The 72,089-nt window shown below is 40.4% G+C and overlaps 1 protein-coding gene and 1 long non-coding RNA gene across 3 annotated transcripts; both read left to right on the top strand.

Moving 5' to 3' along the window:
- The first annotated feature begins 18,167 nt into the window (after positions 1–18,167).
- On the top strand, positions 18,168–21,145 carry LOC121661918. Of its 2 annotated transcripts, XR_006015124.1 has the most exons (4): positions 18,168–18,256; positions 20,277–20,382; positions 20,620–20,781; positions 21,057–21,145. It is a non-coding gene; the product is annotated as an uncharacterized LOC121661918 (long non-coding RNA). The 2 variants fall into 2 exon arrangements; XR_006015125.1 differs by lacking the exon at positions 20,620–20,781 and having other exon boundaries at positions 21,057–21,140.
- Positions 21,146–24,322: 3,177 nt separating this feature from the next.
- BPNT2 (3'(2'), 5'-bisphosphate nucleotidase 2) lies at positions 24,323–48,110 on the top strand. Its single transcript, XM_042022570.1, has 5 exons — positions 24,323–25,006; positions 37,313–37,472; positions 38,417–38,512; positions 40,354–40,515; positions 42,209–48,110. Exons 1-5 carry the CDS (start codon positions 24,620–24,622, stop codon positions 42,478–42,480), a joined length of 1,077 nt encoding a protein of 358 aa, XP_041878504.1. The 5' UTR covers positions 24,323–24,619; the 3' UTR covers positions 42,481–48,110.
- Positions 48,111–72,089: the final 23,979 nt, after the last annotated feature.

Raw genomic sequence — 72,089 nt, 5'->3', positions numbered from 1 at the left:
CTTTGACCACTGCCTCCTTTGTTCAACTTTTTTAAAAATTGCACATTTGTAATTTTCCTGACAAGAATCAAATTAAAAATTTTGAATTGCCTTGAGCTAATACCAGTCTCAAAGTCCTGCACACCTATGTGGTCTATTTTGATTGGGATAACTGGCCTTTCCAGATCAGTTGGAAGATTATTTGTAATGTGGGTTTTACACTTAACTAAATATCAGATACCTTGCTTTTTTACTGAAGCAATTTGAACTCAAATATTCCCTAGGGATTCTGGAGCAGAAAATCATTCTTCTACCTCCCACTTCCAATTATGTTGAGTTATTTTCCAAAATTTCAGTTCCTGAGGTAGCCAATGTCACATACACCTTGAAGGAAGTAAAAAGTTCTTTCAAACACAGGGCTTTTATTTTTTTCCCCCCATAAATACTATTTTTTTTATTTTATTTTTCTTTTTCCTGAAAGTTGTCATTAATCGCTGCTGAGAAAGGCTTTAGTTAATCAAAACCTACTTTGACACAATGTCTGAAATTTACCTGTTAATATACAATCTCCTACAGTTACTCTGCTCTTCGTCCATCCATTCAAATTCCCTCTATGTGACTCAGAACTGGAACATGAACTTGGCTTATCCACCTCTCAGGAAAGTAGCTTTGTCAGCAGTTTAGACCATCTGAAACAGGTTTCTCTTAATTTCTTCTTTTGGAGCTCTTCCCTTGGATACACTTAATTAAATATTAAATGTCCCCAGAGGAAAAAAAAATGGGGAGGGGGTGACTTCTGTTGGGTGGAAAAGGGAAAGTTCCAGTCCCTGGTCTGAAAAGTATGGAATTACACATGCAAATCAGAGCAGAGGAGGGGTTTTAGAGGGGAAAAAAAACCTTCTGGGACTCCCATAGGTGCAACAATTTATCTTTTCACCAGTTTGTCTCTCACTGGACACGTTTTCAAAAATGAAGCAACTGGAAGGTAGAGATGCAGCATTAATAGCATGTCTCCCTGGGATTTTTCTGCAGGACTAAGCATATCCTGAGATTGTTTATCTTGAGACAGCCTTGTACACAAGATGTGGGGACAGAGGTGTGTGCTAGCAAAACTGCAGTAGTTTTTTGCATGTACATCATTTGTGAGAGGCCCATTCAAGGTCCCAGGCACGTATGACTTTATCTCCCTGTGTGAGTAACAGCCCTTCACCCCCACTGAGTAAAGGACACTGCAGGCACACTGTGAGTGTGGAAATCGGACAGGGAATTTCATGTGTGACAAATGAGATGGGGTTTCCTCACCGGCACTACAGGCAAAGCCACGGATGTCTTCATCACATCTGACCTTAGTCTCTCAGAATGGGGCAATGAGAATTGCAAGACATCTGGACAACAGATGTGAAATACAATCCACCCTTGTCTACTGCGTTTGTACCATGATATTGTAAGCAGAGCCCAGGGACATATACCATCATTGTAAATGACTACACAAAGTGAAGGATGACCGGGACTCCAGAATCCACCTCCAGATGGGCAAGGAGACATACAGGACCAGAACAAGCAGGCAAACAAGAGGATGTAGGAGCAAGTCTGATAATTAATATATGAGAAGGAAAAAACTGTTACTGTAATAAGACGTAAATTGAGTGCCTTTGGACAAACCTTGCTAAAGTGATCATTGTCCATGAAGTTTTGTACTCTTGTTTGTTTCTTTGCTTCTTGCTTCCCCTGGTGGCATAGGTGCAAAATTCATCTTGTTTTGGGGTGCTTGGAAATTTATGCAGTTATATGGCTGGGAGGAAGAACTGTTGCCTCTCACCTGGGGCTGGCTGGGAGCGATGACAAATTCAGTAATGCAGCATGGGAAATTGTGATGCCCTAGCAAGCTAAACTTAACACAGTGTAAAAATTAGGACCTGAAATAGGGCATTTCTAACTCTGGGTTGGAAATCCCAGTCATTTGTTTCTTTTTAGGTAGGCACGCAAGCCTCAGTAAGAGAACAATACCCCATCTTTCTGTCTGCTATCGAAGCATGTATAGAGAGCTCTGCATCAGAGATAACAATGGAAACATGAGATAAATGAATAACAGAAAATGCACCAATGAACTCCAGCTGACTCAAATTTTCCCTAGAGCACTTTCCCCACTGGAAAGTATATGGAAAGACTGATTTTGAACCATTTTCTTTTGAGTTTATCTGATTGGCTTGGCCTCCCTAGAACTGAAACACAACTTCAAAACAAGTTAAAATGTGCCAGCTTGTAATTTTGCATTTTTCCCACTTTTTTTCATTCTGAAATACTTTGTTGAATTTTGTTTTTCTTAGACATCAAGGTAAATTCTGGGAACACAAGCCCCTCTTATCACTGTCCTCCTGGAATTACCTGAAAATCCTTTTTTGGACAGAAACTGAGTTTTGTCTTTGTTCAGAACACTTAGAAAGCTGTGGGTTTTTTTCCTTTTTTTCCTTTTTTTTTTTAATACATTAATCTATAAAACTGAAAACTCAGTTGGTTACAGAGCTACAAACCAAGATGACCATGCTTCTACATCCCACAAGCCACCAGCAGCAGCCCAGCAGTGTTGATTGCTTAGCAGGTATCACAGAAGAAATTAGCTTTCAAGAAATCTTAGAAGAAAAGTGATATAGTGACTATGGGGACTTTGGCATGGGAAGCCATGAGAGAACAGGATGGGGATTTAAGGGTTGGCAGGATCATCAGGTAAACAGTTACAGGATATAAATGGATTATTGGAGGCTGTCTCTATGTAGCATCTCTGTTCTCTGCTCCTTAATAGCCTTTGTGTGTTGTCATTGATACCTGTCTTTCTGAGGAAGACAAGACCTTGAAAGGACTAGAAATTACTGAGTCCATAGACACTTTATAAGAAGATGAAAGATACTTTTGTTATCTCATAAAAATTTTATGCAGGTATTGAGTATCACAAATGTTCAAGCTGCCTTGCCCTGTCTTCCATTCTGTCTTCCTATGAGGGGCTTCTGGGGAGGGTCTTTCACAAAATTCTGGAAAGCAAATCAGCAACATAATGAGTTGTAATGTCATGTTTTATTGACTTCCATATGCCAACAGATTCAGCTGAATTCTCACATAGACAGTATTTGGGGATAAAGACCAGAAGTTTTATATGACATGGCCTGTCATGAAATTTTTAGAAATATAGGGTGAAATTCCCTATTTTTTATTATATATACTGCACTTCTAAACAAGCTATTTAAAAGCATTCAAATAGTCTCATTTTTCATTTTAATGTCACATCTCTTCATACTGCTGATGTTATGTGTAATATTAGATCAGGCTTTACTCTCACACAGATTAAGAGTTGGTAGCATGAGATATCAGAGTGTAGATAGGAGGTTATCTGCGTTCATTGTGCTTATATCAGTAAAAAGAGTTTGCATTTAGCACCTCAGCCAAAGGATAAAGATCAAATGTATCTACTGAACTCAGTGCGTTATTGATCAGCAGATTTAATTCAACATGCTAAGCAAAAAAGTTGTATGAGGAAGGCAGATGTTATCCTGTCTACTACAATATACGTTTTAGGAGGTGAAAAGATAAAGAATTCACCTCCCTCCACCCAAAAAGCCTTTCAACAAGCCACTAGAGGAAAAAAGTTTCAACTTCTAGGCAATTAGGTTTTTATTCACCAAGCAAATTTCCTTATATTATTACCATTCAATAAGCCACCTTTTCTGACTTTCTGCCTCTAGCAGGCACCAATATGGAACTCTGCCAGGAAAAAAATTACACAAAAAACTTGTACAGCTATTTTCCCATGCTGTGCTATGAAAGGTGTAGAAATCCTCCCTGACACAGGTTTTTTTCACTTACATCCAAAAACATACAGCATATTTTCACTTGATAATCTACAGGAGCTTATAATGGACAGAAAACCATGTGAGAATGAATAGAGTGGATGGCAACTCTGCTTCAAAGTCAAGAAAGGCTGATTAGAATTCCCTGTGCAGCTTTCATGAAGCTTCTTTCTGTGCAGTTTTTATGACATTGTCTCTCATTATGTGCTCACATACAGCTCTTTTCACAGGGCACGAGTGCACTCTGTGCCTCGGATGAGCGATGATCACTGACAGAGGAATTACTTCACGCTTTCTGCATTGCTCAGCATGCACAGCACATTTACTGCATCACACCAAGGCAGAAAGCATCTCTTCACTGCTCATTTCAGTCTGTTCTTCTCTGCATCAGATTTCTTATCTCATCCATTCCTGGCCCCACTTTTAGTCTTCCCATCTCAGTCTCAATTTTCCCAGTCAGGCTCAGCTTTATCTGGTCTCCAACTCCTGTACACCCATTCCAGGTTGATTGACACTGCAGTTGCTTCAAGCAGATGGAGCCTTTGTTAAGGTAGCAGAGATAGCTTTAAGCTAATTAACATAGGAAGCATTAAGAGTGAAACCTGCTAAAGCCCTCAGCAAACTCTTCGTAACCCCGTAGGGCTGAGCCCCATGTCACCAGTGTTCAATGCTGGTACAGCAGTGCAGTGCCCAAGGGCTGCCTCTCCATTTCCAGGGCCAACTGCTTTCAGCCTCCCTCTTCACATCTGTTTTCTCTTTCAATAATCAAACCAGTTTGGACTACTCTGCATACAAACTGGGATGGATGTCATCATGGGGGGTCCTGAGATGTTATTTTCTAGACAGCAGCAGAAATGGCAGCAATATTGCTATTAATCTCTGTCTCCAAAACAGCTCTGATATCCCTTTATAGCAAGACTTCTACTTTGCCTCAAGAGCAGAAATGTCAGTCTGTTCAGTCTAGGTAATATTCACACATGCTGGGTCCCGGACTCTAGCTCAAAGGCAAAAGCAAAGCTGTTGTGTCACCTTGCCTTGACGTTCTGTGGGACATCAATGCAGAAAGCAGATGCTTACAAAAGTCCATTCATCAGAGAGGAGCTCTGTCTCAAGCTGATTCTGAGCCAGCAGCTCTCAGCATTGCCCAGCTAACAAACATGAACAGGGGCTTTCTGCAAAAATGCAGCGCAAACAGCAATGCTTGGGGCAAAAGAATACATGATAATCAACATCAATGCACTAAATGCTTATATTCAGGATGACATAAGCTCATTTTATATTTGCTTACCCAGGACTTACTGTGTCAAAAGAAATACTGAAAGACGATTTTTTCCCAGCTTTTTCATAAATTTCAGTTTCCAGCTTTTATTACTTTGTAATTGGTCATGCATGATGCTTTCATAAATGCTATACCCAGGGAGAAAAGTCCCTAAATAATCCCTAATGTAGTCCCTCAAAGGGAATTTGGCAATCACCTCAGATAATTAAATGGTGATCAAATGACTGGCTAAAACTGAGATGCTCTGCAGCCTCCCAGGTTTTCTGGTAAAGAGCTGAGACATGTGTTGCCCCTATTACCCAGGGAGGACATCAATCTGCTGGATGGTGTTGAAAATAAGACTCTTCCCTTATCTTCCTACCTTGCAAATACAATGTATGTTTGACTCTATGCTTTATTGCTTCCATTCTCATCCTGTAAGGTGCCCTGAGGCATTATGCCTCTTCCCTGCCATGTATTACTGCACAGCTGGGGCCAATGCAGTTCAAGGAGAAGGCATTACCCTGGTGGGTTGCCTGAGCCTATTCTCACCCAAAGACTTACTTGAAAAGTTTCCATCCATCTGTTTGTCAGATTTGGGAGTCAATTAGCACTTCCATTTGTAGCATCTGTTTCACTTAAAACTTGGGGTTTTTTGTTTATGTTTTTTCTTGTGGTCACAAAATTTTTTGGCAGGTTTCAGCCAAGCTTTGGGGGAAATTTTTTAGAACCTTCTAGCCAGATATTCATACATATGTCTAAACCTGCTAGTTCAGGTTCTTATTTTCAGAAGGAAAGTGATAATGACTTTTGCATTCAGCAAGACACTGCACGAGTTGAGTTTATGGGGCTTTCCCATCAGTTTTTATTCCCACTGGTTTTTTTCTCCATCTCTAATGTGCAAGCTGATATACTGTTAACTGTACTGAGATTGCTGATGTTTACTCCAATTTATGCTTGACCTGATGGAAACCTCCTGTTTCTCCTCTGTCAAAACCACCAGGACTCCATCATGGACTGTCAGCATGAGTTCCAGCTGCATGGATAAGTCACTAAGTGAAATCAGAAACTTCATCCACAAACTGGCTGTGCTCAGTGTGTGGCAGTGCAGCCCCTTCAAGCTGGTGGTGACCATGTCCTCCAAGAACAAACCAGTTCAGAAATATGTTAAAGACACAATCATGCAAGACAAAGCAGCTCAAAGTCCATGATATTCTTTAGGAAGCACGCTGGGAATCACTCAGGAACTCTGTCAGGTTTCACAAGTAGATCAAAATGTCTGCCATGGTGGCAAGTGGAAGTCCTGGAAAAAGACTGTCCTAGTGTTTTCTACTGCATTTATTCCTAAGTGTCAAGTTACTTTCTGTACACATATTTGAGCATATGAAATGCCTTGATCCGCCCATTACTCTCTTCAGTAGTTTCATTGTTGGAATACAACAATGTGCACTTAAATTGCAAATAAAATTTCTCTACTAAAGAAAAAAAACACCTTTAAACTGAAAGAGTGGAGGTTTAGATTAAATGTTAGGACAAAATTCTTTACTATGAGAGTGGTGAGAACAGGTTGCCCAGAAAAGCTGTGGATGCCCCATCCCTGAAAGTGTTCAAGGCCAGGTTGGACAGGGTTTTGAGCAATTCTGCTCTAGTGGAAAGTGTCCCTGCCCATGGAAGGGGAAGTGGAACTGGATGATCTTGAAAGTCCATTCTATGATTCTATGATTGAGTCTATGATTGATTCTATGATTTAAGAGTTATTTAATAACTGCATGCTGTGAGAGGTTATTTGTGATCTCAGGCACAAGGTCATACAGACAGAAGTATATGCTTATATACATACTTCTATGTAGAAATGAATTCTACTAACAGCTAAATGCTCAAATATCTGTTCATGATTCTTCGAGTTCTATTAAGTGACAATTCTTTTTTCAATTGCTAAACATGAGCTCGCTGTTTTCACACTATGAACTTCCTCTGCAGGGAGATAGAGACTTCCCATACAGTAGGACAGAAAATGTAAAGAGTGACTAATGAGGACAACATGCGTTTACAGCAATCTCAAACTCAGTTTCTTTAATTTCCTTTGCATGAACTTTATCTATGCAGGTTCTTCCTGTCTTCAAGCAACGAAAATATTGATCTGAGAAAGAATAAAAGAAGTATTCACATATCAAAGGTCATAGATACAAAGGATTCACAAATGCTCTTTAATCAGACATCAAGCACCTAAAAACCAAATAAATAAGTTTGCTACACCATTTTGACTGAGTATTCTGTTTTTAATCTGGACAGACTTTGTGAGGAAAATCCTTGTGGCCTTGGTTTCTCTGCTGAACTCAGGAACTAAGATATTGTACTGAAGCCAGTTATAATGTTATCATTTTTCACTGCTACCAAGCATGCCAGGCCACTAGACACAAGTCAGAAACATCTGCTAGATAGCATGTAAGTGAACATAATTGAAAGGAAAATATTCTTATGTATGTGTCCTAGCTCTCTCAAGAAATCTTCCTCTCTTATTCTCATCTGGGATGCGAATGATGCTGGTGTGCTGCTGCGCTGTCTCTGCCTGGGACTGTGGGGACAGCCAGCAGGCACAGCTGGTGGGCAGGGGGAGCAGGTCAGCTGCAAGAAAGGCAGCAAGAGGGGAGGCCAGGGTCAGGGGAATGGCCAGGGGCTGTGACTTCTTTGGGCTTCATGGGAGAAAGGGCGTTCAGCATTTCCAGTCATGTTAGCCCGAATTAGCATGAGTTTAGTTTAGTTTTACTCCTTCTTTGGGGGTTAGAGGTGTACAAAAGAGAATGCAAAACTGAACGAAATGGACCCCATCTGCAAAAATCTACTGAGGAAGGGAAAATTTATTTTTATATCTTTACACTCAGAATGCTTCATCAAGTAGATGAGAAGGTGTTTGCTCTAGTTTAGACTTTGTGTCCTAAAATTCAGCCTGTGGAGACTAAGAATCCTTTGGCCAGCTCCTTCATAAAAGAGGTGGTGCAGCTTTACCTTAAAGTTCTGGCTGATGCCAGATTGCTCACAGTTTAAATACCTTTTGCTCAATATTGTGAAGGAAAGATACTGAGGCAGTGGGTGGGTACATTTTTCCTTAGGGATGTGGTATAATGTGATCAGAGTACTTTTCAACTGACATTAACTATAAGAGCTAACTTGTCCTCTGTTGCCTGTCTGCTCAATAGAGAAAAACAATTTGCTTGAGAGAACAATTCACTTTATTTTATGAGCAGATAAATGCAACCCAGTGGTTTTTACTCTACTTCCACTGACTATGATAGAGCCTAATTACTGGGATTTACATAGGTAGGTGAGATGAATCCCACAAAAGCTATCTCAACTTGAAAAATGTACATGGGTTTTGTACAGCTCCTCAAATCCAAGATGCATCAGGAGGTGCTTGAAATTAAGCTGCAGGGTGAATATAGGCATGTTCCTGCATTTTTTTTTAAATCCACAGCCACGCTTCCTAGAAAACTGAGTGCAAGATTCTTTCCTTTTATAAAATGTATATCCTTAATTTCCCCAGTAATATATGAAGCTCTCAGTCCTGTCTCTTGCTATGCCCAAAATGCTTGGCATTAGGATAAAGAAAATAAGTGCCTTTTGTCTCTGAAACAGTCTTCCATTCCCACAAAGCAGTGTTGGCCTGTGGATTAATGCTGGGCAATTTGGGAGATGTGTGAAAAGTACCAAAGAAAAGCACTCCTTACAGCTGCAATCAGTCATGATGCTTTCAAACAGCATAACCCAATAGCAACTTTCAGTCCAGTTCTTCCCATTCCCTTGATAATATCTACCCAGATGCCACTATGCTCTTGTGTGTCCTTTTCTCATCCTTCTGCTCTCCCACCACAATTTTCATCTGCTGTTAGTGGCAGTGCTGGCACAGCCCTGTCCCAAAAAACTTCCTCTTGGCACATGGGACCCCCCTCCTAATGATCTGCTTCCCAGTTGCTTTGGAAAGAGAAAAACTAGAGACTTAGCTGAGCCACACACACCAAGAATTACAGCAGTTTGAGAGTCTCTAAGTAGAAAATATTTCAACAAGACTGTGCTAAGTCTCAAAAACACATCAAACAGAAATGACTTTCTGTAACAGCATAGTCCTGACAGAGTTCGGTTTTGTCTACATGAGACATATCAGCATCTCTTAATACAAATGAGAAAGTTTTACATTACATCAAAATCACATTTTCTAAACTCAAGAGTGTGCTCTGACTGAAGGTGGCATAAATCTCAAGTAATTTCATTGCTATAATTATTCTAGGTTTAAGGCAGTGTAATAGGGAATAAAATATATTCCAGCAAGCATTGCAAGTCCTTACTTTAATACCAAATTTTAATTTTATGGAGAATTTTAACTAACGCAATTGAAAGAGGAAGATGGAACTAGAATGTGGAAATAAGTCACTTTCAAATTAATGTATTTATAATGGCTTCCTCTGAAGCAGCTTGTAAGCAATGCAACCACTCATCCAGAACGGGGTTATTTTTCTAACTTTAGCTATTGTTGATTTAAATACCATTTTAGTAACAGTGAAAGAAAACTAACACTTGATTCCTTTTTATTGTGATTAATTATTCCAATATTTCAATATATTTTCTGAATATTTCCTGTGTTCGATTCTAATATCACTTACATTTTGTTTTCCATTACTTTAATTTCACTAGCCCTAAAGAAATTATTCCAGATATTTGCCAGGATAATTTGGAACATAAGCATTATTTCATTTTAAATAACCATTAAAAAGTTAATTTTTAATAATACCAATGTTATTCCCACCTCCTCTTATTTATTCTGAAAACAGGAAAAACCTAGAGACTCCAAGGAGCTGAACAGCATGCAAAGCATGATTTAAAATGCAGGTCAAAATAGATGATTTTAATGTGGTTGAACAACCAGTCCAAGAGAAGCCATCAGGACAACTCCATTCAAAAGAGTCCTCCAGAAGGCTGGGTTAAGGCTTGACCATCAACCCTGGGATCACATAATTCCATTAACATCTAAAAAAACCCAAAAACCAAAACAAACCCAAAAAACTTTAAATCACAAAAATCTGAAGACAGGACTGCGCATAGTGAATGCTATGGGGTATGCTTGATTCTGCAGCTCTGAGACATCAGCTACTGAGCTAGGAGCCTCCTTCATCTCAGCAGAGGTGCTGAGTTGAGCCTCTACAAATAAGAATTGTTTTCTCAGGAGTGAAAAACTCTTTTCTCAGGAGTAAGCCTCTCCAAAACGTCCACATGGCAACATTACTTAAGTAACATTCTAGACCCATGCTAAATTTACAAGGTGCCCATGGCAAGGGATATGCAGAGAGACATCCGTGTTTCAATGATACTTCACCAATAGTTAGAATTATCAGCAATAACAGAACCGAAAAAATAATATCTCCTTGCCACAGCCCGTGGTGTAAATCAAATCTCTTCTGATGGGAGAGCGTTTTTGAAGTCCTTGCCAGGAGTTAGTCTGAGAGACAAACAGAGACTTTCAGCCTTCACTGCTGCTAGATAGTTGTTTATTAAGTCTTATCAGAGTCACTAGCATGACCCAGACATAGCACAGAGCAGAGAATGCAGGAGAAAGCCCAATTATCAAGATTTACACAGCCTTTTAAAGATAATTTAACCAATGGTTACTAAAAATGTATATTATTTTTGCTTTCCTACCAATTATTCAGTAACATGGCCAGGAACTGTGGAATTTTTTGTCCAATCATCCCAAATGACTTTTGCTGCAGAATATGGAGTAGTAGAAGAAGAAGAAGGTTTGAAGAACAACAACAATCCTCCATTTTGATGTTTGATGTTTTTTGCTCTTATCTATTTACTACAAAGAGAAGCCGAAAACCTCTAAATTTTTCACCCTGTGACAATCTTACATAGTAGTCTATCACCTAATTCACACCATCGTATTTTCTAGTTCTTGTCTGATAGTTAGCAATTTTTCCATGGACGAAGGTCAAAACAGTGTTGTTCAGGGGGGTAAAAACCCTTCAAAACAGGCAGAGAAATATTCTCTGCACTCTGGGTTCCTACATCCCCTCATGGATATAACTTATATCTCTCACTGATGATATACTGCCATCCAGACTTCATTAAATGTACACTCTGTATGCAAGGATGGAGACTCAATGATTTCTTTGGGTAACGTCTTCCAGAATTTTACCACCCTTATAGCAAAAAAAGGTTTTCTTCTGTGCAGTTGGAATATTGTGCGTTCTAGTTTGTGGCCACTACCTCCTGCCCTATCAGTAGTCTTTCAGGTGTGTCAAACGTACCACACAACGTTCATTTATGGAATATTAGAATGCTCAGACCTTCTTTCACAGAATGTCAGAATGCTCAGGCTGTATTTCAAAGAATGTTAGAATGTTTTATCTTCTTTTCCTTACGTTTATTTTCTGGTATGACCTCCAGTTATTCAACACAGACTTATTTCTACGACTGGATTTCTCTGGCAATTCAATTGCCTATCAAATAGAGCTCTTACACACACCATCAACAACCCAGGGCTAGGTATGCTGCAAGGTGAAAGAAGCAAATTTATTGAACTGTGGTAACAAAAAACCCCAAAACAAAAGTCTACCTCTTCAGTCATTTCAGGGACTATCTTTGCTGAAGTCCTACTAATTCACACACAGTGATTCTTTTCTTTTTTGCTAAACCTTCTGCTGCTTGTGGAAGGTTTAAGAATTCACCACAGTACCCAATTGTTAATGTACCCATTTTTTCACTGTTTCCAATCCATCTCACCTATGAGATGCTTCACTGTGAGATGGGATATTCCCACTAACAGCTTCCATTAGTATTGACTGTTGCCCACATCAAATGTTTAATGTGTGCTGTCAGGTTTAATCATGTGTTTGCTTGAACAAGATCCATTATTGTCTCTGCTTGTATTGCAGAGACAGCTTAGTAGGGTTTCTCACTTCACGGATTATTGAATCTTTTTTTGATGTACTGTACTGTTTGTAGCCTAATAACTACAAGCTTTTAATTATTAAGGATCTTGGAGAATTCTGAATGGTACAAGATAAAGGTTTTTCAGTCAGCACTTAGGACTAACTTGCTCCAGCATCTCTTGCCTGCCCTGTGGAACAAATCTAAAATACACAACACACGGAAGCATCAATGACTGTCTGTGTAATACATACATACAGAGAGATCCCTGGAGCACCAGCTAAACTAGTTTTGGCTCAGGCAATGTAGTGTGACAAATTTACACATGGACATTTGCTTCAAACACTTTCCAGACAAATTCACCTCTGTTGAGCTCCATCACCAATATGTTAAAGCGCTTGTTAAGACTGCATGCAGCCCTCTGGTTATTGTGTTGATGGATGATAGCTTTCTGCTGCAGGAAGAGATTGAGTGCCTAGGGCTGATTCTTTCACGTGCTAGCCTTATTTTTTTGACCAAGAAGTTTTGTTCATATGCCAGTATCTTAGCAACAGCAGACAGTCTGATTCTACTAAGTTCACTGTTTCCTCCCTGGGAAATTAATATGATGATGACATCCCAGTTTAACCTTCTATTTGCCTTTTGGGGTATGGAATGTCAGTTTATTTAGTGTTGTCCACTGCAAAGCAACAGCTCCAGGAGCAATCAGCCCAGAAGGGTCTGAATAATGTTGCTGTGATTGGGACAGCAATCATTATACCAGAAATACAGCACCAGTAACACAAGTACTTAGGTAGACTAAGTTAAGTTTGCAACCTAAGATTTTTAATGTCCTGAAATTAGGGACCAACAATAACAAAGTAACCTGCAACTTCATGAAATATCTTAAAATGCATCAGCAAGAAATTAAAAGTTTCTGGAAATTATATATTACTTAGACTACAGAGGAAGAGACAAACTCTGTGAGAAATTATATCTGTACAGCAGTAGGACTGCAGTCATGTTCAGCAAGGTACTCTTTGAATTCTTTGGAAGACAGGATTCATATACATATATATCCAAATATTTTGTGCTTAAGCAAAGATTAGAAACCAAGCATAGACTACATTTCCTTCCAATACTGCTGGCTCATCCTTTAAGGTTTTCCCTTATGGTGTGGAAAGGCACTGATAAAGTTAAATGAAAGAATAACATGACCTATTTTAACTAATTATTCCTTTAGGGTCCTGCTTTAAAAAATAGTTTTTTCCCTGCCTCTTTGTCATCAGCATCCAAATGTTCAAGGTTATGCTGCAAGGTATGCACTGAGAGCCCAGCTCTGCAGCCCTTATTTGCAAGTCATAAGGAAGAAAGCTGAAGAGTATCTGGGTGGCACTGGTCTAATGTACACGAGAAGCAAAAAAAAAAAACCAAAACACATATTGATTCCAGGGTGATAGGTTCTTTTTCAAACATGAATATGGTGCCTAATGCACTTTTAATGTCTGAACAACAGTGTCCGTCTGTCTCCCTTTCTTCTTGTTCAGATTTTCCAGCTACATCTAGAGCTTGGATCCACGTATTTGGTTGTACTCAGTTCTAGCACACCCTAACACTTTTGTGTGACTTTCAGCACTACTTGTCTCTGATGTTAATGCAAGAATCTGGCTGTTTGGAGACCTGCCCAGTATGTGCACTCGTATGGGAATGTGAGCCACATCAGCTTCAAGAAAACTAGTGTCCCTCCTTCTGAAACTACAACACACATTTCATGTCTCCCTGGCTGTCACCTTGCTTCAAAACTCGAAACATTTGCACCCTGCGATTGAAGAGCAATCACAAGAGGCCTTCATAGTCAACTGGCAACATTTTAAAATTGGAATTCTGAATGAAATGTGTTCATGGTCATCCTGAGACTACACACTGTAGAAAGGTTTAGCATAAGATGCAGAGTTTTAACAGAGGTGTTCATATAAATATTTTTACTTACAAAAAAGTGCCTTGCTCATTCACTTGCTGAAAAACAGGAAGAAAGAGGTGGGTCTTGCAAGCAAAATCCTTACTGTATTGGATTCAATGTGTTTGAGGCTCTCTAAGTGTCTTGGAAGACTTTAATTTTATTCCAGAGAAATGCTGTCATTAAGAGAACATTGGCAAAATTTCGTTTGCAATTACTCTTAGGAGTAAAAGTCTGATAAACATGGGCCAATTGCAGAAACTAACTAGGACAATAGCAAAATAAGGAATACATTTTTATGAGGACAAAAATAATTTTAAATAGACTTTTCAAGTTCTTAAATGTTAAAATATATGTATCAATCAACAGTAGTTTCTTTGACTAGCCAGGAAAAATTGTTTAAGGCATCAAATTTTAGTCTCTAAAAAATTGCACTTACTCATACTGCTCAGGAGAATATTAATAATAGAAATCCATATTTCTGGTCTAAAATATTTTGTGAGGATCATAATTACATGTAAAGATAAAATGCCAGTCTGCAATGTTCAAAAAAAATATAGTTATTTTGGAACAATTTTATGATTAACATCTAAAGGTACTTGGGAAAAACATCCACTTGACTGATGCAATTGCTGCATGCAGTTCTACTCTGCTTAACAGAACATTGCATTTGAACACAAAAATATGCTTTTTATGAGCATGAGAACATTGCCTCATATCTGAGAGCACATTTTTTGCTTCTGTGGGAAATGAGATCCTGATTTTGTGCTGCTCCTATCCTTAGCCTACTATTTTCAAAATTATCACGGAACAATGTGTTCACACTCAAAAAATGACAAAGGAAGGCAGTCCACAGTTTGACTCTGAGAAAAAGACAAATAAGAACTCCATTGTTTACATATATTTAACTGACATGAAGCTACATGAAGGTAGTGCACGGTTTTCTTTTAGAAACAGGGATCAAGACATTGCCTTCACAATACTAGTAAAAACCAAAAGAACAGCATTCTAGCACATATGGATAATGATTTTACACAAGCAGAAGGATGGCATGTTTAACAGAGTGGATGTTACTTAGGAATGTCACAGTAAAACGTTTGTTGCGACTTCCAATGATAATTACAGGGACAAAAAGTTTCCTATAGATACTTGAGAACAGAACACACTGCTACTTTACACTCATCATTCTTCAGCTAACGTTCTCCTTTCTTCCCACTGCTCCTTTTCATCTGCCTAGTCTAACATTTAGAAAAAGTACTAAAAGGACAAAACAGCAATTATTGTTTCAGTTATGTCTTCCGGGAGAGTCCTTAAATCTCACTTGTAATATCCTAATTTTCCTAAATAAAGTAATACTAAATTATTATTAAAAGTCCATCTTTGAGAATTAAGTATTCTAATCAGGACTATATTAGAAAACAGTGAGACATAAATATTTTTTATCCCTATTGAAGAAGGGGCAGGCCACTCAGGAAGACTACAATGATATCATGAAGTTATGCAGAGAGAAAATTAGAAATGCCAAAGCCTAACTAGAATGAAATCTATTAAGTGAACAAAAGATGACAAAAAGCAAAAAAAAGTTTTTAAAAATACATTGGCAACAAAACGAGGGCTAAGGAGTATCTCCAACTTTTTTTCTATGCAAGGGGAAACACAGTGGCAAAGGACAAGGTACAGGCTGAGATACTTAATGCCTTCTTTGCCTCAGTCTTTACTAGTAAAGACCAGTTATCCTCAGGGTACCTAGACCTCTAAGCTGGAAAGCAGAGACAGGGAGCAGAAAGAAGTCCCCATAATCCAAAGGGAAACGGCCAGTGACCTGCTACACTACTTAAACACACAAAAGTCTATGGGGCTGGACAGGATCCACCCAAGTGTACTGAGGGAGCTGGTGGAAGCGCTCACCGAACCTCTTTCAATAACTTTTCAGCAATGGGGGATTGCTAATGGGGGATATCCCACATCACTGGAGGTTAACAAATGTGACATCCATCTACAAGAACTGTAGAAGGAGTATCCAGGAAACTACAGGCCTGTCAGACTGAGCTGGGTGCCAGGGAAGGTCACAGAGCAGACCATCCTAAGGGCCACCATGTGGCGCATGCAGGACAACCAAGGGCTCAGGCCCAGCCACCATGGGTTTGTGAAAGGCAGGTCCTGCTTGACCAACCTGATCTATGACAAGGAGAACTTTTTAGTGGAATAGGGAAAGGCTATGGATGATGTCTATCTGGACTTCCTTGAGCCTTTGGCACTGTCTCCCACAGCATTCTCCTAGAGAAAGTGACTGCTCATGGTTTGGATGGGTGCACAGTTCACTGGATAAAAAACTGAGTGGATGGCCAGGCCCAGAGAGTGGTGGTGAGTGGAGTTAACCATGCATGGCTGGTCGCTACTGGTGTTCCCCAGGGCTCAGTACAGTCCTGTTTAATACCTTTATTGATGTCTTGGATGAGGGGATTGAGGGCATCCTCAGTCAGTTTGCAGATGACACCAAATTGGGTGGGAGTGTTGATCTTCAGGAGGACAGGGAGGCTCTGCAGAGGAATCTGAAGAGGCTGGACCAATGTGTCAAGACCAATTGTATGAAGTTCAACAAGGCCAAGTGCCAGTTCCAGCCCCTGGGTCACAATAACCCCTTGCAGCACTACAGGCTGGGGCAGAGTGGCTGGAAAGCAACCCAGCAGAAAAGGACCTGGGGATGTTGATCAACAGCTGGCTGAACATGTGCCAGCGTGTGCCCAGGTGGCCAAAGAGGTCAGTGGCATCCTGGCCTGTATCAGAAACAGTGTGGCCAGCAGGACCAGGGAAGTGACTGTTCCCCTGTACTCGGCACTGGTGAGGTCACACCTCAAATCCTGTGTTCAGTTTGGGGCCCCTCTCTACAAGGACATTGAGGTGCTGGAATGTGTCCAGAGAAGGGCAACAGAGCTGGTGAAGGGTCTAGAGCAGAAATCCTGTGAGGAGCAGCTGACAGAACTGGGGGTGTTTAGCCTGGAGAAAAGGAGGCTCAGGGGAGACTTTCTTGCTCTCTACAACTCCCTGAAAGCAGGTTGTAGCCACCTGAGGGTCAGTCTCTTCTACCAGGTAACAAGCAATCGGACAAGAGGGAATGGTCTCCAGTTGTACCAGGGGAGGTTTAGATTGGATATTAGGAAAAAGTTCTTCCCCAAAAGGTTGTCAAGCATTAAAACAGGCTACCCAGGGAACTGACAGAATTACCACCCCTGAAGTCTTTAAAGAAAATGTGGATATGTCACTTGGGGACAAGGTTTACTGAACATGGCAGTGCTGGGTTAATGGCCAGACTTAGTGATCTTAGAGGTTTTTTCCAACCTGAACAATTCCGTGATTTTACGATTCTGTAATTCTATATATATTTCACATAACACAAAAACCAGCATTATTAATATTAACAACAAGGTGAACCAGTGGCAACTTAATTAAGGGAGCATAGAAGATAAAAACCACGATATGGGTGTGGCAGAGAGGGAAAAGCCAAAAGAAACTAATTACCATGAGTTTCAAGAAAGGCTAGGGTTCAGAAAACCATAAAGCCTACGGTTCCAGGGACACTGGGGCTGCAAAAGGCATGCCAAGTGCACCAATGCAAATTTTGAGGACTTTTGCCAGGAGCGCTGAATCACCCTAGACTTTTAGATTGCCTTCTTCAAATGCATGCTTTATGGGAAGACCTGGGGTTTATTACTTCCTTTTCAGGTAACCACCCTCAGATATTCAAAGAGCACAAGCACTTTTCTTGAGGGTATTCACACTCCTTTGTGAAGCTATACTGGAGCTGCAATAGGAAGCACAGGGGGCAGTTTCACAATGTAGGACAGGGACAACACTTAAAAGCCTTTAAGTGTTCTTGACTCTCAGTCCCAGCCCATGACATGACACGATATCCAGTTCCTTAGGACACAGCAACTTCAATTAGGAAGAAAATCAAATTTGCCATCCAAAAGAGCAGTTTAATACTGAACCTGCATGCTATCCCCAATGTTTTCTGTTTGCTTTGCTGGGTTAGTTTTCAGATGGATGAGCTCCCCAGTCTGCATGGAGGAGGTGGAAACACAGCTGGGGATATGTTGCAGAGAGATCAGGCAGGTTTGGGCTTGTACCAAGCTAAAGAGCTAAAGGTGGGCAGCACCACACAGGGACATAAACCTGCTTCAACTGGCTCAGTTTGCAGAAGAGCTTCATGATTAGCTGTGCTGGTACAACTAGGGGAAGAGGTGTGTGGGACCAGAAATAAGCATGGCAAGAGGAGCAAAAACTCTCTTCAGCTGTGATAGCCACCCAACTGCTGAGGAACTGGTAACATTTACTGTCAATTCTGCAGCTTCCTGCAATTCTGGAAACAAGAGAATATACTGGCTTGTTTTGGGTGGACAGAAAATCTGTGACCACTCTGGGAGGTGCCTCTGTTAACCAGCATGGTGTTAAAATGAACTTCTGCCTAGCTGAGATGGTCTTACCATCACAACCCTTTCTGGAAGGCTCTGTTAGAATCCATCAGCAGTTAAACCTCTCAGGCAATATATAATAGACTTTTAAAGAAGACTCTCCACAAAGCTTTAAAATACAGCTTTTCACAGCCTTGTACTTATATGTCATCAGTTCCTTTATAAAGGGAATGGGTATTTCATGCTAGTGGATATTTACAACTCATATGTAAATGTTGTTCTAATTTGATAGCATTTTTACTTACTTTACATACTTTAACTTCTGCGCACAAGACCAGAAATTACTATCAGGTCATTACTATAATCTCTTTATCTTGGACCCCTAAACTTTACTCCACGCTAAGTTAAGTAATTTATTTGATCAAAGTGTAGGCTGTACTTGACAGCTGCCATAAAATCCCTTATACTCCTGCAGTTTGACGTCTTCCCCATTGCTTTATTGTCAGCACAGCAGTTTCCTTGCTGTCACCAGCAGATTTTTCTGCTTTCCCTGATTTTTATAACACTGTCTCAGACTGCTCTGTACAGCTTCAGTGCAATTCACAAGTGCTGGGCATTTCCTAAGCTGAAATGCATTGTGGTTCAGAGTCTCCACAGCCATGGTGTTCAGTTACCAGTGAAATTACATTTAACTCCCAAGCTGTTTACAATTCAAACAAAAGGATTTCTCTGTATAGCATCCAAAACCAACAAAGTTACAAGCACTTAAGCTTTTTGCACAAAGATCAAATATAAAAGAATCTCCCTCCTCATATATCCTTTGGTGGCAGTCTTCTGCATACCATATAGCTTAGCTTGTATCTACAGAGCCTCTTTTTACGTATCACATAAGCTTCTACCGATAAGCTCACTCTTCTAATCCTCTAAGGGCTCCATACAAATTCAGCCTTTTCCCTTCTAAACTTCTTAATTTCTTGCTTATTCAGAAGATATTTCTACACTTCACTTCTTAAAGACTTGGAGATACAATTTTTTTTCAGAATACCTGTTAAGCTTTGTACCTAACTGGCCTATTAACAGATCTATGACTCATAAAAAGAGCTAAATTCCACTCTTTCCCTTTATCCTAAACCAGGTTTGACTGTACCCATAAAATTGCATTCGGTCTTGAAGGAGCACACTAAAAAAATCTGCAGTTAGCTAAGTGCCAATCTGATTTATAAATTATCTGTCCATTAAAATTTGTTCTAAATATTTTGGCTAACCATTTTTCTATCAGATCAAGCAGAAGGTGCCTGTATCAGAATTCCCCAGACCACCCCACAGGTCCCTTCCCACTCCTTGACTCCTGAGCTCACAGCACCTGGCTGCAGCTGCTCCTCTGCAAATCCAGGCTTGGACCCTGCTCCTTCTTTCCAGTCTCACCATAGTCAGCTCTCTTTCCATCACACTTTGCATCTGCTTTCACCTTGGATGCCCTCTCTTCTGTTTTCCCTTAGGCCTTCTCCTGAATCACAGGTATTGCGTTCTATAATCTCGGCACTGCTGCAAAACCAGAACCAAGCCTGGTACAGAGCCAGACTTGCTGTAAGCAGCATTCCCTGGAAACAGCTTAGTGCACTGAGAAACTCGTGAGAGTGAGTAGGCAGGAGGGCAAAGCAATCTCTCCTGGCAATCAGACAGTGAGGAGCTTTGCTGCCTTGCTGCTGGCAGAACATCTCAGTATCCATGCTAAGCTGACCTGGAGCAATGCAGGAGACAGGCTTTGCACAGTTCATACCAGGGGACCATGTATGCCCGTGACAGCTCTAGTTCTGTCAGTGTGACCTGCTGCAAGCTCCAGGACTTGGATCCTGTCCTAGTGAGGAATACAGACATAATTCCTACATGGACTGCAGCTTATAGCCCCTTCCTGTATTTATATTTTACAGAATCATACACTTGTTGAAGTTGGAAAAGACCACTGGAGAACATGTAGTCCAACCCCCTCTGCCAAGGCAGAGTCACCCAGAGCAGGTGACACAGGCACAAGTCCAGGTGAGTGAATGTCTCCAGAGAGGGAGGCTCCACAACCTCCCTGGGCAACCTGTTTCACTGCTCTGCCACTCTCAATGTAAAAAAGTTCTTCCTCATGTTGAGGTGTAACTTTGTGTGTTTTAATCTATGGCCATTGCTCCTCTTCCTATCACTGGGCACCACTGGAAAGAGTCCGGCACCATCCACTTGTCACCCACCTTTGGGATATTTACATTCATTAATGAGATCCCTTCTCAGTCTTCTCCTCTCTAGACTAAACAGTCCCAGCTCCCAAAGTCTCTCCTCATCTGAGAGATGCTCCAAACCCGTAATCATCTTTGTGGACCTCCTCTGTACCCTCTCCAGTAGCTCCTTGTCCTCCTTGAACTTTGGAGACCAGAACTGAACACAATACTCCAGGTATGGCCTCACTAGGGCCCAGTAGAGGGGGAGGATCACCTCGACCTGCTGGCCACACTTGTCCCAATGCACCCCATGACATTCTTTGCCCTCCTGGCCACAAGGGCACTGCTGACTCATGGTCAGCTTGTCATTCACTAAGACTCCCAGTTCTCTGCAGAGCTGCTCTCCAGCAGGTCAGCCCCAGCCTGTCCTGGGGTTATTCCTCCTCAAGTGCAGGACCCTACACTTACCCTTGCTGAATTTCATTAGTTTCTCTCTGTCCAACTTTCCAGCCAACCAAGATTCCACTGAATGGCAGCCCAGCTTTTAGGTGAATTTGGAGCCATTCCTTCTCCACAAAGGAAAAGGAAGCATCCACGACAAAGAAGCACACTGCTGTGGGAAGGAAACCTTTGAGAAAAGTTGGACTATAGATACCTAGGAACTCTTCAGTTGGGATGCACTCTAAAATAGAAACATTCATGCACCTTTTTTTGCCTTGTTTGGTCATCATGCTTCACACACTTTTTAACATTCTGTTTTTATTTTACATACTAATTTAAATAAAGCCCTTAACAATACCCCTAAGTTTGGTATGTCTCTGCACAACCCTCCCGAGGCTCTCAGCTCTTCACAGTCAGGATATAAGAAAGAGCTATCCATAACTGGCACTGCTGCTGCGAACAGGATTGGATGAGGTGGTATCACAAACAAAGCAACCAGGAAAGAACAGAAAATATAAGAAAAGAGAGAGAAATGAGGAAGAACTTGATTGCATAAACCAAATGACAACTATTCATAGCTGCCCATACATACACACTACATCAATCAAATGCTCTGTGCAAAGGAAAGCTACCCCACACTATGAAAGACCTTGTATGGGACTCTGTCATGGACTACCTTCCCAGCACTGACAGGGAAATGCAGTGGCTGCAGCTAGGGCTGGCACTTCCACAGCAGGTTCCCCTCAGGTACTCTGGTACCATCCAACAGCCATCTGCTCTCTCAGCCTCTCAGAAGCACAGACAGCACAGATCTCTTCCATGCACTGCAGATCGAACTCATCTCCGAGCCTGAGGGACTCCTCGTCTTTTCCACAGACACACTGCAACTGCAGACACAAAAACTGAGCGGGAAGGTTGCCCATGAATGGTTTCATAAACGGTCAGAGCCACAGAGAAACAACCTCCTGCAACACAGCACTTCTGTGGCTGCTGACAGACCCTGTTAACCTGCTTGCGTGGCTGGGGCTGTGGAGGATGTGGGCACTGCCTGCTTTTCCACGAGTCAGCAACGACGCTGGCAAAGCAGCCGTGACAATATACTGCACTGTAAAGTACTGCGGACAAAACACTGCTAGCCTGGACAAGGATGGGAGCTCACTAGTTTATACATTCTTGCCACAGACTCTAAAAGTCAGACACGAAACTCCCTGTGTTCTGGCATGCTCCCCATTTTCAAAAGGAACATTTCCATTAGAATTTTTCCTCACCCCTCATGTAAAGGAATAAATTTGCTTCTGCTAATAATGAACACAGATACTTTTTTATCCTCAAGTTGATTTCATTTTATGCCTACACCATGGTCTCTGGAAACTCATCTTACAGGTTGAAGCAATAAAGAAACCCTGCCAGAACTATCTTTATACCATCTGCCAAGAGCACTTTGCAAAGATCTCTGTGGTGTTCTGGAGCCCAGGAGAAGTCAATAGCACCCTGGATAAACATGAGGAACCCGATTTTACAGATCTTGGGAGAATAGCATGGAAGATGCCAAACTGCAACCTTTAAAAATTATATTGGTAATTACAGAATAAGATTACAGAGAAACAGGCTGCCAGCATATTGTCTACTGGTTGTGTGATCGTATTCGGTACTGACCAGACTCTTCTAAAACCTGGCACAGATGGTACATACAGTATCACAGAAATAAGGAGCCCTCTGTGCACTGTCCTCTTCACAGCTTACATTACTGTTAATATTTTCTGTCTACGTTTACTGCAGGCATAAAAATGTAAGTAACAAGTAATAAATCCATTAATTTTCTACACCTCTGTAAGGTCTTTGCAAACTTCAGTGGGACAAAAAGCCTAGTATTTCACTTTCTTTCAGTTAAGAAACCAGTTCATAAAGTTGCGGGTTTTCTTCCTTCTTCTGGGTTTCCTCCACGATAGTGGACTTTTGAACAGTTCCTGTTTACTGAACACACACAAACTGTTACTGATAGCATCAGGCAGCACTACTGTTGGCTATTCTGCCCAGTATTTTTAAAAGGGCACGTATAAAAACTATGCATGTTTGTAAAGTCTTGCATTCATTGCTCATTACTGACACAAGTCTACTTTGTCTAACGTGAACCCTGTATTGCTGCATAGCTTCTTACCATTAATCATTATATGAAATGCTGAACTGTGAAATCAATATTAAGGAACATGATCAGTGTATCCTTTCAAGCTCCCACTCTGCCAGAGAAGCAACTGCAGAGGAAAATAACAAACAATAAAACCATCAACTTGTGCCTCAAAAGGAATGGGAAGCTGGAAAATGTGGATGTTCTAGTTTTTGCCTAATAGCACATAAAGTTTAACTTCAGCATAGTTGGAGTAAAATCCAACTCTTGAATCCCATTTCAAATGAAATGCTTTCTCATTCTACGATCCTTTAATTTTCACTCCCGGCACATACATGTGCACTTCAGAGAGGGTGTGATCCTGCAGGACACTGGACATATAATCAGGTAATTGTAGGCCCCATTAAAATGGAAATGCAGAGGAGATGATATAGCAACTTCAGCTTTCAAGGCTGATCTTAATTTTGGTCTTTATAGTTTTCACATTCTTGATTTCCTGAGTTTAACACTTAAAAAAATTTAAATGCAACATCCCAAGCAAAGAGTTATAATGATCCCTAGTAATTACTTCTTCCCACAATCACTACCAAGTTTTGTTTCTACAACCTGTGTATCAAGAACATTGCTCTCGAGTAAAAAATACTAATTCAAACAATGCTGAATTAACATAGTTCTTCTGTTTGTAACTTACTGAAAACTACTAAAAAGAATCAGAAATAAGAACAGAAAGAAATCAGAGACTCTTCTCAGTTCATACCCCAGATGTCCATCCTGGCTATGAAGTTTCACACTCACTCAAAACAACTGAGGTGCAAAGAAAAAGTATAAATTAAGACAGGCAGGCCTTTATCACACCACTTGGCTAAGGAAATAGTGGATTTGCTTCATTTTACTGAATGAGAGGAATTCTTCGAGGAACGGGGTGGCAAAAAGTCCCGAACTTTCCGAACCAGTATGACAAAACCAAGAGATGCTCAGAAGTGACGCTCAGCACCGCTAACAGTGCATCTTCAGAAATTTAGCGGCAATTTATGCCAACAGCGATTTCCATCAGAAAACCCCTTCCAGCGTGCCGGGCGGGCTTCGGTTCAGGCTCCGGCTCCGGCTCCGGCTCCGGCTCCTGCCCGCGGGCGGCAGCAGCTCCCTCGCCGCTGCAGGTTCCTGGAGCACCTAGAGGGAGATAAGGAAAAAATCACCCCAAACCACCGAGCTCAGGAGAACCAGCGGGCGGTGGACGGTGTGGGCTGCCATGGATGTGCACGACGGGCAGCCGCGCACCCCCCAGGCTCCCGCCGGACGCCCGGCGAATGCCGCAGTCCCGGGCAGCGGGACATGCTCAGTGCGCGCGGCGGGCTCCGCCTCCGCCTGACCCGGATACAGACAGCGCTGCCTCGGCCGCGAGCGTGGAGCCGGCGCGGCGCCGCTGCAGCAGCGGGAGCGGAGCGCTCCGGCCGTGCCATGGGATTGTGGTGACTGCCCGGCCCCGCCGCCCGCCCACCCTGCGGCCATGGCCCCCATGGGCATCCGCCTCTCGCCGCTCGGCATGGCTGTGTTCTGCCTGCTGGGGCTGGGCGTCCTCTACCACCTCTACTCCGGCTTCCTGGCCGGCCGCTTCGCCTTCTTCATGCTGAGCGAGCCGGCGGCCGGCGGGCCCGAGACGCCCCACGGCTCCGCGGCCGGCGGCGCCGTGGACCTGCGGGAGCTGCTGGCCGTGTCCGTGCTGGCCGCCGTCAGGGGCGGGGAGGAGGTGAAGCGGGTCCGCCAGGGGAACGTCCTCAACGCCAAGGCGAAGGGGAAGACGCGGGAGGGGGCCGAGGAGCAGCTGACCACCGGCGACCTCCTCTCCAACCGCAGGATGTTCTACCTGCTGAAGGGCGCCTTCCCCGCCGTGCAGGTGGGTGCCAGGCCCCTCCGTGGGGCCGGGGCTGCCGCGGGCCCGGCGCTGGGACCCCGGTGTGGAGCCCCGGCGCTGGGCTGCTGCACACCGGCGCCTCTGCGGTCTGTGACCGCCGGCGGGAAGCGCTGCCCTCCTTTGCGCTGTTCCTGCCCCTCCCGGTGAAGTTGTGGCAGTGCCACCTTATGCTTGTTGCCCTGGGTGTTGGGTTGCAGGGGAAGGAGTTGGAGCGTGTTGCAAGCGAAGCCACGCGAGGTGAAACAGTATCAAATAGTACGGGCATGGAGGGGTGGGGGAAGCACCGAGTCTCGCTCGAGTGGATCGTGAGCTCTGTGGTTAAAGATACGGGTAATTGCACAGCGCAGATTCCGCGTACGCTTAAGATAAAGAGATCAGGAATGCCGTTGTTTTTGTAGTTATCCTTCCTGCTAGTTGTCCTTCCTGCCGTCAGTTATGGGGAGAGCCAGGAGTGCGGAGCAGCGATTGAGAATTCGAGGCTTAGGAGCATAGCGCTGCAATAATCGAGTGTTTAGCGCTCGTGGCTGTGGGACAGCAGATAAGCACAGCTGTGTTAATACTGTGGACCACTGCCTACCTGAGCAGAATGAGTTTACTTTGCTTTCAGAGGTGTACACCCCTTCCTGCTCTCCCTCACTTCTGAAATCTGGGTCTAGTTTTTAAGGTTGTGCCCTAACCTTTGAACTATACTTTGAGGCTTTTTGGGGTTTGTTGGCATCGTTTCTGCTTTCACTTCAGTAAATCGGAACTTCTGTCTCTTGATGTTAAATTCCTTTATAAATTCCTGTTAAATAGCTTTTTACGGCCATTTAAAATGGGTAGAAAGCCCTAAGTTTGGATCTCAGAGGTGGTGATCATATGCTTCTGCTGGACAGGTTGACAGAAAAAGTAGCTAAGTCTGGTTTTTGGTTGGTGAGTTACTATTCAATTTTTAGTAGTTGTTTTGAAAGTTCCACAGGATAAAGTGTAGTTTTTTGTTTGTTGGCTTTTTGGGCTTTTTTTTGTTTGTTTCTTTGTTTTGGTGGAGTTTTAAAGTGTTGTAAAGAACTTACTGCATGTGAAATCTAGAGGAAACAACAAATTCTTCAGTGTTTGAAGTAAACTTGATATGTGACTAATCTTCCTCTACAGAAAGATTATGCAGATTCTGTTCTGAAGATTTCCTGGATTGTCTGTCGGTGACAAGCCACCTTCAGAGGCCCAGTGTTAAAGGAAGAAAAAGTATTGACCCCTGTTCTCTTGCATTATTCGGTGTCCTCATGGAGCTTGGCTTTACAGCTTAGCTGGCTTGAAACCTCTATGCTTTCTCCCCTTTCACAGATGGAAGGACTTCATTAATCTAGATGTAAGAGTTGCCTGTGCTTCTAAAGAAGGCTGGGAGTTTGGTCTGGGCTTGAAGAGTACAGTAAACTGTGTGTTGCCTGTTCTGTGGTCATGTGTAAACTCTGCTCTGGAGCCTGGAATTCTTAGCAGTGACAGTCTGACTTGTGTCTTTCACAAGTTTTTCAGGTGATCTGGAGTTATTCAGTCTGACAGATCAGCTGTGGGATGTTTAGTATTCTAAGAATATGATGGGGATAATAACAGCTTATCTTATGTGGTGTTAAAAAAATACTCACTAAGCTATGCATACACTGGTAAGGCATTTTGTCTCTTAAAGTCTGTGATGAAGATGTATTCATTAAACTTTTGTCCAAACTAAAATAAAAGCTTTCTTTTACTACTATATACATACATGTGGTTCTCAGGTGTGAAGACAAAGTGTCATCTCAATCTACTAATCCATCAAGGGTAACTTCAGAACAGCCCATCTAAGACTGCAGCTCTTTCGTAAAACAGACCTGCTGAGTTTTGGTGTGAATATAAGGATTATAGAGGATTTTCTGAGGCAGTATAAAATTGCATAATGTAAGAAATATCTTATTTTATATCTGTAATCTTATCCCTGTGTACAGAGTGACATTCCAGAATAAAAGATGCTGTTGAAGTCAAATAAACCTCCTCTCCTTGCTAGAGATGATGCTAATAAAAGCTGTCAAACAAAAACTGAAATAATTCCAAGAGTAAGCTTATGCAAAATGCTGATTTTCTCACATCGTGAAGTTGTTGAGCTTAACAGGGGTACCTCAGTATTTAAATTGTTGCCAAATGTTGCAGCACAAAAACTAGGTGCTAAGATATGCTTGTAAAGCAAAGGAAATGGAGTTGTTCAGTCTGGAGAAGGCTTCTGCAAGATATTACAGCGGCCTTTCAGTACCTGAAGGGGGCTGTAGGAGAGCTGGAGACGAACTTTGTACAAGGGCATGCATTGACAGGACAAGGAGAATGGCTTTCATCTGAAAGAGGGCAGGTTAAGATGGGACATTAGGACAAAATTCTTTACTGTGGGAGTGGTGAGGCACTGGAGCAGGTTGCCCAGAGAAGTTGTGGATAACTCCTCCCTGGAAGTGTTCAAGGCCAGGCGGGAGGCTTTGAGCAGCCTGGTTTAGTGGAAGGTGTCCCACCACATGGCAGGGGGGTTGGAGTGACATGAGCTGGAAGGTCCCTTCCAGCCCAAACCATTATATTACTCCATGATTCTCTAAGAATAACCATGGCTTTCCAATGTTTCAAAATAACCAAGGGGCGAAGTCATGCAACTGAAATAAACAAAAGTAAGTGAGCTGCGTTGCATTCCCTGTTTTGTGCTGCTGGACATAAAAAGGGAAAGCATGAAAACAGTCTGTCTGAAGTGTGGTTATTAAGAGAAGATAGAAGAGTTAGGCTTCTCACTTGCAGAAGCTGAAATAAATCTGGAAAAAGTCTTATAATACTAAGAGTTGAGATGTATAAAAAAAGCCCTTTCAAAATCTGAGGGGGAAAAAATCCCACAGAAAATGTTTGCCTTTGTTCTGTTAAGTAAAGGTATTGTCTGTACAGAGGAACTCCACTGCTGACATCAGCTGCTCCGTTTGATATAAATAGATGCATTTGCATCAGTTAAGACTTCTCAAGCTATGTTAGGTAAGACCGAAGAGGTGCAGCTCAATTGTGTTTTATCACTGTGAAGTAGATTTAGTGGTGGTGTTTTTATATCCCTCAGAACCAAGCGTGAGAAAGATAAGGGACAAAGAGGCAAGTCACTTACTGCTACCTTGGGTATTACCCAGTGTTGTCTGATTGCACTCAACATCCAGCAATAAATATTTGCATGTGTATTCCATGAAGCATCTTTGTACAGTTGATTTTGAAATATACTTAATGCTAAAATACATGCATCACTTTCTCTTGGTGAGGTTCTCAACTGCAGTTACAGGCTCCTGCATTACCAATATGTTTCCCTCATTTATTTGTCTTGCTAAGAACAAGTTAAAGCTCTGATCCAGCTGTAATCATCCCCTCTGCTTCTTTCATTTTTTATTTACTGTTTATCTTTTCTGGGTTACTGCTCTTCTTTCCTGGTTGATTCTCCATGCAGCCCTATTTATTCCTTGTGCTGACACAGTGGTAGTGTGATAAGGACTGGGGTGGGAGTTAGGTGAGGAGATTAAGGAGATGTTTAAGGCCCTGCTGCTGGGGTAGTAGTGGACTGGGGCGGCATTCTTTCCAAATTCAGTGGTAGACTAGCCGGAAACACTGGTATGTTCTGCTCAGAAGAGCTTCTGTGAAGAAATGATCTCATCATTCCAGAGTTTCAGCAGCATTACCTGCTAAAAGATCCCTCTCAGCATCATGCCTTAGGGTCTTATTTCTTTTAATGTGGCCTGACCAGGGATCAATGTCAGGACCTTGATAACTGAATGTGTCCCGAGTAAAAATTTAAAATAAAAGTTATTTAAAAGAAAGGTTATTTAGGAATACCATGGTTCACTTCCCATTACAGCCCATCTTCAGCACATCTGAAGGAGCAGCCCTGCTTGGTCACAAAGGCAGGAATGATTGACAGAGTGTTCCTTAAACTTTCACTTTGACCACGTTACCTCTTGTCCTCTGACTGAAAAAGGCAATTTTAAAGTGATCCACACAATTCTGCTGTTTTGTTGCTGCTATACTAGAGTTATTTTCACAGGATGCAGACTTCAGTCTTACTGGTCAGATTTTATTCTGCCCTACATTCCCATTTTGAGCTGTTTTGGCTTATTTTTGTTCTAGAGTTGCATCAGCTCTATGTCTTGTTTTCTAGTGTAAATACTGAATAGAGTTTCATCTTGTTTGGTCCCTCTTTTTTTTTATTGTGACTGTGGTGGAAATCAAGTCTTCCTCTGTCCCAGTCTTTCTCTTTGAGCATCTTTTTATGAGTCTTGACACTGTTCTGAATACAAATGTTCTTCTATCTCTTTCCCAATTAAGACTGATGATAAATACTGCATTTCAAGCTTATGCATGATAATGCTGGAATCAGCGTTTGGAATGAAAATTTAAGAACATGTCACTTTTACTTTGATTTTCTTCTAAATTAATCTGGCTTTCGAAGATTAGTGACTCCGAGCACTCCTTTTTTGTCAGGCTATCTGAAGTACTGTCTAGGTTTAAACTCACTGTTTACAAGCTTCTGACCACAGTGCCAACATACCTAAAAAACTGAAATTTCATCTGGGATGGCACACTCTGCAACTGATACTGATTCTGTGTGAAAGATAGATATGTTAAAGAAGTAGGTTTAAAAACCAAAATACTACTTAAGCTTCAGAAGTATTGCACCTTAGTGAAGAAGTTCAGTAATTTGTCGTTTCATGTTGTGAGAGGCCTCCTCAGTCTTAGGGCTTTTAATAAAATTAATGTTCTTCTGACCCGGATGATCTTTGCAACTGTCAGTGGGTTTCTAAGTAAAACAAGAAGTGTGAATGTCAATCTGAAATCTCAGTAATAGGTGTCTGGAGATGCATCTCCTAACACGGGTTCCAAATGATGCCAGATGACTTATGCCTACTCTCTTTGCATAAAAATGAACTTAAAGACTGTAACTTTATGCTAATGAGTTCCATGATTTTCTTTTCAGATGCAATTAGAAGCGTTCATTTGGCTTGTTTGTACACTGGGGGTGTTTAATCTATCAGCTGAGCATCTAGAGAGTTGAATTTCTTAGTGTAGCCACTCACAAACAGTGGAAGTTTTCTGGGTATTATCTGTTTTACTGGTAGATTTCTAATCTGTCCTTATTTGGATGTTTTCTTAAAATGACGAGAAGTGTTGCAACTCTTGTGATGAGCAAGTCATCCCTTTCTCTTTACTAGACTTGGGTCTGTATAGAACTGTAATAGAGAATTTTGCCATCTACTGAAACTACTTGTGTGAGCTAATGAGCAAGTGGCTCTATTTTCCTGGTCTAAAATTCTAGTTGTTTCTGCAGATTACTGGTGGAAACAGTGAATTCTGTGATCCATGCTGATTCACACCCTCAATTCCACTTTTGTTGTTTTTACCAATCTCTATTCATCGTAAGGCCACAGAAGCAGAGTTGTCATCGGATATGTCTTTATCATTTATTAAATCCTTTTTCTTTCAGTGTGCTTCCTGCTGGCTTAATGGCCAAAGTTACCAAACGAGTTTTGATAAGCCCTAATTGAGCTTCTGGACATTTAGGCTTGTCTAGATTCTTCTTTGCACATTCTGTCACCTTATTCCTGCATTAAGTGACTTCTTGTTGCTAAAATAAACAAAGATGTAGTTGATGGTAGAGGGAAACCTCTGTCTGTCTGGACTTAGGTGCCTTGAAAAATGTATGTGTCCATTTTCAGTATTGTGGTATAATTATAGAAATATTTGTTTTCTGATCAAATGAATGACAACATGAGACCAGTGGGTTTATACCTCTTATTATTTCATACATTTGTATGATTTTATACCTTACATATTTATATACAAATACATTTTATAGTTTTAAACTTAATTAAAATTTAGTACTTTAAACTTACAGTTCTTAAACTTAATTACCTTTTAATAAGTTTGGGGTTTTTTTTTTTAGAAAACCATGTGATTCAGCAAGGTCTTCTCTCCATTCATAACAAAATCTGCCTTGCTAAAACTCTTTGTAAATTGAACCTTGGCAAGATGAACATTTTTGAAAGGCACGAAGATCACCTGTAAAAGCTTATTTTTCCTTTCTAATATGTTGTGGTAATCTAAGGAGGAAAAGAACCTTTTCAAAAGCAAGCAGCTGGCTTTAAAAATGTCAGTGTATTGAATAAAATTAAGGGGTTTTTTTCCTATGCTGGTAAGGCTACTATTCAAATTTTTTAAAGCTTAAAGGTATTTTAAATTTACAAAAAGAAGTGGTACTTTGATTTCCCAGTTTGCATTCTTTTCAGAGTTAAGTAACCTAAACTTTCAAGAAGCAGCTTTCATTCACAGTGAAAACTCTTATTCGCCACCCCCAAATTTAAAAGTTGGAAGGGAGGGATCATGAATGGTCCTGGGTGCAGGTGAGCTAAGTCTTGGTGTGAATGCACACTGGTCCCTTTGTAACAGATTTTGTAACCAGGGTAGGTTAGATACTTTCCTCAGATACTGGAAATACGGTGCTTTGTGCTCTCCTGGAGCGTTCTCTCCTTTTGAGCATATTTATATGTCCTGACTTGTCAAGTGGGTGTTTACATTCACAAGTTTTGGCATCTGATTCCTTCACACGATTTGTGGATGTACAGATGCTGTGAGAAGCTGAGACAGCTTTCACCTCTGATACATTTGAGGAGAAAAACAGAGAAGCAGAGCCAATGGAGGTAAAACAGTCTGACTTGTAGTGCAGGAGGTATAGGGCTGCTCTTTGGTGCAGTGCAGCAGCAGTGATTGAAGGGGTCTCTAAGTGGGGGAAGTACCAAAGACTGCTGGTCGAACCGCTCTCCCCTGAGCTGTGACATCTCTGAAGCACAGTCAAATAAGAGCAAATCAAGTACAGTCCCATGCAGCCACCTCATAGGTACTGACCTTCACACCTTCCAAGGTGTGTAGTTGTGGGTATCCTAGAGCCATAAAATGACTTGTGTTGGAAGGGACCTTAAAGATCATCTTGTTCCAACTACCCTGCTGTGGGCAGGAATGCCTTCCACTAGACAAAGTTGCTCAAAGCCCCATCCAGTCTGGCCTTGAACACTTTGAAGGCTGAGGCATTGTAGCGGGTTGGGTTTGTAACCGGGCGGAAACACCAATTTCGTGTAGTGGTTTGACCCAAAATACTCATTACTGCTTATCTTATGTGAGATAAGAATTAGGAGAAACACAAAGCAGGCACCAAACTTGAAAGAATATAAAGAAGTTTATTAACAGACCTAAAAGAGGGGGAAAAAAAATTATATCATACCTTCAGAACTCTCCTCCTCCCCCCGCCTTCCTCCCTTCTCCCAGTGACAATGTAAGAAGACAACCCTTGAGATGTTCAGTCTGTTTACCACTGCCATAATAACCTTGCTCAGTCCATTTAGAAAGAGAAGTCTCTTCTTGCTCGTGCTATGAAAACATTATCACAACAAGACAGCCGCCCACTTCCAAATATTGTTCAGTCCATTTAGGAAGAGGAGTCTCTCTGCTCGCATGTGAGTCCCTTCCCCTCCTGACTTGCAGCTTTTCCCACAACTGCTTTCGAGGGTCCACTCTTGAAGTTTTTTGGGGTACAATTTTAAGGTTGAGCCGTTCAGAAACAAGAACAGAGGCCCTTCTCCTTCCCTGGGAGCAAAGGGTCTTCCTCATCTTCATCGTTAGGACTATCTCTGGGAGCATCTCTAGGAACTGAGGTTTTCTCCTTTCCCATTTGGAGCAAAAGTCCTCATCTGGTCCATCTCTCCCTGTCCAAACTTCTCATGAAATTACAGCTGCGTCAGCATCTGCCTATCTCAGGTGCTTTTGCTTACGAGTTGAACACTCCACCCCCCATATCTTCATGAAATTACAACGGGATACTCTGATATATCATAGCTTCACAACAGACTTTCAGCTTTAAGCATCTCCTCTTTCTCTTCCCTCAGGTTTTCAGCTCTTCACAGCACTAAAAGGGTTAATCTAACCTAGGCTTTGCAGCTGGAATGTGGCTTATCGCTGTTGGTCACCTGGCCTCTGCCGGACAGCGGTGCCGCTTTTGCTGAAATCTTGGCCGCAGTGGAGAGGGGGTGGTTCCGAGCCGCTCTGGCTGCCCACAGCCCTGCTGGGGGGGTCATCCTGGAGCCGTGGCCCGGCCCGGCCTGGCCCAAGAGGGGACTGGGCCCACTGCCCCCCGCTCGGGCCCCGCAGCCACCTGTCCCAGCGCCGGAAACGAGAGAGAGCTTGAGGGGGGGTTTGTCTATTCTTAAGTGTGGGTCGAAGAGGCGGTCACACCTTTAAGTGGCTTAAAGAATTGTCCATATTCAAACTGGCCAGCTGATAGGTTCTATCCGGTCATAGAGGAAGCTGTAAGGAGAACATCACTTCCGAGACTCAGCTTGCTAACCTATGACAGGCATCCACAGCTTCTCTGGGCAACCTGTTCCAGTGCCTCACCACCCTCACAGTAAAGAATTTCTTCCTAAAATCTAAGCCAAATCTCTCCTCTTTTAGCTTAAAACCATTCTCCCTTGTCCTATCCCTATCTGCCCATGTAAAAAGTTATTCTCCCTATTTTTATAAGCACCCTTTAAGCATTGGAATGCTGCCTTAAGGTCTCACAGCAGCCTTCTCTTTTCCAGGCTTAATAAACCCAGCTCTCAGCCATTCTTCATAGGAGAGGTGTTCATCCCTCTCATCATCTTTGTGGCTCTTCTCTGGACCCACTCTTAACAGGTCCACGTCATTATCATGCTGAGGACTCCATACCTGGTTGCAGCACTCCAGGTGGGGTCTCACCAGGGCAGAGTAGAGGGGGAGAATCGCTTCCCTCCTCCTGCCGGCCATGCTGCTTTTTTTCATGCATCCCAGGAGGTAGTTGGCTGTCTGGACTGTGAGCACACATCCATGATAAACCCCAAGTCCGGCTACGTTATGCTGCTCTCAGTGGGTTCTCCCAGACTGTACTCATGCCTGGGATTGCCAGGTGCACCATCTTGTGCTTGGACTTGTTGAACTTCATGAGGTTCTTGTGAGCCAACTTCTCAAGTTTGTCCAGGTCCCTCAGGATGGTGTCCCTTCCTTCTGTTTTGTCACATGCACTCCTTGGCTTCATGTCGTCTGGAAACTTGCTGAGGGTCCATTTGATCTTACTGTTGTAAGGACATAATTATCAGATGGGGATATTGATGCTCTCTGGAATAAAGTGCTGTGCTACCTCATGTTTTTCAATATACTGGATTATTTGCATATTAAAATATAAAATGAGTATTGAGCTGGAGAATTCTGTGGGGAAGGAGAGGGAGTACTAAATTAAAAAAAAATTCACATGCCACCAAACACTTTCTAAGAAAAGCATTGCATTTTCATGTACTGATGTGTGATTTTAAAAATAGAAGCTTCTGTTTTGGGATGGGGGGTGGTGGTGTTTGCATATATTTTTTCACTTTAATTTACCTTCGATGGGTGAATTCAAAGGCATAACTACAGTTGTGTTCTACTCTTTCAGACCAGGAAAAAACCTGAAGTTGTGCACCATGCCAGGGACAGCTAGCTGGTATTCAAGTAGGCTTTTTGAGTGAAGAGCTGCCACAAAGACAGCATGAAGTGCTGGTAGGGACTAAACCAGGACAGGACAAAGAGTCACTGTTAGTTTCCCTGAAGTCTTTAAGTGGTCAGGACTGTTGGCTGTTTGTTAGAGCACTGCATTTATCCAGACAAGTTCATAGTATATTGGAATTGCTTCCTGTGTTCCTGAGCAGATCTGTGTTCCCATCACCAGTATGCTGGAGGGGAGTGTTCTCTGTGCAGAGGTTTCTGAAGGCTGGAAACACCTGGGTGTTTTGGAAGGCACACCATGGACTGATCCTGGTATTGGTGTTGGACCTCTGCTGCTGGTTTCCGTGAGCAGCATCCCTCATTTGTTATGGAATTCCTGCACCTTACAGGCTGGTTTTGAGGAAGCTCCGTACTGGTCAGATGCAGCCTGACTGCCTTGTTTATGAAATAATGGTTTTTGGTTTTTTATTTTACTTTCCAGCAGTATTCCATGCACTGATTTACATATATTTTATTAAATCTCTGTGTTTGATGCAGTTCTTTGTGAGGAGGGCTTTTAATTCAAGCGTAACTGGGGAAATTTGCCAAAATGTAGTTAAGCATCGTGTCAGTGCTTCCAGAACTTCCCCAGGTGGGCTTTTACACCTTACAGCTATTAGGCAATTAACCCCAGAGCATCTTGCTGAGATAAGGTCTAGTGTCTGAAATATTTGGCCTTGTCACTATCTTTCTACCATAGCTACTCCTAATTTATGAGTGAGGGTTTGGGATTGCAGTGAACTACATATCCATATCGCTTGAGAAAAGTTTAAACTGTGAGGTCATGGCCTCTGGAGGCTGCCAGCAAATGAGAATGACAAATAGGAACATGGAATTAACACAGAGGCATGTTTTCCAGGTATATTTTCCTGCATTAAAAAAAAAGAAAAAAAGCAGGAATAAAAGAAGCTTTCAGTTTTAAGGGTTGGTGAGCCCCTCTCAGGCAAATATTTAGCCAAGGCTACAGAGTAAATGGTCATATGAATGGAAGTAGTGACCTGGTTGGAGGGGATGGGATTTGTGGGGTTTTGTTTTGGTTTTGGGGGGTTTTGTTTGTTTGTTTTGGTTTGGTTTTATTTGGGGGTTTTGGTCTGGTTTGGTTTTTGGGGTTTTGTTTGTTTGTTTGTTTTACTTTCTCCAGATGGCTGTGCAACCTTCTCACTCTTTCCCCAGTTTTTTTCTAGTGGAATAATCATGTCTGTTGAGAGACAATCATTATAAATGCTGCACAAAATCTGAACTAGTAGGTGGTGTTTCTCTGAAAACAGTACCTTTCAGGTGGTTTTAGACTTTAAATTCTAGTGTACTCTAACAACAGGTTTAACAAGATATTCTTCCTTTTGAGCATGGGTTCCAACCCTTTAACTTTTTGGAGGCCCCTTTCTTCTGTTGAGGAAATGGTTTTTTATGATGGTATGTCATGTGCTGCAGTGGAACTTTGACTGCCCAGGGGCTGTGTTGAGACTGCCAAGTCTGTGGAACTACTCATCTTGACTTTGCAGGACTGTTTTCCCTAGGGGAAAATGCAATTGTCAGGTTTATTGGACAGTGACAGATGTTTAATTTGTAAATGTCACAGCAACTTCAAGAGCTCCATGTTTGGCATATAATGCTTCAAATACTGGTTTTATGTGAGAAGACAGCTATGATGTATGGCTGGAGTTGCTGCAGTTCTGCTTCCTTTTACTTTTTGAATTCTCTTGGAGAAAATGACCCTTAACTCTTGGCTAATAACTTGTTGCAGTTGAGGTCTGTCACATTCAAATGTTGTCTGATAGCTCCTTCATTTTCCTTGTCTTTCCATGTCACTTGCCTCCAATTTTTGGGACAGCTGCATCTCTGGTCATCCAAAAATATTGTGCTACTGCAGTCACAAGGACGTTGTGTTGGGTTTTGCAGATCATTACTCCATTCAACAGATTGGTGCTGTGTGCTCCCCTACTGGGCCAAACTCCACTTGATGTACTGAAATGCCCTCTGGTGTGAAGTAAAGTTCATTAAGCTGGGCAGCAAGTGACAATAGGCTTACATGTGACTTTTGACTGCTGTTTATAAATGTTCTTCATGGGCTATCCTTAGGACCTTACCCCAACCTACCCTAAAAATGAGTATGGGTTGTTACTTACTTGTTTGTGAAATAAATTTGTCTGACAGTTGTGTAGTGGTTAAATTCAACTGAGCTGCTAAAATTTCTAGTTGTAACTCAATGCCGGCAGCAGAAATATATGTACTAAGATTTCTTCTTGTCCAAGTCATGCAGAATCTTCACAATATCTGGTGGTAGTATATCTGTACATTTCCATGTGCATCTACTGGTCTGTATAAATTGAGTATTAGACCTCCTACTGTCTGTGTACTGTATGATTCTCCAGAGTCAAATTGTCTGCTGGTAGTCCTTAAAGCAACTGCATTTAAATATTGATTTAAAAAAATGCGATTCGTGCTGTGGGAATGTTCAGTAGGGAGAGCTGCAGCCAAAGCAACAGTATCCAGCTGTGGTGTGGTTCACAGTAAAATTCTGGATTGTGGTTTTGCATTGCTTGTCACATGACCATAATAGCCTGTGAGCTGCTGAAAAATGACTAATTCCTGCATTTGAGGTGAAGGAAGAAAGAGAAAATGTGAGCAAACCTGTAATTTTTCCAAGTGCTGCAGTTGCTGTATCTGATATGTTAGTGCAACTTCTTTGTTGTCTCACCACAGATAAATTCTGAGGAGCATGTTGACACAGCTGATCAGGAGACAGTCTCCTGGGATCGCAGTATTCCTGAAGACATAAAGCAAAAAATACAGCCTAAAGAGGTGCCAGCAGAAAGTGTCACTGTCTGGATCGATCCATTAGATGCTACACAAGAATACACAGGTAGCTGATTCTTGTTGACAAATCATGTGTGTAATTCTGATGTTTGCCTTTTACCCTGGAGACAAAATAGTAAGTACCTAAAATGACGTCTCTTGTTAAAGTGTCTTATGTCAAAGCTATTTGTGATTTAATTGAACAAATTGCATAATGAAATCTCTGTGGTTCTTAAATTACAACATTTATATATTTCAACTCTGAAATTACTTTGGTATCCTTGCAACTAAGTAATTGCCATAATAAATGGTGACTGTCAATTATGGATTGTACTGGAATTTCATGTTTCTTTATTTCAGTCATTACTGTGACAACATTAAGTATCTTATATTTTCAGTTTTGCTTATTTAAGGGAAATGCTAAGTAAATATCCTATTTAACTTGATATAAGAAAATTTGTGTTGTCATTTTTCAAAAAAGCATGCATAATTCAGTCTTCCCCCTTTTCCAATGTTTTTGGATGTCACATAAGCAGTTCAAGGCAATCCAACTAAAATCCTTGCTGATAAGTACTAAGGAACAACTGAAAAAATGGGATTGTTTTGGTGACTATTTCATTGATACAATTATCCTTTCCAGTGAATCTTCTTTGGGTTTTTAATTACCATTTTTGAACTGATAGAGAATACAAGGTGAGGCAGAGAAGGGAGAATGCAGGGGCACAGATTTCCATGAAAACATGTGTTGCATAAGACACAGGTGTTAGCATTAGATCTGGTGGCAGTATAGGTTACATCTACTGAACAGGAAAAATTGCTGGAAAGCTGAAAAGTCTTTAAAGTCTTTTGAAAACTGAAAGGTTATTTGAAGATACATCAAAGTTACATAACTGTAAAGAGGCAGAATGTAAACTGGTCTTCAGAGAACAATCTGAATCATCTCCTGTCTGTTTTCCTTTTGTGTTCTGACATCTGATTGTAAACTTGCTCACTTTGTTGTTTTGTCCACAGAGGATCTTCGACAGTACGTCACAACGATGGTTTGTGTGGCTGTAAATGGTAAACCAGTAATAGGAGTGATACACAAGCCCTTCTCATCATATACAGGTACCTTCATGCTTTCACATATTTCCATCATGGTCAGTCATAGTGTTAATCAAAATTTGGTGTTTCAGGGGACATCTGTAGGTATAAATGAGAAAATAGTACTGGGGCAAAAGGGCACTTCAGACCTCACAATTAGAGCTGCAGATGTGTTCTGTGCTGTGAAACCACAAAGGAAAATGCTGCCCTTGTTCAACCTAAAAATTATGCATTTAGAACAAACTAACTGAAAATATGTTTAAGAGCTAAGATCTCTTCAATCAGAGTGCTTATAGCAAACAAAAAAAAAGTTAAACCTGCAAATACCGATCAGTTTCATGTGTGCTTTTAGTCTTTAGCAAAAAAGAGTACTTTTCTCATTTAGCAGAATAACTTGGGTCTGTGATAAATATACCCAGGACCTGCTGTTTATTCAGTGTGAATAAAAAAAGATTGAATTAAGATCTTAATGGCAGCTCTTTGTATGTAACAGGCAAGACTGTCTAGCATAGCCTTATTGATTATCTGACATGCTTTAATGGCACAACTGTGAAGTAATTAATTCTTTAGTATTAATGATGTATCAGCAAGCATTGCTGCAAGTTTGTCAATTTGCATGCACTTCTGAAAGCTTCAAAGCAGTTTAAGTATTCATGGCTTACTGTGTACTTAAAACAGGAATTTCTGTTTACATTTTCTCTTAGGCAATACTGACCTCTAGAGTGCTGAAGTTCTGCAGTAGCTCTGGCACAAAAACTAAGTCTAAATAAAGGCATTTTGTATTTGTTCTCCTTTTTTGGCCCGCTGAACACTCAACATTTTGTGCTAAATATTTTGCTGTCTATAAATATGAGTTTAATTACCAGTCACTTAAGTATGTGATATATTTGAATATGCTTCAAGAATCTTGGAGGTTTTGGAACATAGTTTTTTTAGGTATCAATACCCATCTCAAGAAATGGGGTTTTAGCATTGCAATGTTGAGAATTTCTCTGCTTTAATAATAGTGAAGTGTGCAATGTTCAGATAAGAAATCAGATGAGATGCAATGAATTCTGTGTGACAAGTATTCATTTTCCAAGCTGGAAATACCAATATGTTTTGAGTCAGATTGTTCCTAATACTACCACACAAATACAGAGCAATAAAGGGCAGTCAGCATTGTTATTACACACAGCTCAGTCTGTTGCCAAACAACCTGGCTCTCTACTGAGATGAAATTGCTGGGTAGTTTACTAAGTAAATGTCAGATTAATGGTTAGGGGATGCCACCTACCAAGCCTGGCTTTGAACATCATGATGAAACAAGTGGGAAGTTGTGTATTCTAAATGCAGTTGTCTGAAGCACAACATCAAATATCTTTCTTTGTAGCACTATCCTCCTGAGCTATTTCCTTCCTTAGCATTAGTATCCTTCTGAACAAAATGACTCCATAGCATTTTTGGTATCTGCTTTAAAGGGTAGTGGGGCTTTTTGTTCTTACATAAAAACATTTTTTGAGGAAATTTCTGATGAGGAGATATCCTTTTAACTTTGGTTAAAAGGTTTCCAATTGCAAGTTCTGAATATTAACTACTTGGGATTTTTCCCTCTTACTCTGTTCTTTGGAAGTATCACACAAGAACAGTCAGGTTTGGGATAATGGCATATGCACCAATGTGTGTGTGGCCTGTTTGTCTTCCCTTGTGTGCACATGTGGATATGCGCCGCATCCTCTGTCAGCCCTAGCTTTCTCTGTTACAGTAGTGAGAGATATTAAGTCAGAGGTATCAATTACATATTCTTAGATAAGTACCCTTTTATCTTCACACTTAACAGAGATTGGTTTTTGTTAATCTTAGCAGAATTTTTGTTTCTCTTGTAGCCTGGGCAATGGTGGATGGTGGGTCAAATGTAAAAGCTCGTTCCTCCTACAATGAGAAGACTCCAAGGATTATTGTGTCCCGCTCCCATGCAGGAAAAGTTGAGCAGGTTGCACGGCAGACATTTGGAAATAAAACTGTGATAATCCCCGCTGGTGGAGCAGGTTTGGTTCTTTAAGCATCCTATCCAGTTTATTGCTTCTGAATGTTTTAATGGTGCAGCTGTTACTAGGCAAAAGGATGTAACTGTGGTGCCTCCTCTTTTTCCTCTTGCTTTTTCATCTTCACATCACTGAAAGCAAGTGCTTGACCCTAGGGACACAGTTTTTCCTGTGTTTGGGAACCTGCATGCAAACTTGGTTCAGACTTCAGGCTGTTCACAAGTCAGTATGTTACTGAAACTAGGCCTGGGCCAGCAGTGTTGTTGTGGTCCTTTCATTGAAACATGCTGATGTATGTTCACTTAAGGCACTGATGCCTCAGTGGGAGAGAAAGGGTTGTGTGATCACAGGCAGAATCATGGAAGAGAATCTGTTGGTTGTTAGCTGATAGTATGGTTGATTAAAAAAAAATTAAGAAAAAAGCCATTAAAGTTTGGTACTATTTATTGCATTTATGTCAAAAGAGAAAATTAGTGTCACTAAAGTCCATTTTTATCTGCCTCATACTCATCGAAGGAAGTTTTAGAATACTTTTTACTTATGTGATGTCCTTGTGCATGTTACTGACAGAATGTAAATGTGAGGCACTAGTGTAAAGCAGCAGAAGTTTTAAAGTCCCAGAAAGGCCATGTAAAATTTTATTTTTACAGAAATGTATCTTTCTGTGTCTTTAATACGAAAAGCCAGAGCTCCCTTACAGATTTTTTAGTCAAGAAGGTCTTGCATTGCTTCTTTAGATAATTAATCTAAATGACAAAGAAAGGGAAAGTGTAGCTAATTATAGCAGCTCTTGTCCAGGGCTTGACTCTGTTTAAGAAGATAAAGAAATTAACAGATTAATGAAACAAGAATATTGGTCAAAGAGTTGAAAAACTCAAAAAATTCCATGAAAGAAACACTTTTTGAGCAATTACTTTGTGCTGCATAATGAATAATAAAGGACTGCTTTGCTTTATTAAGAGTGGTGTATACATCTTCCTTGTATTGTAATAAAAAGCCAGAGAGAAAAAGATAGACTTGAGCAGGGGGTCCGATGCTGGTCAGCACTGGTGTGCCACGACCTTCCTAGAGAGTGTCCTACAAAGAGCAACTCTTCGAGGAGTGATGGCAGGCCTCCCTGGGCAGCAGGTGATCTCAGCAAGTGTAGCAACTTCTCTGCTACAAGTGATTCCAGCTCTTGTGATTCAGCTCTTTGTGAAATCACCCAAGGCGAACTCAGGGACCGAGAGACAGGAGCCTCGTTTGGCAATTCCACAGAGGTAGCTTTTATTGTCCAGCAGCCCCTGTGAAGGGGAGGCCAGGGTCAAGGCTCCCTCTTGAGGGGCAGAAACAGGGGCCTTTTATGGGAAAGGCAGGGGGTGGGGTAGAAACCAATTAGCCAACTGGGTACAGGCTATTACCATATAGAAACAAGACATGCTGGGGGTGGTCACTTTGTCACCATGATCCGAGGAAGGTTGCTTATCTCTGGGGGCAGTCTTTTTGCCCTCAAGCCTCTCTCCTCCAAGGGAGTGCAGAGGGCTCTTGTGCCAAGGGCTCACAGCCCCTGCACATAAGCATGATACAGGGATTGAGAAATGAGTGAATAAACATAAGAGCAGAACTATATTTTAGTTTCTGGTCTTGTTCTTTTAATGCGTTTCAACAGGAAAGCTTGGTTTAATTTTTTTTGTTTACCTCTGCCTATTTCTTCTAGGCTATAAAGTGTTGGCCCTCCTTGATGTGCCTGAAAAGAATCAAGAAGAAGCTGATGTGTATATCCATGTCACCTACATTAAGAAATGGGACATATGTGCTGGAAATGCAGTGTTGAGAGCGTTGGGTGGCCATATGACTACCCTGACTGGTGAAGAAATTAGTTACACTGGCTCAGATGGCAATGAAGGAGGACTTATAGCCAGTATCAACATGAACCATAAAGCACTAATTGAAAGACTTCCAGATCTGGAAAAAACGTCACACAAATAAACATGACTGATGGAGACGTACAAGTTGTGCTTTTGGAGCCTCCAGATGCTCTGTCTGAAGAAGCAGCCGTGAAAACCTGCTAGAAAAGATGCACAGCAAAGCAAAGCAGTTTGGTGTGGGTTTGGGGACTATATTTTGCATTGGGTTTTATCAGTGGTGGTATTTAAAAAGAATAAAATAATAATAATCAGAAGTAGGAAGGGGACCGATGGTCTCACACATCAGTTTCCATGTTTTATTTTTTTCAGACTGTTTTCATGCAGTTCTTACACTCAAGGTGCGTTTACCATATATATTGGGGAACATAGGTAAACTAAAGAAAAATCCAAATTTTTTCATAAAATAACTTGAGTATTTCTCACAGGAGTCTCTTGAAATCTTTTACATCTTACTGTAGTTTTAGCAATTCCATAATAAATTAGGTAGGAAAAAAAGCTTGATTTATATAGGGATCTGATAACTGTAAACAGTCTATCAGGAATCATGACCTCGTGTTTTGTATCCCCTGAATGGAAAGCACAAGAAGGTTGATTCAAATCTATATGCAGCAACAGATTATCTTTGACAGTGTGGCACTCTTTCTGCTTTTTAAGAGAAAAAAAGAAATGTTCTGTATTATTTTGACTTCTTTCCTGAAGATGTAAACCAGTTTTAGTTCAGGTGGGTTGTGAATATCGGTGTTTTATTAATCAGTGTAATTATTTCCTTATACCTTTTTAAAAGAAGGCAGCATTTCCTTGTATAGTTTTTAGCAATTACTTCTTGTCCTTGATTTCTGCAAACAGTGTTGAAGATGCATGCTAAATTTTTCTCTAATGCTTGTTCATCATGTGGTGTTTGTGCCTATAGAAGCAGCCTCTTCCTTCATTACCTTCAGTTATTTTGTTTGTTTGGGTTTTCTTTCCATTGGACAGAGGGAATGAGTTTATCAGAAATAGTAGGTTGACTGGTTATTTCCATTTCCAACACAAGATACAAACTACCAATTTTTCTACAACCCCAGGAATAGCTTTGTCATTTTAGCTTGCGGCGCACTCTTTTCTGCAGAAAGCTCTTCAGCCATTCCAAACAGCTTGTGCTTATTTGGTTTGTGGTAATTTACAGAGAGAGAGAGACCATTTGAATTTGAATCTGCTTAAGCAAGTTTGAAGAACATGTGGCACTTGAAGTACAGCAGGGTCTGCAAAACTTTACTGAAAAATGTTCTTTGCAATCCAGTACATAGAGAACAGAACGTGGGTCCTTTGATATCAAATGACAGTTTGTTGTACCTCTGTCTCCAAACATGTAGCCATCTGCATTGTTGTTCTCTGCATCCCCCCCAAGGGTTTCAGAAGGTTCAAATATACCTGTTATTTGAATTATCAGAAAATAAGCTGCCCATCTGTCCTCAAGAATGCTAAAATTCTTAGTTACCATAAGATCTTTTCTGTTCAAAGTTTATTCAATGTAGACCTGCGCTGCCTGATCAAAACCCTTAATTCTTTAACTTCTTTCATACTGTTAATGAGACCTGCTCTTCTGATTAAAAAGAAGTTTTTCTCCTTAGGTCAGTAGTGGAGAATGTTTAGATACTGCTTTCAACTTCTAGCTGAAGTTCACATTTCCGAAAGACCTCCCAGATGTTGCATAACTACAGATACAGACTTCTATTTCTTGAACTCACTGGCAAAGGAGACTGAAGCTTAGTCCTGTGAGCCTTTTGGTGCAGATAGTTTTTGGAGAACTTCTTTTCCAACATGGACACTATTGCTGCTCTTTGAAAATAACTTTGACACATGTAGATAATTCACAAAGCAATTTAACTTTCAATTCTTAAATTTAATAAATGCTGTATGCTATGACAAATAAGTGATCATGCCCTTTTTAAAAAGGATCTGATCTATTTCAGAAACTTGTTGAGCTTTCAAACTTCAGTGAAAAATAAAAATAACATTTATCAAGGTTTTAGTAATATTTTACAAGAAGACTGCAGCTTTTTGAGACTGATTTTAATGTCTTAAAGGCTAGGTTTTTTTAAAGAAAGCTCTTCTTATATTTATTTGTTAGAGAACATGGATTAAAATTTAAATATGAAAAATAACTGTAGTTAGCCTGGTATAAAAACCTGATTGTGTCACAGAGATCAAATGCACAATATTTAAATGGGCAATTAAGATAAAATGTTGCAGTTTTAGAACCAGCTTGAAATCTTAGGTAAACATACTTTATGAAAATGGGACTGCTTTTATTTTGGGGAATGCTTCTATCACTTCCTTGCATAAGCTGTGATCAGACTTTCTTTATGGGAAATGAAAAATGGTATGTTATGTACAAGGGCTTATTTGTATCTTAGTTGAAGGCATAGAACAGTGAACAAAAGTATTTCCATAAGTTATTTTTTCTTAAGAAAATGAGGTACCTTAGGAAAAGCCCTCTTATCCTTCCTCCCTCATGCTGGCTAAAATGCCTAGCCTTCCATTAGGAAGACTTGTGCTTGTTTAGACGCATTAATATCCTAAATTGCTTTGTTGCAGTGGATCACAATGTTCAGTACCTTTCAAAGGGGACCATTATTGGCCTAATCTCACTCCTGATGAAACTGAGGAGGTGAGAGTGTGCTGCCCAGTTAATTACTCGTAGAGCCTGAGCTCGTAGAGCTTTCCCACAGTTGAGGGCCAAGGTAGTGCTTGTGATCTCCTGGTGTAATTTAAAGAGCAGCTGCTTTGGTGTGAGAACAGGTGAGCAGCTGGTGAGTATCAGTTTCAGATGTCATTTTGCAATAAATGTAACTCTTATGCAGACCAGCAAGTATTCACAAGTGCTTGCTTAGTGCACACGTCTCAGTGCACTTTGTTTGTACAGTGTTAACACTCAGTATATCATTTCTTTGACTGTGTTTACACTCCATTCTAAAACGTTCTGCTGTTCTGGCTTAAATATTTGTTTGGTTTCATCAGTGTGGATGTGACTTAACCTTATGCCCAGAGAGATAGGAAATCATACCATACCCACATCTCACTGCTGGGCTACAACAGTGTTCTTTACATCTTAGCATTTTCCACATAAAGCTGTCACACACCATTTTTAGAGATGCTACTTAAAACAATTGCATGTTGTAGGTGGGTCCTACAAAAGTATATGTTTTTTAAAGATTTTAATTAAAAAAAAAAAAAAGTATCATTCTAGCTCCAAATAAAGGGATTAAGAGAATGTATTATTTTAGCATTGTTTTTCCAATGGTGGATTTTTTTGAGTGGCTATTATGATTAAGGTAGTTGCAAGTGAAATTATTCTAAAACTGTATGTATTTTTTCTTTTTCATTCTGCTAAAAAGAGTGTATGGTAGCATAGATAATACCTGGTACTGTACCAAGAGTCCTAGCTTTCATTCCTTGAATGAATGTTTTTTAAATAAATGGACACAGAAATAAATGGGTTGAATATTGTATTTAACTGGTTTTGAGATTAACTTGTTTGCCAGACTTTTACAGATGGATTTAAGAGTTATTTGTTCTGATCTACAGAGCATGTAATGACAATGAAAATACTTAGTAGATATGGCTTACTTGGATAGTGAATTAACCATATAGGTGAAGCTGCAAAATCATCTAGTGATATTTTTTCATACATTTACTTTTACTCCATGGTTGTTAGAGGGGGCATGTTTTCTAATTGGCTTCAGGTGTGAGAAAGGGTTTGATTTTTTTTTTTTTTTTTTTTTTTTTTTTTTATTTAATTTTTTTTAATGGCCAGTGGCTGGAGATCAGGGGTGGGGAGGGGAGTCAGTACTGGAGTTCATCTCTGCTTTTTTATTTATAAATAAGTGTATTCCAATGTCTTTGTAGCATCCTGTTATCTGTTGGAGTTCTACAACAGTGGTGCAGTATTGTATAATTCTAATTTAATGTGTAAAACAAGGAGTGCACATCTCCCAAGAGCTGTGCAGTGAGAAGTGGCTAAGTGTTGCTCTGGGCCTCTGCTGTGTTATGCCAGCAGAGAATGGCTGCTTCGTTGTCTCATGGATGTCATTCCAGTAGCAGTTTCTTTCATAGAAAACTGCTTTTCTAGGCTACTGCCTCTCCAGTTATGCCCAACCTCTTTGTAGATCTGTTTTCTGAAGTAAACTAGAGTAGTGGAAAGAATCAGATGGCTGTGCTGGAAAAGTTACAACAGAGGACACTTACTTCTGTTTCTTTATTTTTAAATTGCATTGATTGTTTATAATTTCTCTTGTCTTTCAGGGGTTAGATAATGATACAGATAAGATTCAATGGACCACAAATAAATGGCTGTGGGATTTTAAGCCCAAGCAAGAGGAGGGCAGGAAGGACTGCCTCTAACCAAGGCGAAGCTGAATGGATGCTTTTCTGTCAGGCCACTCATGCTGAGCCTTTCTTCAGTGTTTTAGTGGTTTAGGCCCTTTCACGCAAACAGTTACAGATTTGATTTTGCCAAAATATCATTGATAGTCTTATCTTCTAATCTGCTGTCCTCGGTGAAACTGCACTATAGCCACTTCACTGTAATGTAACTCACTGAGACAAGAATATGGTAGCTCCAAGGACTCAATTGCTTGAATTGTGAACCGCAACTTCTGTATGGCATCTCTTGCAGTGATGTCCTAGTACCTGCTGTGAGTGTCTTCCCACCCCACAAGGAGGTCATGCACCCACGTTTCATACTGAGAATCTGTTTTAGCCTTATACGCCGTGGTTTTCAGATGCCACATCAGCTCTTTCAGCTCTTCTGTGAGAAGTGCTCATCCAGTTTCCTTCTGAGGCTCCCTCTGGAGCCAGTAATTAATGGCCACTTTTCCCTCTTTGCTCTTCCTCTCTGTTCCCTTCTGATCCTTGATCCTTTCTTAGTCGATGTGGACAAGAAAAATGAGAGATCAGAGGTGAAAACAGTCCCAGAATGAGAGAGCCCCAGCAGTCAACTATCCAATTTATCCTGAAACTGTTAATGTTTAGGACTAAGGTCTAAGGTACTGACTGTTTCTACCACAAGTGCAATAGTTGCCAACAAAATAGTTGGAATGTGGAGAAGTTAATGCAATTAGGGGTACTGAACATACAGAAAAGATGCAGGTGGACTAAGGAGAAATTAAACACCCAAAAAGAAGGAGAAAACGGTTTTTCAGTATGATGTTGCAAGCATTTGGCATTTGTGGCCCCTCTGGGTGCAGAGCTTCATTGCTTATGAAAGAGGCTGCATTGGCCCTCTGTGAAAGGCCTGATTTTGTTGAACTCAATAGCAGTATTCCCACTGAACTCAATGTGAGCAGAACCAAGCCAGATAAAACAGGAACAGTAAATTAAGCTAAATTCTGAAAAGCTCAACTTCTTTCAGGAGAGCAAACAACCTGGGTTGTGTTAAAAGTTGCCTCTGACAGCTTCAGTCTACATTTGGAAATGTCATCCCACTGTCTCAAGGTTCTAAGTCTTTCAGGTTTTTGTTATAGTCTACAGGTAACATTGTTTTCTACCCCAGTTGTTCCTTATTTGTAATTCACATTTCATTTTTTCTCTCCAAAGGATCAGCAATACTCCAGCATTTTTCCTGTTATCCCACCAAATTGTATTAGCATTTTCCAATTGTGTGCCAAATTGAAATAACAATTCTATAAATAAATTCTCCAAAAATACTGATCTCTGAGGGTGTTTTTCTATATTTTGTCTTTCTGGAGGGTATTTATTGTTTCTTTGTGCTCCAGATACTATTTTTTTTTTACAGTAATGCATGCCATGTTGCTTCAGTTGTGCTCTGCCCGACATGTGCGTGAGACTTCCTGCCTGAGGAGTTACTGATAAGTCCAGCCAAGTTTATGATAAGTATAGTTCAAGATCCCTGGTTTTGTTTTCATACCTGTGTTGGTGTAAAAGTCAGTCAGTTTGTGAAAGTGAGTGCTTAGAAATCCCCTTAGAAAAAAGAGATTAGAAAAGATAGTATTGCTCTTTGGATCTGAAGAAGTTTTCCTTCCAACATCATTTCCACATCTCTTCCTAATTGTGTGACTTCATTCTGCTCAAGTCTCTTGTTTCCATGAGAATAGTAGTCGCAGGGTAGTAACTACCATTATTTGCCCTTATTCTATTAATGCCCCACTCTTCATAAGTGAAACCATGGAGCAAGTTGAAAGATCCTTTAATGTCCCATAACAATATGGCATTTTGGGCTGTTCTTGGATGCAGCTTCAAATATGTTTCTTCTCACACCTACCGATGTGTGCAAGACTGGGTGTACAATGAAATTGTCTGTCATCCTGGACTTAGGCAACACATGCCACAGAGCTGTACACAGATGTTCTGAAAACCCTTGATCATACGTGATCTAACAAGACAAGGAAATTGGAGTCTGTTGCAATGCTCTGAAATGCATCTTCAGAGGAGATGCAACCCAGAGGAGGCAGGGTTCTTTCCATCTTGCAAAGCGAGGAAGTGCATGTCTGTGTGCATGTGGTGCATGGCTTGTTGAAAACAGTTGTATGCTTTGGGAAGCCTGAATGGTCCAGTTAGAGGCAAATGTGTGCTCTTTGCTGTCAGCCATTTACATGAGGCTCTCAAACGTGCCTTTGTCACACCTGATCTATCATGTCCTATCCTAGGGCCAGAGTTTTGCAGGTTTCATTATTTAGAGCAGTGTGAAAGGTAATGTGTAAGACTACAAAAACTATACAGCCCATGGTGACATCCTGCTCCTTAACAACATAAACCAAATTTATGGCTCCCGTTTGTCTGTTGGGTAAGCTTCTTGCATATATTGTGTTCCACACCTTCTTGGTTTTGTTTATTCTCTTCAGACAATCATGCTGTCCATATGCAATTCATAATTGTGAGCTAAGCTTGTTGAAAATGCAGTAAGTTTAGTTTATGTTGTGCGTGCCTGAGAGCATTTGTATGTTTCTTTGTACAGTAGTAAGACTGTCCTGAGTAGCCTTCTCATCTCTTGGCACACTGGCACCCTGAGCACTAAGTCTAGTCAGAGAATATTCTGAGCTGGAAGGGGCCCACAAAGATCATTGAGTCCAGTTCTTAAGTGAATGGCCCATACAGGGATCAAACCCACAACCTTGGCATCATTTGCAGAGCTGTGCTCTAACCAGCTGAGCTGAAGGCTTGTCAGTCACTAAAAGCCCTCCTACTCCAAATGTAATTTCATTTGTGTTGCTACAATAATTAAACTGTTTTTCAGGATAATGTTGCACAGCACTGTTTTGACTTGGTCTGGACCCTAACTGAGTTGCTTAAAGGTATTCTAGGAGTCTGTCAGTCAAAGAGGATTTCTGATCCCCAGACAAAGGGCTGAACTTCTGCTGCAGAGAATGGAAGTTTGACCTGGCACCAGCAGTGGGTACGGAAGCAGAGATTGTACAGTCGGGAAGCTGGGAAGGGGCTGTGGGAATGCTTTGCAATCAGGGCAGTCAAAATAGTGTCTTCCCATCATCTCTGCTGTAGGCCCTTTACCTGTCATGCCCCTTAAGTAAAAAGACTCCAAATTACAGGAATTCTTCCAAATTAAGTGCTGTGATCTAAATGAAAAGCACAACAAGCATTGTGCTAAGAGATAATAATTCTGTTAGGGTATGCACAGAGGTGAAACTATACCGATTTGGCTTTTACATTTTAAAACTGCTCATTTTTCTTCCAAAGGGATGCATTCATTGTAGAATTAAGGATGTGTCAAGTTTGCAGTCCTCTCAGCTGAACTCCAGCTGGGCTGGGTGGGTATGGGGCGTTTGTATTGCAGAGGGCCAATAACATCATGCACATTCTACTTCTGCAAGGGGATAGTGTTCAACTAAAATAAATAAAGCAGATAAAATATATTTGAAATCCGTACTAGGGGAAAGGCAAGTGCTTTAACCTGTTTCCCATAATATTCTGGAATCTTAATACCTGAACCTGTTGGAAATATTTGTATCAGCAGTAAAGATTTTAGTTATGTTAGCAAAAATAAAGTATTTCTTGTATATAAAATTTTCTACTGAAACTGAACTGAATGAACCCAGATCTCCTTGCTATTCTGATAAGATCCTAATCTTCTCTTACAAAAACAGTTTTATGCAGGTGCAACAATGGCTTTTGGAACCCAAATTGCTCTCCATCCTAATTTAGATCAAGAACACTATGTATGGCAGAAAAGCTTTTAGGGCTGTCACTGGGAGCTCTAAAGGGCTTGGAACAGGGGGGAGCAGAGGCCAGTAGAGGGCTCTGTCTTTTCATGAATACCCTGAAGAGCCAAAAAGATCTCGGTGGCTATGAGTTTACATGGCTGTTTCATTTTTTACAAAGCAGAGTCTTTCACCATTTTTTTTCCTCACTTGTGACGTGACTTCAGCTAAGAGGGCACAATTGATCCAATTAGATCTTCCTTCAAGATAGCAAAGAACAGGTTTCTTTTCTGGCCTTTCTTCCACATGAGAGCAATTGTAACCGTCTTTATCTGGAAATGTTACATCTTGAAGCAGCTCCATCATACCTTTCCAGGCTCTTTTGGGCTATTGTGCCAGCAAGAACACATTAATTGTAAACACACTAATATTTTACCAGCTTCTTGCTACTGAAGTTGTTTGGAGTTTATTTTTCTTATCTCTGTCACTGGAATTGTTTTCCTTTGTGCTCATTTCTCATATGGAGAAAAAAAAGGAAGTCATTTTCCCTTTCACCCTTTTGCAGGAAGCTTGCTGTGCTTTCCTCCACAATTGTCTTTCATTAAAAATGTGATATTATTGCTTTGCATTGCCTTTAATTTGCACGGCATGGACTTCTACTGACTGTCACCTCCAGGCCTGTGGAACAGAGAAAAAAAGAAAGATCCATGTGCCCCATGCTCCAGCTGCCCAGCTAAAGCAGGTGTGCATTGTTCTACACAGATGCTCATTTAGTCAAACCTGAGGCAAGATGAGAGAGAGAAGTGGCTCTGAAAAACATCCATTTGCTGCAACCCAAACTTCATTCTCCCACCAGGATTGTTGCTCCCCTGGTGAAAGCCAACGTAAAAGTGTCTTTGCCTGCCAGGGGGATGGTGCAGATACCAGAAAGTCTAACAACAACAGCAGAAAAAAGAGCTGGGGAAAGATAGGCATCCTAATTTTAAACAGCTAATTTGGGAGTTGTCATTTATGTGTGCAAGTAATTCCTTCTGTTAATTATAGATGGCTGCATATTTAAGTGCAATACTTAAAATGTGAAAATGAAGTTCCTTAGCTACTTTGCGAGATGAAAGGGAATTAAGAAGAGAAAGCTAGTGTTAAGAAAAAGGAAAGGAAAGGAAAGGAAAGGAAAGGAAAGGAAAGGAAAGGAAAGGAAAGGAAAGGAAAGGAAAGGGGAAAAGGAAAAAGGAAAAGGAAAAAGGAAAAGGAAAAAGGAAAAGGAAAAAGGAAAAGGAAAAAGGAAAAGCTGTTTGTTTGCGCAGCTATCCTCACTACAAATTGAAATGCTTTGAATCACTGAGACTTTCTTGGTCCATGTTCATCACAGGTACTTTCTGCAGTGCAGTGTCTCTGCTTCAGGACTTGGCTGAGTTTTGCTGTGTGTCTGGGGGGGGGCTGAGGGTGGTGGTTCATTGTCTCATGCATTGGCTGGGGTCATCAGAGGCAAGGTCATCTGCAAATTTGCTGAGGGTGCACTCAACCCCACTGTGCCACTGATGAAGGTATTGAACAGCACTGGTCTCAATGTGGGCCCCTGAAGGACATCACTCATCACCAAACTCAATCGGACTTCTGCCCTCTGGATGGGACCATCCAGCCAATTCCTCATCCACTGAGCAGTCCAACCAGCAATTCCATACTTCTCCAGCTTAGAGAGCAGGATGATGTGAGGAACTCAAGTGTTCCAAGTGTCAAAGGTCACGCAAATCAAATATTTAGTCTGAAAATTTCATATCAAAATGACATGAAAAATCATGATGATGACATATTGACAGCCAAGAAGAAAATTTCTATCACTGGTATTTAATAAATCTTACTTTTAAGCCAAAATGGTAAAATTGCTTAGATTAGTTACTTAGGTTTTGGTTTGGTTTTTTTTTTCTTTTGTTTGTTGTGGTTATTTACAAACTAACATCTATGTAAGACCGAAATGAATTAAAAATACAAAGTTCATTCTTTTATGCTTCAGTATTTCAGTATTATATTGCAAATGCCTAACAGACAAAGCGCAGGGAGTTTGCTTGGAATGGTAATGAACAATTAATACTTCAAAGATGTTTTCAGTGTTGGAGAACCCCCTCATCTGCGTCTGTCTGCCATGCCCTAGTTTGTGAGTGACACTATTGAAAAATGGGACAAATAATGTAAGAAAAGATTTTCAGGATCAACAGTGCAGTCTTTTCAACATCTCTAGAAATATTTTTCTCTTAATGGGAGAACTTTTTATTTCACTATACTGAATATTAAAATTCTTGACAGTAACAGACTGTTCCTGTGTCCTCCCTTTTTAAGCTATCAAGGGATTTGGGGTTTTCTTTACATTTTCAAAGACAGAGATCTGAGCAATATTACAAATATCATATTCTTTGCCTTTTGTTAAGACTTCAACCTTCACAAGTGTGGAATAAAAATGGCAAGGGACTACCTCAGATCAATATTATCATATGCTTCTGGTTTTAAGTGGTTCATTGTAGTAATCCTTCTCCTATGTCACCATTATGGTGCCCTTAGTTACAGAGTGGCCAGAACATCTGAGGCTCTTCAGATGATGAATTACATCCATTTCCTGCTGCTTCAGTACAGCCACTTTTCCCTAAAAGTTTTGAGCATTAGCCAAAGGGCATAACTGTATTACTGTAGGTAGAAATTCAGATCATCCTCTCTGTAAGGACATGAGGTGGACTCAGACTCTGTTTCCTCCTTGCAGCCCTATACAGAAACCCTTGATATTTACACAGGTGACAGTAGTTTTGTCTCAGCAGTTTTTTATGTCTTGAAGACTCTCCAAAGCATTTTATGATGGGGTTTGACTTAAATCCAAACGGCATTATTCAGCTGATTACTACAATGGAAGGGTTTGTGAGTGCTTAATCAGAACTGCAAATACTTGAGTGCTTTGAAAACCCTTCCAGGGTGAATTCCCACAGAATTCCCTCATAAGAAAACTCAGGATGGGAATTTAAAGGAAAACTAAATCATGAAGTTCTAGTTTTTGTCTCAGATGTATGACTGGTTTTTGGCAAGAAAAAACTTTTGAATTTACCTTTGTGTGGATGCTAGAATGGGTATATTTCTGACCAGTTTTTGTCAATAAAGATATTAGATATCTGAAACTTCAGAGACAATGCTGCTTTTCTATTTTCTCTTAGAGCCCTTGGTTGGCTCCAGATACACAAAGTATAAAAAGGAAAAGGAACAAGTCTGCGGAACAATTTCTGCAATGGTGGAAGAAGATTTGAAGACAAAATCTGGTTTCAATTTCTCTCTTGTTATAAGGCATTAAATGATTTATAGCTGATCTAAAAATCGAAACCTTTCCAAATTGCCACTTCCTTTCTTTCCTTCTCAGTTCATGGTACATGACTGCATCCTAGTCAAGCAGAAACTTGTGCTGGGAGATTAACTAGGAGAGGATTGGGCTGATGTTAGGTGAATTTGAGCAGTTCAAGGAACTTTCAGCACCTCTGTGCTATAGAAAGTAGAAGTAGAGGCAGGAGTGCATTTATCTAGAGGTACAGAGTGTCCTCCACTTTGCACTGAAAGGGCTAAATTGTAGGGAATTAGCAACTATTCCTCTTTGGGCTATATGTCTGGAGTCTGGGACAGATTTGGTTTGTGAGCTCATAGAACAATTTGTTCTCCCCTCTCTCCATTTTTATTTAGAAAATTTTGAATAACATTTAGAAAATTTCTTTTAGAATGCAGAATAATGGCAACTTTAAAAATGAGCATGAATTTATACTTATGTCAATCTTACTAAGCTCATTGTCTTGGCCTGGCAAAGAGGTTAAGGTTTACCTACATTTTTCCTGTTGCACTTTACTCATTTTGAGAGTGCTAAGGTATCACACAGTCACTCAATAAGTGCATGTTCCAATGCTTTTTTTTTCTGGTGAGGTGAAAGAATAATCCTTTTTATAGAAAAGTAAGCTTGTGGTGGACATCATAAAATGAGCCAGGATCCCTGGACAAAACACATACAAGATGTATCATGGCCAGTAGGTCAAAAGAAATTATGGCTATTAAAAAATGATGTCTGTCCTTACTATTATTACTGTTACTTGGGCTTATAGCAGGGAGAAGAGAAAGCTAAGAGGCAATTTAATAGCATCTTGAAGCATAGCTACCAAGATATCAGGGTTACACTCTTCTTGCAGGTTGCAAATGGTATAACAAAAGACTTTTGAAAAAACTTCTTTTCTGTGAGAGTAGGATGTGGTTGTGGAGTTTCCAGACTTGGAGGTTTTCAACATCAGCCTGGACAAAACTATAAACAACCAGATCTAGAGCTGGTGATAATCGTGTTTGAGCAACCTCTGAGATGGTTGGACTACTGACCTTTAGAAATTGCTTCCTCTCAACATTTCTTGAGCAGTTAAGATTAAAATGCTCTGAATAGTTGTGGGGAAAGCCCTCTGGCAGGACTTTTATATCCCCTAGTATTACAGAAGAACTCACATGGTTACCACATGGGTTTCACTGCCTCTTTCAAGCTCCTCAAAAGCTGTGAGCGTTCAGCATTTCTGCACATCCTGGTCAGATCATCAGAGGATGTCTGTGGAAGTAGGCAGCTCTCATTTAATGCAAGACAAAAAGAGGTCTGAAACAAAACTGAATTCTAGCACTTTTACTGCTTTTTTTTTTTTTTTACTGGATTACTAATTGCCTTGTTTGCTGATATTTTTTATTGCAAATTTCTCATCAGTTATTTAAACTGTTCATAAAACATGGCAAGGATCAGTATACATGGACTTCAGCCTCTTTCAGAGATAAACCCTCTAGTGAGAGTCTCTGCAGCGCTGAGTTACTTCCATAAACGGTAGCTAAGCCAAGTCAAGCAGGGCAAACAAATCAATGAGGAAGGAGAACAGGCAAAACTGGGATTATTTCCAAATTCAGCTGTTTCTTGGTGGAAAAGAATGACATTTAGTAGACCTTTTTGTGTTGTGCAGAAAATATGTCCTGGGCAGAATAGCTCCATGTGTTCAGGCACAGGCTTGAGGAGGAAAATGTCCCTGCAGCTGAGGGTCTGCTAGGCTGACATTCATAGGAATATTTGCTCCGTTTTTTCTCTCTCCATTTCTATCAGGCAGATGTAACAGAGAAAACCTTCAGGAAACTGTCCTCAGAGATATCTCCAAATTCTTCACGTCAGCTCCTAGTCACATAGAGGAAAAGATAGTTTCAGACCCCCTCTTTTCACTCATTACCTCCTCCCCTCTATTCCTTACTCTAACCTTGGTACCAAGCACTGCTCTGCTGTGGATTCACTCTTATTGTCACAGCAGAACAAACCCATCTGGCAACATCTGCTGCTACTGCCCTTCTCTGGCTTCTTGCTGCCTCGAGCACTCTCCTGACCCTGTGCAGAGCTGTTTAATCTCTCTAAGGCAACACAACAACTCACCTGGCAAAAACAAGGAAACATTTCAGATCTGAGTGAGGCAGTCACTCAGAAGGAGGATGCAGGAGGCAGCAGCTGAATTGCACTTGCTTGACACAAAACTGCCAGCACGACTCTGACCCACTGTCACTTTGTGCTCATAGCTCCTGAATGCAGTTGTATAATCATATTACTTTTCTATTTCCAGTGAGGTGAAGAAGCCATGTGTATTCTGGCACCTGTGTTATGTCAGTTTTGGAAAATGTTTCACCTTCATATTGCTTGACAGCAGAGTTCAATATACTAAAATTAGGAAAGGACCATGGATCATTTTTATGGCTTCATAACTAGTCTCATAAAAAGACTTATGGAAGATGCTTGTGTGAGGAGGCTTCTGCAACCCTCACAGAGTGGTGCTTTGGAAAAATCCCAGGCTGGCTGGCTGCTCCTAGAACATGCTGCTCTGTTGTTCCAAGATTTGTATTGTGATGTGGCAGCATTGGTGCCAGAAGGATCAGAGAAAGAAGCCTGGACTGCCCCTTCTCTCTCAGCTTCAACTGTAACACTGGTATGATCCTGGGTACTGACCAAAATTCTGATTTTCATAGAGAAATCAAAACATGAACACTGTGAGTTGCAGCTCTAGAGATTCAAATTCATGCCCCTGCTTTGTGATTTTGGGCAAGTCTCCTACCCAGTACAACCAGTAATAATTTCCTGTTCACCTCTCCCACCTCTGCAACATTGAGGGTGCCCAATTTGTCAGAATATTTTCTATATTTTACTATTGCTGATGAGTTCAAATCTTTATTCCTCTGCTCTGTGACAGTCAAGCGCTGCTTTTAAATCCATCCATATACTGAGTGTGCGGAGTACCATCCTGACCAACTACTTATATACAGGTCAGTCCAGACAGAACTTCAGCGTAGAAGAGTAGCCAGGAATGTCCCAAAATGTCACTTTTTAGTTATCATAAACCACAGTATTTCAGATGTCCCAGATTTTCTAATTTCTGGCTAGGCTGTACAAACGTGCCCACTGTACTTTCTCAGTCTCATTTCCCACCATGCAGCAATAAAAAAGCCTCTCCTCCTCTCCTTTCACATCAGTTAGTGATTTCTTTAGCCAAGGATGACAGCTGCCTCTCCTGTTGCAACAGCAATGCAAATGTGGTCTATTCTGGTCTGACAGATCCGTGGTCTGACTGGTTTTCAGGTTATCATTCCACCTGTTCAGATATGTGTCCACATTGGGATTTAAGTAAGAAATGAAAGTTGTCAGCAATAACAGATGGAACAACACATATTATTTTGGAAATACTGAATCTAGTGCAGATAAGAGCAAAAAAAAAGTGAAAATGGACAATTTTCACTGTTTACAGAAGAGTAAGAAATTAAGAGGTTATCTGTATAGCAACAAAAACCATTCTATAAATCACTGTAATAAAGGCAATAAAATTTCAGAGATTCACTGGTCAATAGTTTGAAAGCTTAGTTTTTAATTCTGTACTTGCATTCTTTAAAATACCAATTTATTATCTTTCTTGAGATAATGTAACAATTAGCTTTTAAGATATGGTCATATGCATTGTCTGGAGACATGGACTGCTTTCAGATTAATAAGAGAAATTTGATTTAATAAATTTTAGAGAATCTCCCCACCCCTCCAAAAAATTGTAGAGTCAGAGCCATAAGAGAGCAATGAAATTAAAATTCCATTTTTTACATGTAAAAGAAATAAATAGAGGTCATACAAATGCATCATTTATTTACCTAAAGCTTAACACTAGAAACAACAAAAAATAAGCGGACAGCTGTTGCCAATGTGTTTGTTTGGGGTCCTACATAATTACAGTATTTTTGGTCATCAGCTTTTACTCTGCCTTCTGTCTGTGGGTTGTTGGAGATTTCCTTATAAAGATGAGTTGGTTGTTTGAAAGATTCAGCTGCCCCTGGAAAACATTGACTCATATTCCTGGGACCTGGTTCCCTTGTGTGAAAAGGCCACTGCACACCTGGCTGGACCTCCTATCAAACACTTCAGCACAGACCCTGAAAAGCATCCTCGGGGCTGCCTCCTTTTTCCTTCTGCTTATGGTTTTGGCAGAGGACTAAGCTGAGGAGCTGCACCAGGGCAGGGAGCTGGGGGTGGCTGTCCCACCCCTGGGGTCCAGCTGTCCCCTCCTGCTGGCACGGCCATGTCGCAGCGGGATGTCGCACGGATATCCTTGCCTGGGCTCCACAGTGGCACACAGGGACAGCAGTGCGCAAGTCAGCTGCCAAGATGGCAGTGATGCTCCTTGCAGCCCCACACGTGCCTGGTGCAAGATGGGGCGGGCTGAAGTCCCCCAGCCGCAGGGCAAACCCTGCACCCCACCGTTTCTCTTCCACACAGCTGCGAGCCTCAAGTCTGGAAGTACAGTAACGGGGAGATTTTAAGGATACCTTGCATTGCAATCCATGGTGAAAAAAACAGTCTTGAAACAGGTGGAAGATGGAAATAAAAATGAATTACTGTAATGAAAGGATGAACACCATTGAAACTGTTTCTGATAATCATCCCTAATTTCCTTTTTATTTTCTTTCTCATTCAAATTTTTTAATAAGAAGTACAAACCTTCATTCCTTTCTATGTTGCTGCATGACTGGTGAGCTACCAAACTCTGCCACAGAGGGGAAGCAGAGTATTATTGTAAATCCATGCTGGTGCAAGCAGCTGCTCCAGATTTCTGATGGAATTAAAGCTGTGTGAGTAAAAGACGAAATTTTGAACCTTTTTCTGCACCAACTTTTTTGCAGTGTTTCCCTCTCCTTATTATTTGTTATGAACGATGAAAAACTACCTGGAAACAGGATGCTTGCATGTTGGTTCCCCTTTTGGACTGTAATGTACTGTTTGGCTTCAGAATCCCTTCGTTAGCCTTGTGCTGGGATGTCAGGATTGTGGCTTAAAATGAAAACGGTTATTTTAGAAGGTACTGATTACCTCTTAAGCAGGTTTCTTTTCTGAAATGGCTGACGAGGAACACAGAAGTTTAATGTCAGTGGAATAGAAGCATGATTAATGTCACACGAACAGGCTGAAAACTGTGACGTCATTATTGCATTATATTTTTTATAGTCAGACCTTTGGGTGAGTATTTGCTAGAACAGTCATCTACAGAGGTGAATGTGACCTAGACCAAGTTCTCTCCATGCAGAGCTTCTCTTAAATAAATCTTTGAGGTAGTGGAGGAACCTGAAAGTTCCTTTAGCTTTAGGGTGATGAGCAAAGGGGTTGTGACAATGTTGAGTCCCAGGTATGTTTGAGCTTGTTGCTTTCCCTTTCTAATATTTATGTGTGCATGCTTCAGAGAGATTGAAAACCATCAAGGATATGAACAAGCTGGAATGTTACAAAATGGAGCTCATTTGCCTTTTCCAAAGAAGAGGAAACTAAAAATACACGCATGGCAAGAGGGATGAATAGAAAAGATAAAAATTACGTAAGTTGTTTCAAGTGATATCTGCTAGGAGGAAGCTGAATTTGGAAACTTGGTCCTACTAATGCCATCAGATTTACTGACGCCATCAGATTAATGTTATTATTCTTTTAGAATTACATGTGTATTGGCATGGAAAGCTAATAATAGCCCTGCTGCCTCTTTAGGAACTGTTGTGTGCTCTCAGATAAGTACAACAAAATCAGTGCTGCAGCCCAAAGCAAATCTCATGTGTAAAACAGTCCCCACTGAAGTGAGTGGAAAGGATTGGGTTTGCACAGATGTTAACATGGCAGGACACTGTCCTCTGACTCAGGCTTGCTGCTGAGGGGTTTGCTAATAGGCATCAAAAGCATGCCCTGAAAATTCTGTTTTATAATTTGTTGTCTGGTGAAGGCTAATGAGAAAAGCCCAAATGTTGATCTGGGTAAGGCATTAATTACTTGCTTTTTTCTTCCTGACTGATATCAAATTTTGGAGTGCTTTGAGAGTCCAAGGAGAAGAAAATTCATATTAACAGAACAAAAAAGGAGTTAGAACACAGCATCTGCAATAGTGAGACAGCAGATGGACTGCACTCCAAGCCTTGAGTCTCCCAGGACTGTACCACCCAGGTCCTTGATTTGAGCTGCGTTCTTTTCCCAGGCAGGATACAGGACAGGGGCTCGTGGCAGATCAGCACCTGGTCAGGACTGAGGTCCTTCATTTCAGATGCAAGAATTAGGGTTTGTTCCTGTAATGCCCAGAGTATCTGAAGAGGGAATTGCCACTGTACCATTCAGTGAAAACCATCTTAGTTGCTGACCTGTAGGCCTCAGGGATGTTAAATTCACCTATTTAGTTCCCTTCAGCTGGCTCTGTTTCCACTACTTTTCTTGATTGCTTCCTGCCCAAACTCTAATGCAGAATTTAGCATGAATTTGAAAAGGGATTGCAAAATCCGACAAATCTTCAGAAATAGAAGCTTGGGGTTCATTTTTCTCAGAAAATACTAAAGATTATTTCAATGCAATAAATTATTTAATGGAATAATTTAGTCATAGCATGGGAAAGTTTTTATTTTGGGGGGGACGTTTGGAGTGGTGGTTGTCTTTGTTTAAAAAGGACAGCTTTTATTCAATGGAACTAAATTCTTTAACTTCACTATAGTCAGATTTTAAAAATTTTTCTTAATGCAGACAAGCTGTTAGAAGAACTGGGATGTAAAAATAGAATGTAAAATCAACTCTTTTTACAGTATTGGAAATGCCGTGAACTTCCTAAAGTAAAATTATTACAAAGGCAGGAGTTTTGCATAACTGTGATTCCAAAAGATAGCATATATCAGATTTATTATGTATTTTATGAAAGTGATAAAATACAGATGACAATAGTTGTTTTTAATCTTCTTAGCTTCATTATGATTCTAAATCAAATTAGTGAAAACTTTCATTCCTGTATGTCAGTTATTGAGTTTTTGTTTCTCTAGATCAACACCCATTTCCAGCAGAGCAGGTGGCAGAACGTCCAGATGTCAAATGGATTTGTTTGGAGTCAGGGGTGACAAGGGTGGCTTAAAACCGAAATGCCAAACTGTGAGGCATGCCAGACCATGGAAACAGCATCCTTGACATCTAATCTACCTGCCATAAATTACCTCTGTTCAAGTCAGACACACCAAGAAAGGTGACTTCCCCATAGTTAGAAGGCAAGAGAATGGCTCTGGGACTGGAAAAAATAATGATGTTCTATCTGTATTTGTTTACTGCATAGAAATATTACTAATTAGTATGTTTGTTTCTCTATTGCCTGTCACCTTTGCCCAGGGGCTGCATTAATGCAGTGATTTCAAACAGACATATTTGTATGTATGCTTGGTCAAGATTCTGTTTCACAGATAGCATTTCAGCTGGTAATGTTCATTTCTCTGACACTTAGAGTGACCAATGCAGAAGAGCACTGGGAGAACAAAATGGACATATTCAACTACGTATTTTCATTTCTTGGAAAAACAGTACAAAATTGTCTCTGTAATTTTCATTGCTGCTACAAATTTTCAGGGAGAACTAACACTCTTTATTTTTGAGGCCTTCTCTGTCACCTTTTGGTTGGTCATGATGATTTGGACATCAGCTCCAAGTTTACAGGTGGCAAAGCTTTTACTGGAGGAGCCCCAGAGGTGCATAACTGCCTGTTCCCTAAAATTTATCTCCACCTTTTTTTTTTCCATTCTGTCCTTGTTTTAACGAACATTTAAATTTTTAAAATATTGTTATTTTTTATTTTATATTTTTATCTTTCTGTATTTTGGGGTATTTTTAAAAGAGGAAAACTGTAGGAGTTTTGGGGGGGGGGTTTGTGCATTACTGGAGAAAAGTGGTCTTTTATACTCTTGGAGGAAAGTAATTTGTGGTATTCAAGGTATTTGAGGAAGACATCAGACATTCAAGGTAATACATCAGTGAAGTCTCTCTAATAAGGATAACCAGTAAGCACTGCAAAAGATCCAATTGATTAATTCAGTGAAGAACAGGCCAAGAAAAAATGCTGCTGCTATGATGCCCCTTGTACCTGCACCAGCATATGGAGCTGCAGGAAGAGCTTCTGCACTGGGTGCTCATCCCAGGCAGTGCAGCAGGACTGCACCAAAGCATGAGGAAGGAGCAAGTTTTTTCTGCTGAGTTCTAAGGCTGTGGGACCTTTGTCCAGCTGTGTAGGATTTCTAAGAAAACAGGCTAGAAATACTTTTTATACCACCTGCAAAGACCTGAGTCTGCTCTTTAGAGATTGTCACCTGCTGACCTGTAGGTGAATAGATGCTGCTTCAGGGCCAGAGGAAGTTCTGCTCCCTCCATCCTCCATCCTCAGTGCCTAGAAGCATATTCCAGCTTTCCCAGGGAGACCACTGCTGTATAAATTATAACAGGCAGGACTGAACGATGGTGAGGATGGGCACAAAGCAGGGCTATCTAATGTGGGACGTGCACCTTAGGAGGAAATAACACCCCTTTCTGTTTGTCTCAGGCTGATGAAGGCTAGCAGAATAACAAATAGCAAGCTTCAGTCTCCAGTTATAAAGCAGCTATAAAGACTTTCAAATAAGTACCAAAAGTGAAAGAAAACCAACCAAAACTACTCCCAAAAAAATACCCATCTAGCCTTTTCCAGAGCAGGTGCAATTATAGCACCCGGTCGAAAATTACTCCAGACATTCAGTTAAACCAATGTCAAGTCACTTATAAATTGAACTAAAGAAAATGTGCATTTTTTAATTATTATTTTTAATAATAATATCACTATTTTATTATTGTTATTTTTCTCCCTGAGGCAACAACAGGATTTGGGAAGTATTTCAAACAGGCATTTGAAATCCTGCTCTTTAAACCTTCACCAGTATTGTCATTTGCCTGGAAGCATCTATGCAAAAAAAAGTTTCCATGGGAACAGTAGGTGATTCTGTCGTGCCTTTAACCTTTCTAATCCCAGAGGTGGGAGATTGAACCAGAGTCTTCAACTCTGGCAATTATACTTTTACTGGTGGTTTCCAGTCCAGAAGGGAATGTATTCAACAGGAAAAAGGTGATTCACATATATTAATAAAGTAAGGTTTACCTTGAGCAATCATTTCCTGAAAAGCACCACCCTGCTTTACCAAAAAGGGCCAAAGACACACATTAGGACCCAGATTAGGAAGTCATTTGAAAAAAATACATATGTAGGAAAAAAAGGAAAAAAATTATTCTACTAGGATTAAACTGGCTTGTGTTTCCAACCTGAGCTCCTGCAATTAGTCTTGATTAACCGATGATTAATTACTCTCAGTTAACATTGAGAAAGTGTATTTGTATCTCCTCATTACTTCTGCTTTATTTAGATCTGGTTCTTTAAAGAAAGTTTCTGTTTAAGTCCAAAGTACTTTGAACATACATTATAGGAATGATATCCAATGGAATAAAGGCTCATGCTCTAATTCTGCTATTTAACAATCAAGTGAGAAAACAGAAAATAGAAAAAACTCGGTTTGAAGATAAATGCTTCACAATCAGCTCCATGTCTGATAAAAGAAATATACTATTTTTTGTTTCAATAACAATGAGGAGATCAAATGTGTTATTAAACCTCAGTCACCGATATTTTCTATAGAAATCTTGAAAGAAAACAAGATAAAACTGGGTAAACACAGAATTTCATCATTAATTTGGAAATATCTTGACTATAGTACACATTTATTTTATTTTAAAATACTCTGACAAAGAAAAAGCTTCAGTAGGATGAAGAAAGTCTTGTGTCTTTTTAAATCAGTATGTTAAAACAAAAGAGGTTCTCAGAAAAAACCTCTGTAAAAAACCCCATGTCACTAAATAACATAACAAAAAAATCTTTTTCAATTGCAAAGCCAAAATGAGCGTTTGGAAATTACACTCTCTTTCAGTCTCACCAGCGCTTGCAAACCATGATCTGTGCTCTCTGGCTAATATTGGAAAGTCCAAGTTGCTTATTATTTTCTTTCCTCTGAAAGGATGCTAAATACATATCCTCTGAGCTGAAAGGAGCTAATCACACTGCGTTTAGTCAGTCCTGGATGAAAGGACAGCTCAGAAGTGTGGAATGATGTATACCTCAAAACAGTGGGTGGAAAAAAGAGACATTTCAAGTGGATCATGGTCTTTTTTTGTTCTTCCTACATCATTAGTGGTTTATTAGGTCAATAATTTTGGTCTTTTAAATACTAAAACACATGTATTTTGCCTTTGCACAGAATTTTCTATGGAACTCATATTATTTTGTACCCAATTAGTCTCAGATATACTGCAGTAAAGTGCCCCGGTAGGAAATATGCACAAGAGGTGCAAAAGAATTACTGAGGCCCAGACACAAACAGCTTCCCAGAGCATAGAGACCTCAGGTAGAGTGGATTGATTACAAAAGATGACACAAATAAAGTAGACCGAAGCAGGTCAATATTAGCTGAAGAAACACAGAACAATTTACAACTCCAGATCAGTCAGGTCTAGTAGGGACTTTAGAAATGATCAGGTCTGTGTGAAATCTTGAATCATAGATGGTCCAAAGAATTGCTTGGACATGAAGGTTGAGTTTAGGTTAATAGTATTTCTCCTGCATTATCTTTAGCTGCATTAAAACCCTGCTTCATCAGTCTGCCTTCCTTCCTTGGGTGACATTATTCAGCTTGTTAGAGGATCAGTGTGCTCAGGGGTGTGGTCACCTACTAGGAAACAAGGCTTTTGGGAAAAGCATCCCAGGTTCTCTCAGAGTTTATGATCTAGCAACAACCAGGCCTGTACCTATGCATACACACAGGCTTGTATATGCATATATATATAGGTATATATCTATACATACATACATACACACACACATGCACATGTATAATCCTAAACTTGGAGATACACAAATTAGGAACTTAAACATGAAAAATCAAGAAAAAAAAAGGTGACTGTATCTAATACAAGCTTACCCAGCTGGTGTCTCTACTACCAGGGCACTTTTTACCTGCTATCATGTTACTTTATGGTGCACAAAGTTCTCTACTGACCCCCTGGTCACCTGGCATATTTCTGGCATGTCAGGATTCCCTCCAGTGGCTTCAAAACACCCACATTCTGGGCACGGCGGGAGTTATTTTGCATCCCACCACCTTATATGTACCAGAGCTATTGGAGCACTAAGCTACAACCTTCTCTGAATCTTGCCAAAGTAAATGCACCATGATATTCCACAGGGGTTCTGGAGGCTGGGAGTATTCCTATGGACACAGCATTTCTTGGAAGAAGTAGCATAATTCTCATCATTTGGGAACTGGAAAATAAAGTACTGGTCTCCCCTATTATTTCAAGGAGCAGATTTTGAAGCTCTCAAATCAGAAAGAGGCAAAAGTAGAAATTCCCTTCCTTTTCTTGATCTTATTTTTCATTGAGTAAGTACATATCATTTGGACACAGAATACATGAATTTTCTTAGAGTGCTGATTCATTATATTTCCCACAAAAGTTTCCAACAGAGAAAATCACGAGAAGTAGCAAATAAATACCAAAGCAATGAACTTTGGCTCCTTTTATGATCAAAGAATAAAGTGAAGACAAAAGTTTGTCCAAGAGCAATAATCATGATGATACACTCCGAATAGCAAGATTGCTAGAACTAGCCTCTCCTCTGAGGAAAGACTGAGAGCTGGGCTTGTTCAGGCTGGAGAAGAGAAGACTTTATTGCAGCCTGCTGTAATAACTAACAGTCCTGGCGTGTCCTCTTTTTCCCTCTGACTACGTATCCTTGCACAAACAATCTTAAAATATCATTAGTTAAGAACAACAATCTTATTAGTCTCTATTAATGATATTACTTGTTTCTATTTTTTTGTCACTGATTTTATTAAATCTTCAGGGGAAAAGTCAGTAAATATGAGCCCTCTGACTAAAACATGTGGGAAAAGCGGTTCTTACACTGTCCTGCATTTATACCATCTGTGTAATGGGAAAAAGCATAATAAGAGGAAAAATCTGAAAGGCTAGGGAAGGATAAGGGAATTATTTTTTGGTGTCCAGCCTATTACTGCATTGAAATCCAGCCTCTGAGTTCAGTGACCTTCTGCATGGGCTGATTTTCAGGCCCATCCTGATGGCCAGTATAAGCACTTGTTGGAACAAAAAATTTGCCTGACTGATGGTGATTTAGTGTAAGGAAAGATTCAAAAAGGCTTCCTTAAATTGTGCTGACAATCATTTTGATCAATGCCAGGATCAAGAAAACAAATTTTTAATCCTCATTTCTTTCCTCTTTTTCTAACTGAATTTGCCACCAATAAATTGACTCATCTTGGGAATGGACTTTGTGTTCAAACCTGGGAAATTGTGCTCTTTAAGCCCATGGTTGCAGTCAAGGATCTGTGTCTACAGTGAGTGGCACAGCAGGAGCTGGCAATTTTTCTCAAAATTGTGGGAGTATTTTGAAAACAAGCTCTATTATTTCCTTTTGAGAAACAGCTCTCAGGATATAATGGAATGTTTATGAACATTGTTTTAAACTCATGATCTGTTTATTAAATTATTTTTGTTGAGAACAGGTTTTGTTGTTTTCTGTGTATGGAGGTTGACAATTTCTGTCACCTGTGTTTGCATCTCATACACAAATCCAAGTGATATGAATACACTGTACTACACTGCAAACTGCAACCATTTTTGTGTGAACATGGGAACATATTTTCAAAGAAATGGTCAGAAGATTGACATGACACACAGAAGTGAATAAAACATTGCAGCTCAACCTTGACATTCAAAGCCACTTGCTTTACTCTTCATTTGCTGCTGTAGAAATATGAAATGCAAATACAATACAAGCAAACTATGCTCAGAAGTGAAGTTTGCTATAATTTTGAACATATCAGTCAAGGGGTCAGATTAAATGAGGCATGTCTTTTTCTGTTCTTGATCTGTTTTTCCATTTGAGCCAAGAGGCTGGTGTATCTTTACAGAAGTAGGATGCAATAGAAAATCCATACATAACTTCCCAACCCATTGCAATATTGTATTATAGTTAGTAGTTTCCAAAAGTTACTCACATATGAGTTCAAAATATGTTCTTGCATCCCAGTTGCACTCTTGGCAGACATTTATCTGCATAAGCACTTGCTTCTCATGAAAAATGTATGATCTGTATTGTGAGAATAAATGAAGAGAAGCGAAGCAAAGAAGTTCCATTTTCAGCTAGTTGCTGTCTGTCAGAGAGCACGCTATTTCAGCTCTCAATTGTTCTTTGGTATCTGTCAGTGATAATACTCATTTTTCCAAACATCCTTAAGCTTCACTGTGCACATTCAACCTGTCTGAGATGAACATGATAGGGGCCTTGCCCTCAAAAATTTTGCTGACGTCAACATGACTTTGTGCAACTAAGAAAGCAGCACTGGGTGACTCTATTGTATCTTCTTGAATGGAGTGGGGATTAAACTGGGCTTTTTCAACCTACCTAATCAGCTCCTCTCTGAGCACTGCCACCCTAACAGTGTCATGGCTCAACAGGTCTGTCAGCTCCAGAGCTGTCCAGGTCATAGTCAGTGAAGCAAAACTAACCAAAACCATTGCCAGTTAACTTTAGACAACCTCCTACAGGAATAGCCATCTCAGAGGAGAGGCAGAAATCATAAATGTGAACTACTTCTGCCTTCCATGTTCCACACGTGAGCCCAGGTCCACAGAGTTTGTTAGGAGGTAAGTACACAACACGGACTTCAAGTTTGTGCATGAGAAAGCATAATGTCTCACTACAGGATAATTTAATCTCCAATTTGCTTATTTTCTCCTTTTTCTCTTCAATAGTACCGGGGATTCCATTCCACTGAGAATTCTATGTTTTTTAAACTTCTCTTTATTTAGTTTGTAGTAGTAACAAGAACCTTGGAAAACCGGAGGTGAAACATTGCAACATACTAGAATATGTAAAGTGTTCCCCGTTAAAAGAGATATTGAGTAATGGATGTAAAGACATATATCTACATAAACCATAGGTGAAACCTCACCCATTTCCTCTGTTTTCCATTCCACCACATCCAGACATCTTAATGTCCACATCGTGAAGTTGTGCCTCTGTGGTACAGGTAAGGACAATGTGTCAGGATGTGGCCAGTGGCTGTCAAGGAGGGACTCCAGGAGGTGCAGAGAGAGCCCTCTCACCAGTAAGTTGCATGTCAGTCAGAAACCTTTCTTTACCTTCAGCCCACACAGTTATTTCTTTTAATACCTTATATTGTTTGAAGGATAAATAGTTTCATATGCCAGGTATTATGTTCACAGACCTGAACAGCACTTTGTTTAAAAGGAGAATTGAGGCACCCTGCCCCAACCTTTAATTGCTGCTCAAATATGGGAGTGCATTTTCATCTCTTCCCCCTTCCACAGAAAAAAGAAAGACCATAAGATTTTTTGATAATTGTGTCCTGATGTCTTCAAAATGCTCCACAGCTTTGGGGAATAGTTACTTTCCATGCAGTTTTCACACTATATTCCTAAGGAATTGTTTTGGTGCTATGTAGAAGGTTGTGGAGAAATTCTATTCCGGGCAATTTTTTGATATTTTGCTGAATGATATGCATGATAGCCCAAATGGATTTATTGTACTGTTATTGTTGTACCATCCAGTACTCATTTGGCTGCTTCATTAATGACAGCTGAAATCAAGGAAGTAATTCTGATGTAAATGTGTGTTGAACAGTCAGAAAGAAAGCATTTTTAAAACGTTTCAGAACTTTTAAAAATACTACCTGTATCTTCCAAGTCTCATAAAAATGTCTATGAGTATAACCCTCAGAAAGCATAAACCTATCAGTTACTGAAAAACAATTTATTAATTTTGCTGAGATTATGAACAAATCACTTCTGTACAATGCAGTAAGGGCAAATAGGAAACTGAAAATCTTTCCAGTGCTTATATTTCCAGGCATACGTGGTTGTGATATTGTGATTTTAGCTTAGTTACTTAGTTACAGAAAACAGTGCCAGTGGTTAACTAATCTAAAAAAAAAATCATAGAGATTTCTCTGCAAAAATTTGAAATAAAAATCCCAATTCTAAAAGACCAAATAAAATATTATTTGTAAATTTTTAGCTCTTATAGACCTAACACATTTTTAAATACTGACTTATGAAATGAAAACTTTAAAATGAAATCTCAAAATATTTGTGTCAGATAAGAGATGTATAAACTTCTCTGACATTACTTTGCTCCCTCTAGCATATTTTTTTAACATTATTTGGGAATTTCTTAAATGTTCATGAATACTTCTGATCGTCCAAAGCATACTTTCTGGTGAATAAACTTAGTGTATAAAATAAACCAACTAAATAGAAGACCTTTTCCCATACTGATCCAAAGTTTGCTCTTCTGAGTTTCAGGAGTCATGACTTTGAAACAGAAAACTACTCTGTATCTAATAAAAGTGTAATATATACCTCCCTCCCAAGTTGCTTATATTTACAGTGCCTACATAATCAGCATTCTTCTGAATTGAAATCTGCTGAACAGTATTGTTTTGATGAGGACTTTATTTGAACACTAATAGCTTGATGTTTCCATGGCAGCAAAGTGATGGTGTATCTCTAAGCAGTGCTGTTTAAAATCCCCATGCCTTCAAAAATAAGTTGATCAGACTCAGAGACATCTCAGTGCTATCTCTTAACTAGTTCTGCCAAGTTTTCACCTTTTTTCCTGTCTGCTTTTACTCACATGTGGTTTTACAAACTTTCTTGGTTCCTGAGTTTTGACAGGCTGATACACACTAACACGGTAATCAGTGTAAGTTTTACAAGGCCCTCTCAGAATATTGGTGCTTGCCTATACCATTACCATCAATTTTGTTCCAGAGATATGACATTATGAGGAGGTTGTTGGAGTCATTAGTCATCTGCCATGATTTCAGTGGACTTCAAGGAAATCACATAATGAAAAGTCTCTGATTTTTAATATTTTAAAAATTACTTCAGGTCTTCGAAATTAACTAAGTGCTTGAAATTTTTTAAGGAATTTTTAACATCCATTGTTTCCAAAAACAAAGTGCCAGCATATAAAATAAGAAAGAGATTTAAAGCAGAGAAATCACAGCAAAATCATAAGTAATGAACTCCGGTGTCCTCTGCAGGCTATTCAGACAATGTGTGGTATGGACACTCAGTGGTGCTGCCTATAACTGCTTTGCTAGTCATGAAGGAAAAAGTCAGAAGGATTTCTTGTCATAAATGTGCTGCTGAAGGAAAACCAAGTAAACAGCATTAAAAGTTAGAACAATCCTTCACAATCAAATGTTAAATAAATTTATCTCCAGGTCAGGACAACTTAAAACACATGTGATTGCAACATGGAGGAGAATGAAGCCTGAGGTGGTTGACATGTCTTTGATGTGAAAACTGGTTCGCTGTAGTGTGAATGTTAAAGTAAGATGAAACAAGAAAAATTTATCCTCTTGAGCAAAGGTTTGAGATCACAAAACACTAGTAGAATGAAAACAGATCTTGAGGCTGAAGCTTGGGAGTTTAAAATGATTAACCAAATAAAAAGTTCTGCCAGTTCAATTTTATTCCACTTCCCTCTTTTATTTGTAGAAGCTGCTGAAGAGAACTACTTATATTACTGGTGCAGAAGACTAAATACCTGTGTAAAAAAATTACCAAAATCTTTGAGTAAATTCATCTTACTCAGCCGTTTAGCTGCAGGAACTGTAAGTTCTTCTGAAAACACTAATGATGCCATTCATCTCTTTCTGTCTCTGACTCCAAAATCAGAGCAGCGATCGGGATTCATCTGTACCAATAATAAGGGCTGAGGACAGACTTTATTTTCTACTTTCATTCTTCTGAACAACTTTTCGGTTTTTCTTTAGTTTTACTACATAGAAGTAAAAAGGCTCCCACAGAGATCAGTACTCGCATGAGAACCTCAGCTGCACTAGCTGATGATGGTCTCACAGGACAAAGCCTGCTAAGACCCATGGTGAGCCCTCCCACATGTCTGAGCTCCTACAGCTCCTTCTGTGTCCCCTAACAAACACAACTGGTGCTTGTGGCGGGAGAGCACCACGGCTGCATCCTCGGGATTCCCAGTGACAGAAAATTTCCTTAGATAACCAACACGTCAGCATGGGGCCAGATGGAGTGGGATGTTCTGATCCTTGTTTGAAGCAGAGTCCACACCTGTGTTTATCTTTGGCCTGTTTACATCCAGACTGCACAGGCTTGTTCCACCACTGTACATTCGTTCTTCTCCCACAGGTTCATTTCACCACACAAAGTTTTCGGTCATATAAGACTGTAACGTAGCATAGACTGCACTGATCATTTCACGCTTCAAAAGTCTGTTGCAGGTTAACAAACAGACTGCTATGTTTTGAATTTTAAGGAAAATGTTTTTCCTTTCTTCTACTGTGTGTTATTCATAGGTCAACTTGTTTTTGTTAACCTTATGAAGATAGATTGAAGAAGTACATTACGAAAAATAAATAAAAGTAGTCTGCTATGGTAAGCACAAATGAAACAAACAGACCAACAAACAACAAATGGGCCCAGCTCATCAAAGCTGCAGTGGCAGTAGTAGCAAATACTGCTGAATCTCTACCATATTCCAAGGTAGGACAATGATACAGAGTATGGTAGTTCTATGTCACACTTTAAAGTTGACTTAAAAGTTTGAATTTGTCTCCATTAGATCTACCACTCCCATGAGTAGAGTTTCTCTTTGCATAAAACATTTTTGTCTGAGGCTGCTTATATTGTAACATGAATGCTGTGTTGACAACTCACAGGATGGAGGGAATTCTGGGCATGTCGGGATACCCTCTTTCAATAGCATCCTTTCTCTTGGACCATCCCTAACAGGCTCAGAAGAGACTAACTTGCTTGACTCCTAGTTTGGCACTGAATAGAGAAATATGGACAGTGTCATCTCGGTCCCCATCCCAGGTGCCAAAGTGTCTGAAGGCCCAATCTAGGCCAGACCATTTCCTTGGAAGATCCCACCGAGCAAAATGTGTACCAGCTTAGCTTCCTGCCCTCTCTGGGTAAAGGATTTCATCCGGAGTGAGAAAGATGTGGAAGAGAGATTGGGATGAGACAACTGGTTCATCAGAGATG

The sequence above is a fragment of the Corvus kubaryi genome, unplaced genomic scaffold (assembly GCF_017639235.1).
Source record: "Corvus kubaryi isolate FWS band 111438036 unplaced genomic scaffold, C.kubaryi_AGA036_p1.0 37216, whole genome shotgun sequence".
Classification (NCBI taxonomy): Eukaryota; Metazoa; Chordata; class Aves; order Passeriformes; family Corvidae; genus Corvus; species Corvus kubaryi.
Note: the sequence above shows the minus strand (reverse complement) of the source record. Positions and strands in the feature narration are given on the sequence as shown.

Excerpts from the sequence above, each read along its gene's own strand:
- BPNT2 (XM_042022570.1), top strand. The coding sequence starts at position 24,620 with ATGGCCCCCATGGGCATCCGCCTCTCGCCGCTCGGCATGGCTGTGTTC. Across the intron at positions 25,007-37,312 it reads GCGCCTTCCCCGCCGTGCAG|ATAAATTCTGAGGAGCATGT; the intron begins GTGGGTGCCAGG and ends GTCTCACCACAG. Across the intron at positions 38,513-40,353 it reads GCCCTTCTCATCATATACAG|CCTGGGCAATGGTGGATGGT; the intron begins GTACCTTCATGC and ends TTTCTCTTGTAG.